The sequence below is a fragment of the Aquarana catesbeiana genome, linkage group LG06 (assembly GCF_042186555.1).
Source record: "Aquarana catesbeiana isolate 2022-GZ linkage group LG06, ASM4218655v1, whole genome shotgun sequence".
NCBI lineage: Eukaryota > Metazoa > Chordata > Amphibia > Anura > Ranidae > Aquarana > Aquarana catesbeiana.
The window spans coordinates 41,834,721-41,895,074 of record NC_133329.1 but is presented as its reverse complement, the minus strand read 5'-3'; the positions used below and the strand labels follow the sequence as shown (position 1 = coordinate 41,895,074).

Genomic DNA, 60,354 nt, shown 5'->3' with positions numbered 1-60,354 from the left:
GTTCATTTAGAAAAGGAAGGGGCGGGTAAATGACATATTGATTGGCCCCTTCTCCCCCACTCTACATCCTGAAGCATCCCCCACAGCAGCCAGGGTGAGAGGAGTGAAGTCAGCAGAACTGGGGGGCGCACAACATGGGGAGAAGCCCAGGCAGTAGGGCGAATCGGCACCGCATGTAGTGATTAGGGTGTGCCCAGGCACACCTGGCACACCCCCTGCGCACACCGATGTATAAACTATATTGTCAAAAGTATTAGGTCGCCTGCCTTTACACGCACATGAACTTAAAAGTGGAGTTCCACCCACTTTTACAACTCTTCAGCATCCCTCTCTAAACTGTGCACTGTAAACAAATTGGATATTTTTTTTTGTTTTGTTTTCTCAGCACCTACTATATATCTGCTGTATTCATTTATCACTTCCTCCTCCCTGGCCGTGGCCCATCGCATCATTTCCTGTTTGCAATGCCTTCTGGGAAGGGACGCCAACTTCCTCTGACACTGCCGTTGCTATGGAAACCTGACCTGAAACCTATTACACTGATTGTGCTGCACTGAGCATGTGCGAGATCTGCAAGGATGAGATCCAGGAAGAAATACAGCATGGCTTCAGATGCCCACACTTAAGATGGCCACGGCCTGCTGTAAGTTTATAAAATAACAAACTACTGCTATAAAGTAACAAAACAGACCTTAGTTTACAGACTAACTTTACTAGAATACATTAAGCTTGTGTATTATAGGGGTATTTTTATTTAAAAAGTATAATTTCGTCCGGAACACCACTTTAACCACTTTAAGACCGCCGCACGACGATGTACGTCCAAACTTTGAACGGGGATATCGTTGTTATGGCAGCAGCGAGCTGCCATAACCCCGGTATCCCCATTTTTTGTGCGGCGGCCGGCTTTCAGATAAAAGTGGTCCCTGTGGCGGATTCGCCGCAAGATCACTTTTATCGGTGGCGGGAGAGGGCACCCCCCCTCCCGCCGCGATCCGGCGCCCTCCGCCGCTTACCGGAGCCGTCGTTAGCGGCGGAGGCGATCGCGTTCTTCTCTCTGGTGTGTCTGGAGACGAGTGAGGCTAAGATGGGGCTCACTCATCTCCAATACACTGCTGGGCGGAAGCGACGTCAAAACGTCACTTCCGTCCACGGCTCTTAAAGGCATATTTTTTCAAATGTAATTTTTCTAAATGACTTTTTTTTTTAATTGCATTTTAGTGTAAATATGAGATCTGAGGTCTTTTTGACCCCAGATCTCATATTTAAGAGGACCTGTCATGCTTTTTTCTATTACAAGGGATGTTTACATTCCTTGTAATAGGAATAAAAGTGACACCATTTTTTTTTTAAAAAACAGTGTAAAAATAAATAAAATATTGTAAAATAAATAATAAAAAAAAAAATTTTTAAAACCCCTCCGTCCCGACGAGCTCGCGCGCAGAAGCGAACGCATACGCGAGTAGCGCCCGCATATGAAAACGTTGGTCAAACCACACATGTGAGGTGTCGCCGCGACCGGTAGAGCGAGAGCAATAATTCTAGCCCTAGACCTCCTCTGTAGATTTTTGAGGGTTAAAGTTTGACGCCATTCCACGAGCAGGCGCAATTTTCAAGCGTGACATGTTGGGTATCAATTTACTTGGCGTAACATTATCTTTCACAATATGAAAAAAAAATTGGGCTAACTTTACTGTTGTCTTATTTTTTTATTCAAAAAATGAATTTTTTCCAAAAAAAGTGCGCTTTTAAGACCGCTGCGCAAATACGGTGCAAAAAAAAGTATTGCAATGACCGCCATTTTATTCTCTAGGGTGTTAGAAGAAAACCCATATATAATGTTTGGGGGTTCTAAGTAATTTTCTAGCAGAAAAACCTGTAAACACCTAAAATCCAAAATGAGGCTGGTCCTTAAGTGGTTAACCACTTCCCTACCAGGCCAATTCTGACATTTCTCTCCTACATGTAAAAATCATCATTTTTTTGCTAGAAAATTACATAGAACCCCAAAACATTATATATGTTTTTTTAGCAAAGACCCTAGATAGTACAATGGCGGTCATTGCAACTTTTTATCTCACACAGTATTTGCGCAGGAATTTTTCGAACGCGTTTTTTTTTGGGAAAAAAACAGTTTTGTGGTTTAAAAAAAAAAACAAAACAGTAAAGTTAGCCCAATGTTTTTACATATTGTGAAAGATGAAGTTACGCCGAGTAAACAGATACCTAACATGTCACGCTTCAAAATTGCACACGCTCGTGGAATGGCGCCAATGTTCGGTACTTAAAAATCCCCATAGGCGAGGCTTGAAATTTTTTTACTGGTTACATGTTTTGAGTTACAGAGGAGGTCTAGGGGCAAAATGATTGCTCTCGCTCTAACGTTCGCGGCGATACCTCACATGTATGGTTTGAACACTGTTTTCATATGTGGGCGGGACTTACATATGCGTTCGCTTCTGCGTGCGAGCACACGGGGACAGCGACGCTTTAAAAATTTTTTTTTTTTTTTTATTGTTAATTTTATTTTATTTTTTTTTATTTTGACACTTTTTTGAAAAAAAAAAAATGATCACTTGTAAACATCCCTTGTAATAAGAATATGACATGTCAGGTGCTCTTAATAGTGAGATATGGGGTCAATAAGACTGGGAAGCCTGAAATGAAAAAAAAAAATAAAACGATCACCGCTTCCCAGCCGAAGCGGCGCCGGTTTTTTGGAATGGAGAGGCCGGGCGTGACGTCATAACATCGCGCCCGGCCTCCGATGATCATAGAGACTCCGGCGACCATCTGGTCCGCCGGAAATCTCTATGATCTACATCCGGCGCCGGTGGATCCGCTCTCCACCCCACCGATCGTAACGGTGAGTCGGAACAAGCACTGGAGGGCGGCTGGAGGGGGGGGGACATCCCCCCCCTCTCCTCCCGTAAGAACGATCAAGCGGTGGAACGGCCGCTATGATCGTTCCTATGGTGTAGAGATTCGTCGGCTGAAACCGGCAATATCTGAATGATGTCTGTAACTACAGGCATCATTCAGATATACCCGCTCAAAGCCCAGGACGTCATATGACGTGGGCGGGCGGGAAGTGGTTAATGGCATCCCAGTCTTAGTCCGTAGGATTCAATATTGAGTTGGCTCCGCCCTTTGCAGCTATAACAGCTTCAACTCTTCTGGGAAGGCCGTCCACAAGGTTTAGGAGTGTGTCTATGGGAATGTTTGACTAATCTTCCAGAATGTGAGGTCAGGCACTAATGTTGATTGAGAAGGCCTGGCTCACAGTCTCCACTATAATTCACCCCAAAGGTGTTCTATCGGGTTGAGGTCAGGACTCTGTGCAGGCCAGTCAAGTTCCTCCACCCCAAACTGGCTCATCCATGTCTTTGTGGACTTTTCTTTGTGCACGATGCTATGGAGCCGAGCGGGAGAGGGGGGGCATCTTCCCCTCGCTCGGCATCCAGGTAGTGAGGTGACAGGACACGATCGCCTCCGCCGCTACCGACGGCTCCGGTAAGCGGCGGAGACGACCAGAGCATGGCGGGAGGGGGGTGATCACCTCTCACGCCACCGATAAAAGTGATCTTGCGGCGAATCCGCCACGGAGACCACTTTTATCATAAAGAGAAACGCACGCCGTTCCCGAAAATACCGGGGTCATGGCAGCTAGCTGCCGCCATAACAACGGTATTTAGCATCAAAGTAGTGACATACGGGTATGGCGATTTGCATGAAGTAGTTAAACAGTATAGACACTTATTTTTAATGTTGTACATATCTATACCTGCAAAAGGGACCAGCCTGAAGTGATCGAGCAGGACTTCATTTTCTGACTATAGTTCCACTTTACCAAGCCTTGTTCTGTGCAAGCGCCCCCCCCCAGTACATACACTCAACTCTCAATCAATCCCCCTCCTGCGCAGTTGGGGGGTAATGGGGTGCAGCAAAGTGAGTGTATAAAGTAATCCCATTCCTGGAATTCTTCCTTAACCACTTCAGTACCGGGCACCTTCACCCCCTTCCTTCCCAGACCAATTTTCAGCTTTCAGAGCTGTCACACTTTTATTGACAATTGCGCGGTCATGTAACACTGTACCCATATGACATTTTTATCATTTTTTTCACACAAAAAGAGCATTTTTTTTTTTTTTTTGGTGGTATTTAATCACTGCTGGGATTTTTATTTTTTACGCTACAAATAGAAAAAAAAAAAAAAAAAGACCGAAAATTTTCCAAAAAATTGCATTTTTCTTAGTTTCTGTTATAAAATAAGTAATTTTCCTCTTGATAAATTTTAACCAAAAATCAAATCGTACATTTCTTTGGTAAAAAAAACCCAAATCAGTGTTTATTTGGTGTTGGCAGTGATGGGGGACAGACAGATTTTTTTATGGGGACACTGAAATGTGTATAGGGACAGGGATATATCAGTGGTGCTTGGTGTACTTTGTGGGATGATCTGTAAAAGCTCTCTGTGTAAAATCATCCTCACACAGAGAGCTGTCACAGATCTGCAGATTCCCCCTCCCCCCCGCACTGAGCCCGGCGGGAGACCTGTCACAGAGACACGCGTCTCTGTTTACATTGTGACGGCTGTGATTGGACACAGCCGTCAGGTGATCGGGAGGGCCAATCACAGCTCCCATATCCCGATCTCTGCTCAGCTGGATCCTGTGGTCAGAATGATCACAAAGCCGCAGCGCGCCTCGTGGCCGCACTGCGAGCACTCTTCCTGAACGTCCACTCAGAACGAGGAAAAGACCACCCAGCCGTTTATGTGCAGTGTCTGAGTGGGGAGTAGTTAAAGTGGAGTTCCACCCAAAAGTAGAAGCTCTGCTTATCTCCCTCCCCCCCTTTGGTGCCACATTTGGCACCTTTTGGGGGGGGGGTACCTGTTCTTGATAGGTACCCGTCATGACTTCCGAGAGATCTCTCGGCCCCCCCCTTCTCCTTCTTCCACTTCTGGGCCATTCAAAAAAGCACAGCGCGCTTCTTGCATGCATAGCAGGGAGCCTGAAAGGCTTCACTGCTGGTTTCCCTTACCACAAATGGCAGCGGCAGCACCCGAGAGCCGATGGAAACATGGGCTGGGGTGAGGACATCGCTGGACTCCATGACAGGTAGGTGTCCTAATATTAAAAGGCAGCAGCTGCTGACTTTAAATTTTTTGCTGGGGGGGGCATAACTCCATCTTCTGTTACATTAGGAAACCTATTGAAACGCATAGCGGCCTTGCTGGAACACATTGCACATGCGCAATAAGCAATGTTGTTTGCCACGTCACTTCCGTTGCATTTTCTGATGAGTAGCGGTATTCTGATAGAAAACAGGCACATACCTCCCAACTTTTTGAGATGGGAATGAGGGACACCTATCATCAAAAGTATGCAGGCATAGGACACACCCCTTGCCACGCCCCCTTAAAGGAGAATTGTACAAAAAAAACAAGAATGGTTAAAACCACAAGTGCTTTTTTTTATCCACTACTATTCCTTCATATTGGCTTTTGGAATTTACAAATGCAGCAATTTAGAAATCAGATAAAGGTTTAGCGCTGGGAAACACTTTTTGATAGATAAAAGGTGCATTTTATATACAACTATATGGATTAGAACAAAATGAGGGACAAATGAGGAGAAAAGAGGGACAGAGGGACATTGCTCCAAATCAGGGACAGTCTCTCGAAATCAGGGACAGTTGGGAGCTATGCAGGCAGGAGGGTGTGTGTCAGGACCTGTGTCATTGCTCGGGTCACCCGCTGGTGGCGCTGTTGTGTTTACCACCGGCGGGTGTCTCCCAGCAGATGGACCATACAGGTAATTAGGCTGCACCCGATAGGACTGTGGGGGGTATATAAGCCCGCCTTGCACTGAGGTCCAGGTCTTCAGTATTTTCCCTGCAAGCCGTGTCCCTGCCTGAGCTGGTCCTGTTCTTTGTACCCTGATCCAGAGACCTGTCCCCTGGAACTTTCTTCCTGCTGGCTTCCTGCTCCCCTTGTCTTTGCCTGTCTTTCTCATGTGTGTTCCCCCACTGATATATAGTTAGTTAGGTATAGTTTGTTAGGTTATTTACTTAAGAGTTTTCATTGTTATGTTTATTTTCCACTTGCTTGTTTTATGATTTACTGGTGTTGGTATTGGATGTGTGTCATTTTCATATTGTTTCCTGAGGCGACCTGCAAGTCGAGGCGACCTGCAAGTCGTGCCGCCCCTGTGTGAACCGGGGGCTAAGGCTAGTACGGATGAGCTGGAAAGGACTTGTTTTAGGTCAGTAAAGGCTGTCTCTGTTTCCTCACTCCATTTTTATAGCGTCCTGTGGGGCCATGGTGTTCCCATGTATGGCATGGACCAACGGGGCGGTCAGTATTGAATACCCGGGGATCCAAGCCCTACAAAAATTTGTCACGCCCAAAAAAAAATCATTTGTTTCTGGCTTCAGCACCTGGAGGAGAGCTCGAATTCTCTTTTCATCCAAATGTTGACCTTCTTTTGAAGCCATGATGGATATGGGCGACTGTCAATGTTCCGGACGGCGGTGTAGTGGATGGGCTGATTGCCGCAGCACTCAGACGGTACTCTATGTGCACAAGCTCCTTTTACTTGGTAAGTTTCCATTTGGCTCTAACGAAACTCAGTGGCTTTTAAGTTTGTCTACACTGAGGAATGGCTGTTTACACCTTATTGCCGCTGTTGATCTGTTATTTACAGAACTCCCCTTATGTGATGTTAAAGTGGTGTTCCGGCCGAAATTATACTTTTTAAATAAAAATATCCCTATAATACACAAGCTTAATGTATTCTAGTAAAGTTAGTCTGTAAACTAAGGTCTGTTTTGTTAGTTTATAGCAGTAGTTTGTTATTTTATAAACTTACAGCAGGCCGTGGCCATCTTAAGTCTGGGCATCTGAAGCCAGACTGTATTTCTTCCTGGATCTCATCCTTGCAGATCTCGCACATGTTCAGTGCAGCACAAGCAGTGTAATAGGTTTCAGGTCAGGTTTCCATAGCAACGGCAGTGTCAGAGGAAGTTGCCGCCCCTTCCCAGAAGGCATTGCAAACAGGAAATGATGCGATGGGCCGCGACCAGGGAGGAGGAAGTAAAAAGTGATTACAGCAGATATACAGTAAGTGCTGAGAAAAAAAAATCCAATTCGTTTACAGTGCACAGTTTAGTGAGGGATGCTGAAGAGTTGTAAAAGTGGGTGGAACTCCACTTTAAGTTATTCAAGCGTTCCATTCGGATCGTATACCTTGTCCCAGCCTGCACACTCCCCACCGGTTCCTTTTTTCTCTTGGGTTTTTACCTTGTTGAGGTAGGACAATTCTCATTTACCTGGCTTTATTATTAGGCTTGAAGATTGCACTGCGGAAATTCATACTTGCTTGACAATATGATGTTTTTATATATATGTTTTCAGACACTATCCTGGTCTACATCTGGGATATTGTGCTCCTTGGTGGCCTCTGCCTCCTTTGCGGTTCTTGGGTGGACTAGTGTGGACAAGGTGGGGCCAACTACACACCTCAGCTTCCTTTTTGTATCCTGGGAGGTTTGTTTGACACGGCCGCCGTTGCGGTTTCCGGCAGTGAGACTCCAATTGTGATATGTCTGGATATGTCTTCTCATTATGTGTTTGCATTTCCAAATGGTTTCTTTAATGCTGAGCAATTATGTTATAAATTTTATATAGATATATATATATATATATATATAAACAAACTTTTGATATACTCTCTTTTAATTCTTTTTTTTTTTAAAGGTTAACTTTTTTTTATTATTTTTATAAGCAAAATCAGTATTGGTTTCACAGGCATATAATCATATTAGACATTGTTTTGGTCATATTACAATCCAGTGAACAGGTATACAAGTTTGTATTATACATCATTATGAATCGTCTTACATCATATTTTATTGCAGTTAGGGGAGGCTGTATACAACTGCTACAGTATATTATTTTTATACAACACTTATAGATTGTCAATCTGGTGTTATAGTGTTCTCCGAGCTTACCCACGAGTTCCATATTTTTAGAAATTTTTTGGGACATCCTCTAGCTTCATACGTTAGCTTATACAATGGTATAGCGTGATTGATGAGGGTTAGCCAAAACTTTATAGTCGGAGTAGAGTGGGATTTCCAGTGCATAGTTATTGTTTTTTTGGCATAGAACAGTACAATCCTTATAAAGGACTGTGTGTTTTTAGACAAGCCTTCATCGTCAATGTAGCCTAATAGACACCTAAGAGGATTACAAATGTTTGGTATATTGGCTACAGAGCTGAGGAATGCTGTAACTTCTGACCAGAATCTCCTTATCGGAGCGCACTCCCACATTAGATGGAAAAATGTACCCTCAACTGCACCGCATCTCAAGCACATAGGATCTGGTAGTTTTTTTAATTTAAATAGTAGTTTGGGTGTGAAGTACGCTCTATACAATAGCTTTGACTGGATCACCCTATCTCTGGAGGAGATGACCGAGGGGACCTGCAAGGGAAGAACCTCCCTCCATATCTCCTCCGTCAGCTCAGGTATATCTGCCCGCCATGTGTGCTCAATCTTCTCCAGTCTGAAAGTGGTGGAATGAAGCAGAGTTTTATAATAAGATGAAATTAATTTATCATGAGAGGGGTCAGTCAGTAAGAGTTCAAGCCTAGAGGATTTCATCTCTATATTTCTTAGCCCGAATTGTGCCGCTGCTGTGTGTCTTATCTGCAGATATTGGAAGTAGGCCGTCCTTGGAAGCCCAAAATCCCTTTGGAATTCTATAAAGGATTTAAATGTGTTACCCGTGAATAAGTGTGATATTAATTTCACTCCTTTTTTGGACCAGTACCCCCCGTCAGCCCTTTGATTAAATTCTGGTAGTGAAGGGTTTCCCCAGAGTGGGGCATTCGGCGAATAAACAGCTGGAGAATCCATTGGGAGTAATTTGGAAATTTTAAAAATCCGCAGGGTCATAGATAAGATATTTACGCCCTCCCTCCCTCTAAGTGACAGGCGATGTATTAGGTTCTGAAGAGATTCATATGAGGTGAGAATGGCCGCCTCAAGTGCTGTGGCTGCATTGTTGGTCTCCAGAAAAAACCACCAATGAGCGTGCATCAATTGCGAGGCAATATAGTACGTTTGGAGGCATGGCAGAGCCAGACCCCCTTCCAAAATGGGCAGTTGTAAAGTGTGTTTTGCAATTTTTACCACCCCTCCTTTCCATAGAAAGTTAATAATTACTGAGTCTATTTCTTTAAATTTGGCTTTGGTAATGTAAATTGGGGAATTACTCAGGATATAAAGGAATCTCGGGAGGTAAATCATCTTGAAGATATTAATTCTACCTAGTAACGTGAGAGGAAGATTATTCCATGTTTTCAGGGTGGATTTTAATCTAGTGATGAGAGGGTCCAGATTGATCTTAGTATATGAGGAAATAGGGTGTTCGATCAGAACCCCTAAATATCGAAAGGAGGTTACTATCTGCAGTGGGCATGCCGTGGGCAATTTTATTTGTGACTCCCGGTCAATCTGAAACAAAAGAGATTTATCCCAATTGACCCGGAATCCCGAAAAGTGACCGAAACGCTGAATAGTCTCCAACAAGACTGGGAGAGACGACTGAGGGTCCTCGAGATATATCAACATATCATCTGCATATAAGGAGACTTTTTCTTCTAGGCCCCCAGTCGTCAATCCCTTAATCTCCCCCCTGGATCTTACCAATGCTGCCAAGGGTTCTATTGCCAGTGCAAATAGTAATGGTGACAGCGGGCATCCTTGCCTCGTTCCTCTCTTTATGTGGAAAGCGTCCGATATAGACATATTAACCCTTAATCTAGCTATGGGTTTGGAATAGAGGATCTGTACCCATTTTATGAAGACATTGCCAAATCCAAATTTGGCCAGGACCTCAAACAGATATGGCCACTCGACTGAGTCGAAGGCCTTGTGAGCGTCTAACGATAAAACTGCTCGAGTACCAGTCCTGTCATGTGATGTCTGTAAGTTAGTATATAATCTACGCAGGTTTATAGAGGTTGATCGTCCAGGCATAAATCCCGTTTGATCCGCCCCTATAATGGATGTGATTACTACGTTCAAGCGCCTGGCAAGTATTTTAGCCAGAATTTTAACGTCTGTGTTAATAAGTGAAATTGGCCGATATGATTCGCATAAGAGGTGATCTTTATGAGGCTTGGGAATTAAAACTATCAATGCTTCTGACATGGATGGTGGTAACTGGCCTGTTCTAAGGGCATAGTTATACATCCGCAGTAGGTGTGGGACTAAGAGATCCCGGAATTGCATATACCACTCGATAGGGAATCCATCAAGGCCCGGGGTCTTGTGTCTGGCAAAAGATTGTATTGCTTCCTCTATTTCTTCCGTCGTTAACGGAGCGTCAAGCTCATCAGCCTGACTCCTCGTCAATCTTGGAAGTGAAATCTCTGATAAATAGTCATCCAACTCTATTATTGTGTAGTGGGCTCTGGTGGCATACAGAGCGGAGTAGAAGGCGACAAACTCCTTCATAATATCTTCACTCTGCTCAACCATTCCACCCGTTTGGGTTTTTATTCTGGGAATGTTACAAGGTTGATATTCAGGCTTAGCCAGGTAGGCTAATAAGCGGCTGTTTTTATCCCCAAATTCAAATATACGTTGGTTTTGGTATAGTAACTTTTTTTGTGTACGTTCTAGAAGTACCAGGTCTAGTTCTCTAGCTTTATGTCGCCAAACAGCATGTGTGTCAGTAGTGGGGTGTGTAGAGTATTCTGCTTCCGCCATTCTAAGTTCTCCCTCTGCGTCCACTAATCTGGACTGCGACGCCTTGCGGGCCCCCCCGATGGCAGCTGCAAAAGAGCCACGGGCAGTAGCCTTGAAGGCATCCCAGACCACCGGGACGTCTGCACTGCGTTTGTTGATTACCCAGTATGACTTCATGTCTGCCATACTCTGATCCAATACAGCTTGGTCCGCCAACCATAATGAGCTCAGTCTCCACACTCGATAAGAGGGGGATGTATTCAGGGCCAGGTCCACCATCAAAGGTGAATGGTCAGACAGGGCCCTGGGTAAATATTTGATTTTGGCTATAAGACTGAGTAGATCAGATGAGACCAGACACAAGTCAATTCTTGATAGAGTATTATGAGTATCAGACTGGCATGAGTATTCTTTTATATTCGCATGCTTCCACCTCCAGGCCTCCACCAAATCAAACTGGGTCAGAAAGGATCCTAAAGGAGTTGGGGGTAATGTAGCGCATCGAAATCTATCCAAAGAATTATCTAAGACTGTGTTGTAATCCCCCGCAATCAATAAAGGACCCTCGGCAATCTCAAGTATCGTTCCCATCACCTTCTCAAAGAATTTCCTTGTGAAAGGCGGTGGGATATAAACATTTGTCACAGTATATGGTTTACCCATTAGTTCCAGTACCAGGATCACAAAACAGCCATTGGGATCTAATTTTATGCGTTTAATGGAAATTGGTGCCGATTTGGCAATGAGAATGGATGTCCCACGGGCGTAGGAGGAGTAAGTAGAGTGTAGGGCGTATGCTATTTTGGCTCTTTTAAGGGCCATCACTCTGGAGCCCTGAAGATGGGTCTCCTGGAGAAGGATCACATGCGGTTTATATCTTGATAAGTAATCAAACATTATGGAACGTTTTACCTTAGAATTAAGCCCCCTCACATTCCATGATACCAGACGTAAAGTATTCATTCTTGAACAGAAGATATGAGTTTGCGCGACCACCCATCCAAGTAGCCCAGGGCCCACCACCTAATCATGGGGGCCCGAACCTCCCGGTGGGTGCCAGCGCAATCTGAAAAACATGCGTGCAAAAGTAGAGAGAATAGTAATAATGACAATAATTTGCTTTTTGACGTATATACCTGAACATCTTGGTAGCCCAAAGGGCCTGCAGACCTGTGAACCAATACTATGAAATTACATTTGTGTAGCCTGAACAGTGGCGACACTCGAAACATTCCCCAACCCCCCCAACCCACCCTAACCCTCCCGGCTCCCATTCCCAAACTCATGAGAGCTTTGATCCCTTAACTAGAACTGTAAAGTGGGGGTTATCTAAACCAGTCTCGTGGTCAATAAACTGTTGGTGGAACGGACAAGGGTGGTTACGAACACAAGCCACCACCCATGCTCGCTCCTTGGACTATATAAGTAAATGATAGCCCGGTCTTACGGCAATGTCTTCCTAAGTAGCACAGGTGCTTTTCTGATTTAGCTTGCGTTGCAATAATGAAGCTAGTCAGCCAAATAGGATAACATCAGTGATTTCCCTTGCAGGCTTCTGCAGGATCTTCCATCTTCCTGTTAGCTACTAATTGCATAAAGGAAAATGTTCTGATTGTAGTATAAGTTCCTATTTTGCTCCTATCTTGCTCCGTCAACTTTACATGGCGTCAGTGTCAGAATGTTAGCAAATGGAAAGTTCTGCTTGACTCTATGTGATGATGTACGGTGTATGTTCATCGGGGTGGGGATCTCCGTTGTTGATTTCTTTGGTCGACTGGACCCAGTGTGTCTGCCCAGTGAGCTGCTTCTTTCGGATCTGTGAAAAAGTGGGCCTTGCCTTGATGGATAATACGTAGTCGCGCCGGGTACAGCATGCTATAGGGCAATTGCAGATCACGTAGGCGTCTTTTAACCGCCAGGAAGGTGGCTCGTTGCTTTTGCGTGGCTACTGAAAAGTCTGGGAAGATGGTTATGCCATTACCATTAAAGCGTATATTCCCTTTTTCTCTGGCTGCCCTGATAATGGCCTCTCTATCTCTGAAATATAGTAGCTTAATAAGCATAGCCCGTGGAGGTGCTCCAGGAGGTAAAGGGCGAAGTGGGACTCTGTGCGCTCTTTCAATGGCAAACATTTTGGAGAACATATTGGCGCCAAAGGTGGATGTCAGCCATTGCTCCATAAACTGCTCTGGTGCTTTACCCTCCGAACCCTCAGGAAAGCCTAGGAAACGGAGATTGTTACGTCTCAAACGATCCTCCATATCTGTGATTTTGTCTGAGGTGTACTCTTGGGCCTGGCGTAGCTCCCTGACTGATCCCTGTAAGGGACGGGTGTCGTCCTCCAAATCTCCTATTCGCTGCTCTGCGTTTTGCACTCTGTGTCTCAAATTCTGCACATCATGCTTAAGAAATGACAGATCAGTCTTAATGGAGTCCATCTGAGTGGTCAGAGAGGCATGACTGTGCTGTATAGCCTCCATTATTTGGGAGAGGGATGGCTCAGCAGGGCCTGAGGCCGCATCCGCAGCGGAGTGGGATGCTGGGTCAGTATCCTCCATAGGGGAGAGCATTAGGGGGTCTTCAGGGCTGCAGGAGGGGGCTCGCTGAGACTCACCCTTCCCTTGGTGTTGCTGGGCCAGCAGCGAGGTGGACGGATGGCTGTGCTTCTGTGCATGAGGCCGGCCGGCGCCATTTTGCTGCTGCTGGGGCGCCGTCGTCAGCGGGTCAAATCCTGGGGTTTCCTCCATGGCTGGGCCGTACTTCACCATCGCGGATTGCTCTGGGGAGTCTCAGGGGTCTTTGTAGGCTGAGGATGGCGTCGGATGGCGACCGGGCTAGCAGGATGGTGAAAGGATTGAAGCGGTATGGACGGAGCTCAGGCTTCTCACGTCCTCACATCCCGGAAGTTGGCCACGCCCCCCTCTCTTTTAATTCTAATAGTGTGATTCTTCTCCACAAATTATCCCTGATGAAGGGACGGCTTGTATAGTCCCGAAATGCGTAGGGCCGTGTGGACTTCATGACTACTTCACACCATTGTTTTTAGTGGTTCTAATGTTATATATTTTTCTATATTACATATTTGTATTTCAATTATGATTTTGTATAATTTTTTTTGTATTTAATAAAATTGCCCAACTACTCGGTTGCCTTTAAAGTCCCATTCACGCTGCTCGGGGTATTTTTTATTCCTTGTACTCAGGGATGGTGGCAACGTCTATGATCCAAATGGATGGTCCCTTTTCTTCTTTAGTACTCTTTTGAGATATTATACCCTAAGTATTTGACCTGCTGTTGCCACAACTGGAGTTTAGTTTTATTTACCTTATGCCCTTGGTCATGGAGGAAATACAACAGAGCCATTGGGTCAGTCCTACAAACCTCCTCTGAGGGAAATGCCCCTAGGATGTCGTCTACATAGAGGAGGAGCTGGCTTCCCCCCGGGGGTACCAATTGAGCCAAGTTTGAGGACATTGCCTGTGAAAAGATGGTGGGGGACTCACAATAGCCCTGGGGCAACCTGGTGAAGGTAAACCAAAATTGATGGTCGGGGGTGCATCTGAATACCAAAGAAGGCGTTACTGATATCAATCACAGAAAATAATTCATTTCCTGGATCTAAATCTTTCAATAGTGTGTGTGGATCTGGTACCACAGGAGCTCTTGGTATAACTGCCTGGTTATCAGCTTGTAAATCCTGTACCATTCGCCAACCTGTGGAAGGCGGAGCCTTCTTAACAGGAAAAAGAGGGGTATTGCAGGGGCTATACCCTTCTCTGCTTCCTTCTTAAGGGGGTATCTCCTTCATCACCTTGCACAAAAACCTTTACTTTCACATTCTTTTTTTTCCCATCACTTTCATATACTTCTCAGAATGCTTAGCATATTGCAAAACATCTAAAACCGATGCAGTTCGGTAAGTAACCATGTTTTTAACATTGTAATCCTTCTGATCCTGTTTTAATCCATTAACGAAAGCTATCTTTAGCTGTTGCTGATATGCACTATTCATATCCTCAGGTTTGGGGAGCACTTAAAAAAACTTCTCGTAGTTTATTTAGATAATCACTGACACTTTCCTTGTCTTCCTGTACAGTCATATTAATCTTTTGCCAGTCAGTTTGTTATACCCATTGGAGATTGCATCTCTGATAGAAGGCAGTCAATCTGTCTGTCAAATCTAGGCTATCATGGGCCAGTGGTTCCCTTCTTCGTTGAGGGGGGCACTGGGGCTACAAAGGGGTCTCAATTATTCTTTACTGATGCCCAATCTGATCCTAGAACCCTCGTTAAGGCCCTTTCCACTTCGACCCCATTTAGCCTATAACTGTTCCTGAGACCTTCCATATTTTCAATGAATTCTGGGGCCCCAAACTTAGGATGTTTAATATGCTCGGTAGCCTTCTGCACATCACTCTCAGTCCATGGTCTAAAAACAGACATAGTGAGGGGCTGACCATTTTGTTCACCTGTAGGGTTTGGAACTTCTATTGGGGGATACCCTTCAGCATCCTCCTCGCTCTAATCTACTGTTTTTCTGGGTCTCTTAGTTCCCTCGGGAACTCCCCATCCCCGGGACCATGCGTGAGGCAACGTCTCTAATATAGATCTGCTAAGCACATGAAGCTGACTGTCATCTGCAGAGAATGAGGAAATGGGGTTGGGGTTTTGTTCAGAGGCAGTTCCTCTGACAGGGGTGGATGTCACAGGGAGGGTGGTACTCTGGGCAGTGGCCTGCACCTGAGGGGAAGGACCATTATAAGGAGGTGTTCTCTGGGGGGGGGGGGGGGGGGGGGGTAACAAATGAGATCATCCTCTTTATCCACTAGGGGCAGTTGGGCTTGGCATTTTTCTTTTGTTCTCCTTCCTTCTAAAGGCGCCTTAGGAACACAACAGCTGCATAAGGCAGAAGACATTCTTTTACAGAAACTATTCGCCATGTCTCTGTTTCTTTTTTTTTTTCTCTTGAGTTTAGAATACAAGACTGGTAATTCTACTCTCGAACCCTGCCACAATCTATATAAAACAGCAAAGTCTAAACTCTTCAAACAGAAAATATATCTATCAACAACTTATACCTTTACCTTATTTACTACAAAGTACAGTTGGTCAAAACCAACAGTATTATTAGTCTTCTAGATCAGAAATTTGTTCACACACAGAAGAGGAAGTGCACTTAGATGTCCATGAAGGGGGGGGGGGGGATGTGAGTCCAGTTTTTTTTTTTTTTTTAACCACAGGTTTGCAGGGATACAGATCATATAACTGCCTTAGAAGACAAATTCCCCACCGTGAGCTTTGAGCGGGCCTTTTACCAACTTGTAAACCACCGGACTAGCAACCCTTGGATCACGGTAACAATAAGAATACAAAAAAAGCAAAAAAACAGGATTTTTAAAACAGTTTACCTGTAAAATCATTTTCTTTGAAGTACATGAGGGGACACAGAGCCATAGTAGTTACTATGTGGGTTATAGGCCACCTTCAGGTGATGGACACTGGCACGCCCTATATAACCCTCCCATTCCTGGGAGTACCTCAGTTTTGTAGCCAAGCAATATACATGTATACCACAGAAGGGAGAAACCTCTGTGTCCCCTGATGTACTTCAAAGAAAAGGATTGTACAGGTAAGCGGTTTTAAAAATCCTATTTTATTTTCATACATCAGGGGACACAGAGCCATAACAGTTACTATGTGGGATGTCCCATAGCAATGGCAACTGAAGGGAGGGAGACACCAAAAAAGGTAGGGCATTAAGAGACTAGAGGTCTTATACTGCAGCCTACAGTACACTATGCCCAAAAGCAATATCCTCATGACCTTTTACATCGATTTGATAGAATCTGGTAAATGTATGGACTGAAGACCAAGTTGCAGCCTTTCAGATCTGAGCCATGGAGGCCTGGGGATGCACCGCCCAAGAGGCACTAACAGCCCTGGTGGCGTGCGTTTTAACATGAAAAGGAGGAATTTTCTGCTTTAGACCATAAGCTTGAACAATCACTTGACGAATCCATTTGGAAATAGTAGATTTGATGCTGCCTGTCCACGTTTAGGACCTTCCGGCAGTACAAACAAAACATCTGTTTTCCGAATCTGAGCGGTCTCCTTTAAATAGACCTTGACTGCTCTCACTACATCAAGGGAATGTAGTGACTACTCTTCCCTAGATTGAGGCTCTGGGAAAAAAGAAGGCAGAATAATTTCCTGGTTTAAAATGAAAACCTGTCACTACCTTTGGTAGGAATTCAGGATGAGGCCGCAATACCACCCTATCCTTATGCATAATCAAATATGGCTCTTTACAAGACAGAGCCGCCAATTCCGATACCCTTCTGGCAGAGGATATGGCAACCAAAAGGATTAATTTTTCTCGTCAAAAGAACCAAGGGAATTTCCCGTACAGGCTCAAAAGGCTGTTTCTGTAAAGCCCACAAAACTAAATTCAAATCCCAAGGATTCAGGGGTGCCCTGACGGGAGGATTAATCAGCGTGAATAAAGCTACATACCAGAGAGTGAGAAGCAAAAGGCCGTTGAAAGAATACTGATAAGGCCAAGACCTGGTGCTTGATAGTACTCAAGGCCTGCTTCATTTCTAATTCCATTTGCAGGAATTCAAGTATCCTACCTATAACATACTTCCTGGGCTGCGAACCCCTGGCCCCACACCAGGAGACATACGCCCTTCAAGACTCTATAGTATATGACTCTGGAGGCCGGCTTCCTAGCATTAACCAAAGTAGACACTACTAAAGGAGATAACCCATGGTCCTTTAGAATGTGGGTTTCAATAGTCAAACCGTTAAATTTAGCGTTTGTAAGGTAGGGTGGAATACCGAACCTTGTGCGAGAAGGTCCGGCCACAACGGCAGGGTCCAAGGGTCCCCTACTGCCATCTTTATGATCTCGGCAAACCAAGATATTCTGGGCCACCAGAATCACTTCTTTCTGTCCCTGCGAAGAAGGTGCGGAAGCAGCAGAACCGGAGGAAATGCATAGATCAGTGAGAACTGATCCCATGGAAAGACGAAAGCGTCTCTTCCGCATGCTAGTGGATCCCTCGTCCTTGACACAAAGTTGTCAACCTTGTTGTTGCATCTGGACGCGAACAGATCCACGTCCGGAACATCTTTGACTTAGACAGAAAGATATATAAAAAAAAAAAAAAAAAAAAAAGGAAAAAAGCTGCGTTGTATACTTGTTGTGATCAAAAAATAAAGTGACTTATAGGTGATTATTCTGGTATAATGGAGATATGAAAACTCTGTGTAACTCAATATTGCATAAATAATAAACGTAAACACAAGTAAAATATACAAAAAATATTAGTAGGGAACAATGGAAGTTACAAGAGTTCTTCAAATGTCCAATCCACTCCGATGGACTGTTAAAAAGAAGTTCCACAAGGTATATGGTTCATAATGGTAATTCAAGTGACGGTTCCTCTATTCCGTAGTGACATGAAACCACAACACCCAAGAAGATGTGATAGGGTATGACAGGAAAGTTCCTCCACCAGTAATAATACTGCCGCTTACCAGCGTGTTAGATCTCTTGTTTAAGGAGATCACAAGTGCCTGTGGCTTTATCCCCCAGCCCCGGGTCTCTGTGCTTGGATAGCTAGACGTTCCCAGACTCTCTGCTCAGGGTATCCTCTGTACAACTGGTATTCGCTCAATCCCCATGTAAAGGATATAAAGGCTTCCATAGTGTAATTCTTTTAAAAGCATTTATTAGTAAAAATAGACAGTAGTACACTTACAATTCAGCCGTGGGTATAAAGCGTTTCAGATAAAAGTCGAGCCGGCCGGCTCTCAATAGCTGCCCGTTGCTTCCGGGATTAGCGCGGTATGTGGTGACGTCAGCACGCCACTCCTCCCTACGCTGTTTCGTCACAGATGACGTCATCCAGGGGCACGGGGGGCGTGCTGACTCACCGCTATATATACACACACACAAGAGAGGGATGTGTGTCTCACATTATAGTTGCAGCTGTTTTTCTTATTTGATGTATTAGGATAGCGCAGTAAAATGACATTTTCCAGCATAGACAGAAAGATGTCGGGGTGAAGGGACCATTATCTCGGAAACAATTGTTGACAACTCAAGAAGTCCGTCTGCCAATTTTCTATCCCTGGAATGAAAATCACCGACAGGCAAGGAATGTTGGTTTCTGCCCAAGCTAGAACATGATTCACTTCTTTTTGGGTTGCATGACTTCTCACGCCCCCTTGGTGATTGATGTAGGCCACAGCTGTGGCATTGTCGGACTGAATCCTGACAGGGCAATTCTGTAGTCTGAGACTCCAGGCCTCTAGGACTAAAGCCTAGACTTTCTTGTTCCAGGCCGACAGAATGGTGTTTTGTAGCAGTCTTGAATGAAACTGCGCATAAGGAACGGCCTTGAAAGAGGCCATCTTTCCCAACAATTTCATGCACAGCCAAATGGAAGGATTTCTCTTTGTTTTGACAAGTTGAACCAGTTCCTTTGTGGAGCTGACTCTTGCCTGGGGTAAGAATACCTATTTTTGAACAGTATCTATGATCAACCCCAAGTACTGTAATCTCCTTGATGGTTTTAAGGAGGATTTTTCTAGGTTGAGAATCCAGCCTAGGAATTACAGGTAGCTCACGGCTGAGATGAAACTTTGGTTTAGACCAGTGACTGATCTACTAAAAGCAGATCGTCTAGATAGGCTAGGATAGTTATATCCTGAGCCCGTAACCTTTCTAAAAGAGCTGCCAGGATTTTTGTGAACACACACGGTGCGGTGGCTAGACCGAGCGGCAGAGCCACAAACTGAAAATGATGATTTTCTACCTCAAAGCGTAGAAATTTTGGCACATGAAGATAGGCATCTTTGATATCGATTGATGCCAAAAATTCCCCTCCTTGCAGAATGGAGACAACCGATCAGATTGACTCCATGCGAAAGGACTGGATATTCAAGTGCCAGTTCAGAACCTTGAGATCTAGAATGGGTCTTACCTCCCCGTTCAGTTTTGGAACCGTGAAGAAATTTGAATAAAACCCTGAACCCTGCTCTTCTTTGGGAACCTCTGATATCACCTTCTTGGACAAGAGATGATCCAGAGCTAGAGAGACTTCCTTTTCCCTGGATCTCTGGGAATGTTTGATCCTAAAAAACGAGGAGACGGGAATTCTCTGAACTCTAGTTTGTAACCTAAAGAAATTGAGGAAGCCACCCATCTGTCTTGATATTGTTCCTGCCAGATCTTTGAAAACTGCAGAAGCCTTCCCCCCACCCGAGCGAGCGGGGGCGCCCCTTCATAAGGAGGCTTTAGTATTTTGCTTTGCGGCCTTTCTGCCTAGAGGCATATGCTCCTGGCACTGGAGAAGATGCACGTTTAAAGGAGAAATGCTTAAACTTCTTTTTCCCTGGTAGAGAACCTTTTCCATTAGAAATCCTTTGGATGTATTTATCTAAATTGTCTCCAAATAACCGTTCACCATGAAATGGGAAACTGGCCAAGAGCTTTTTACATGCGCTTCGGCTGACCAATTTTTCAACCATAGAACTCTGCGTGTATGTACCAGTCCTAGCTTAAGCCGCAAGGCTTGAATAATAGAATCTTTCATAGCATCCACCGTAAAACATAGTGCTTCTGATACGCCAGCCCATTGCGGAGCCAGCTGATCAGGAATAATCTTAAGTATCTCTACAAACTGGTCCTTTATGGACTGAGATACTCCAATTGCCGCAAGAGCCGGCTGCACCACTGAATTTGCCAGAGAAATGTTATTCTTAAAAAGAAATTCCAACGTTTTATCTGTTGGATCCTTTAACATTTGTGCATCGTCTACAGGACAAGTGAGATTTTTATTTACTGAGGAGATTGCAGCGATTGCTGGAACCCCCCTTTTCTTATAGAATTCCTCCTCCATAGGATAAAATATAGAAAACTTTTTGAGGAAAAAGCTGCTTATCTGGGTGTTCCCATTCAGAATACATCAGCTTTTTTAGCCATGAATGGATAGGAAAGGAATCCCCAGATGGGGGAGGCTTTAGTGATCATAAACCAGAGGTGGGCTGATCAAAAGACTGCGCTACAGGCAGCAAAAAAGTTGAGCGAACCAACTTAGTAAGGGAGTGTACCAACAAACTGTTTTGTGAGACTGCTCCGTCCATATTAGGATCCTCGGAAGAGGAGATATCAGCATCTTTCTGATCTTTTGGAAGAACTTCCTGATCCCCCTGCTCCTTGCACCTCAGTATGAGGGTCCCAAGCACTGGATGGGGATCTGCTACGCTTGGATCCACCATGGAAAGTGATCAAAGCATCAATCTTCTGTTCCAAACTTGAAATAGTAGATGAAAAAAAACCTCCTGGGTGAGAAAAAAAAAAAAATTATAATATATATATATATATATATATATATATATATATATATATATATACATATACACACACACACACACACACATTACATAAGTGTCCAGCGCCGCTGCACCACCAGTCCACCCCCCCCCCCCGACGGCTCACTCTGACCAGCCGCATCACTCTCAGAGGGGGATGACATTTTCTTGGACATGGATTTAGGTTGTCGTAAAACAATTGATCCTTTAGAACCCTTTGAGGTGTTCCTTGTCCCCCTTCTGCTCATAGCCTGAGGCGCAAAGCAGAGGCACTACCAGAAGGAATGCATACACTATACAAAAATTGCTGCTATTAATGGCAGGCCTGAAGCAGTAACAATGTGTTCAAAAGGAAAATGCCTGTGTCACCAAACCTGAATGCCACCTCTTTGCTCGTGTCCCTCCACAGCCTGCAGCAGCACACAGTGTGCTTTTAAAAGCTTGCCTCCACATGCACCTGGTGTCGGAGAACGCCAACGCCGTTAGCCCCACCCCCGCGTCACCTATGGCTCACCCCCTTTTTCAAAAGGATGGGTTTTCCCACGCAAGTGGCAGACTACAGGTACTCTCAGAGAGCATGGTGCGGAGGGTACAAAGCCGCTAAGCGCCCGCTGCTCTTTCCCTTTAAAAAAAAAAAAAAGGATCCGGGCGCTTTTCCCCCCCACAGGGGGGGGGGGGGGATTCCAGCATAGGGGGGCAACAGGACAAATCCCCCCTTAGTCTTACCGGAGGCTCTGCTGCTCAGCCGGAGAAGGAGAAAGTGTTTGGCTCCTGACACAGCGCTGTTTCCAGCCTGAGGCGGCGAGTGCTCAATAGAGCCCCCAGTGCTGACATATAGGCATGACATTATTATTTTTTAAAGGAGACCGTCATAAGAATATTCAAAAGATTTCTTAGAAAACTCCACTTACCTTTCCCACCGCAGGGTTTTCTGTGGTAAACCAACAGACCCTTCACGGTGGGTTCCGTTAAACCTTCAGGAGCAGGGGATCCTTGAGGAAACCCACAATCCTGGACCTGCAACAGCACCCTGCCAGTAAAAACTTTATGGCCTCACTACCAAAAAGTACTGGATCCCAGGGTCCAGCTCTCTAAAAAGAGAAGCATTCACAGGCAAAACCTTGTTTCTTCGGATACGAGGCCCGGGTACCATTCAATTTGGCCCAAAATAGGACACTTTGAATGGATCCGGTCAGCATGGCTAGCCCCAGCAAGGATTACTCCAGTGGAGCTCAACACAGCACATCTTTACTCGTGACCAACGCCTTAGACACTGGCGAAAAACTGAGGTGCTCCCAGTAATGGGAGGGGTTACATGGGGAGTGCACTTCTTGTCTTAGGGCGTGCCAGTGTCCATCACCTGAAGGTGGCCTATAACCCACATAGTAACTACTATGGCTCTGTGCCCCCTGATGTATGAAAAAAAATATCAAGACTCCCCACACTCTGGGGAGAATCAAAAATAGTTAAAACCCGTCACTGCAGTACTGTTGTTCAGTGAAGTTGTAAAATTAGCAGTAAGGTTGTACATGAAAAAGACTAAACACCCAGAAGAAAATAAGCCTTGCGATCTTTCTAGATCACTTAGCTACTTTTAGATCATCAGGCAATCAACCTCTGACATTCGGTATACCTTCCAACAAATCTTTTTGTTATCTGTCCTGGATAGCTGGCATTTTTCTGTAGGCAACACCCCTAATGCCTCTGACTTCGACTGTTGGGACTATCGAAATGTTATACAATCAGTCCCAATGTCAGCAACTACAACTCATTTTATCAAATAGAAAAGAGAAGAGGAGACTTAGAAAGGAATTAAGAATATTTTTTTTTAAATTGTCTTAGCTCTCAAACATCTTGGAGGACTGGATCACGCAGGTTCAGAACCAGACGGTGGTTCCAGGTCCAGACCAGCCCCATTTTACCACTAAATGTTAAGTGGGGGGACATTCGTTCTCAGTGAACTTTGAAGTCCAATACCTCACTGAGGTGTTGGTCAGGATAGTCCGACCCGGGATCCACTCGTTGGTTCCGGCTCGAAGGACCAAAATGTTAGGAATATTCTTGTCCTGTGATCAGTCAAACTCCAGATGTATTGAAAAACCATACAATTTATTTCAATTGTGTGACACAAAAGGATGAGTTTCTTACACGTTTGAGTGAAAAGCAGAAGTCATCCAGAATACAGGATGTAACTTTCTTTTGTGAGATCAACAAAAAGAATCCTATTGGCTAGAAGCTCACTGGTGGCTCATGACGCATAACAGCTTTATTTGCCAATTCACAGTGAGCTTCTTATAAACGTATTCCCTTATATAGCAAAGCCTGTGGTTTTCTAGCCTTAGTCAGTTAGTTAAAAACAATAGATAAGAAAACAAGTTAAAGCAATGTGTCCTTAGACGCCATTTTAGAATCATCAGTCTCCATTTCAGATAAAATAGTCACACGATAAACATTAAAACTTTTCCAACAGATTCCCACTCCACCTCCCTTCTGTCCACTTGGTCTGGGGGAGTGAGTCCAGAGAAAGCCACCATGGGAGAGGGAAGCAGGAGAAGTAGTATCTGATTCATGAAGCCAGGTTTCAGTAAAGTGGGCCGGTCTGGATGAAGTCCAGGGCCAAATTTTTGTCCCAGTCCAGCCCTGGCAGCAGACCACCTTATTTAACCACTTGCTGACCAGGCTGTTTCTGGCACTATTTGTTTACAAGTTTAAATCAGTATTTTTTGCTAGAAAATTGTTTATAATCCCAAAACATTATATTTATTTTTTTTTTAGCAGAGACCCTAGGGAATAAAATGGTGATTGTTTCAATCCTATGTCACACAGTATTTGCAAACACAATTTGTTTTGGAAAGAATACACTTTAATGAATAAAAAAAAAAACACAATAGTTACCCCAATTTTTTTGTATAATGTGAAAGATGTTACACCGATTAAACAGATACCTAACATTTCACGCTTTAAAATTGCGCATTAACAGAGGTCTAGCACTAGAATTATTGCTCTCGCTCTAACGTTCATGGTGCTACCTCACATGTGTGTCCATTTATATCACTTTTATTCCTATTACAAGGAATGTAAACATCCCTTGTAATAGAAATAAGGACGTCAGGTCCTCTTTATGGAGAGATCGTAGGTCAAAAAGACCCCCAAATCTATCCTTTACCTATAAAAAGCAAAAGATCAAACAAAAAAAATAAAAAAAATTGTATATACATTTTCTTCCAGCCTGGACTGCAAAATACATCATGGCGTCTCTCTGGTCCTCCAAAGCCAGAGAGACGATCAAGGAGTGTTAACTCTTTGATCATCTATGGGAGCAGCTGGCTGAACCGTTTTTCTCGGGCAAACTGGTGAAAATGGGAAGCCCGAGAAACACTGGCGAGCGGCGGAAGGGTGGTGGTGGTGGTGGGGGGGTTGATGTTCCCTTCCGCCGATTCAGAAAGTTTCATGAGAAAGCAGAGAAAAAAAAAAAAAGTACCGGGGGTTATGGCTCAGTCTTAGTTTGTAGGGTTCAATAATGGGTTGGCCCACCCTTTGCAGCTATAACAGCTTCTGGAAAGGCTGTCCACAAGGTTTAGGAGTGTGTCTATGGGAATGTTTGACCATTCTTCCAGAAGAGCATTTGTGAGGTCAGGCTGATTACCAAAAAAAAACAACCATCTGGGTAGCAGTGACCATAACCTGATTTAATGTTATCTGTAAGCAAGAAACACATACGGGAAATATAAAAACACCTAACTGTAAGAGAGCAAATTTTCCAAGGATCAGGGCTGCTCTCCAAGTCTTACTGTAGACTGGGAGGGAATATTGACATCGATGAACATAGAACAGAAATGGGAAATCTTCAAAGACTGTATGCGAACTCACTGCAAAGTACATTCCCAGGGGCAATACATTTAAAAGGCTAAAAACAAATTCTATGTGGTTCACGGCCAAAGTCAAAAAAGCTATACATAATTAAAAAAAGAGCTTTTAAAAAATATTAAACAATGATAGTGTTCCTTCATTTTTAAGGTTACAAAGAATATAACTGGGTACTAACATTTATAGGTAAGATTGTAGGTTTTTTTTTTTTTTTTTAAATGGTTTAACCAGATGGACTTGTCTCTTTTTTCAACCTAACTATATAAACTATATTTTCTATCGGGTTGAGGGCACTGTGCAGGCCAGTCAAGTTCTTCCACCCCAAACTCGCTCATCCATGTCCTTATGGACCTTGCTTTGTGCACTGGTCCAAATCATTTGGTGGAGGGGGGGGTTATGGTGAGGGGTTGTATTTCAGGGGTTAGGCTTGGCCCCTTAGTTCCTGTGAAGGGAGTCAGCATACCAAGACATTTGACAATTTCACACTCCCAACTTTGTGGGAACAGTTTGGGGATGGCCCCTTCCTGTTTCAACATGACTACGTACCAGTGCACAAAGCAAGGTCCATAAAGACATGGGTAAGTTTGGGGTGGAGGAACTTGACTGGCCTGCACAGAGTCCTGACTTCAACCTGATCGAACACCTTTGAGACAAGTTAAGCGGAGACTGCGATCCAGGCCTTCTAGTCCAACATCAGTGCCTGACCTCACAAATGCGCTTCTGGAAGAATGTTCAAACATTCTCATAGACACACTCCTAAACCTTGTGGACAGCCTTTCCAGAAGAGTTGAAGCAATTATCTTATTATACAGGATTTATATAGCGTCAAGAGTTTACGCAGCACTTTACAATATAAAAGGGAGACAATACAGTTATAATACAATAAAATATAAGAGGATTGAGGGGGCCCTGCTCAGAAGAGCTTACAATCTAATAGGGTGGGGCAGGTGGCACAAAAGGTTGTAACTGTGGGGAACGAGCTGATGGAAGTGGTAAAATATTAGTTAGAGACGTGATAGGCTTTCCTGAAGAGATGAGTTTTCAGGGATCGCCTGAAGGTAGCAAGGTTTATAGCTGTAAAGGGTGGGCCAACTCAATATTGAACCCTACGGACTAAGACTGGGAAGCCATTGAAGTTAATGTGCATGTAAAGGCAGGCGTCCCAATACTTATGGTAATATAGTGTATCTTTACTATTACTCCCAGGAGACTGAGAACTGGTTTGTTTCTTTTGGGGCCATCCGGAAGAGAATGCTGGTATTTTTTATGGATTTAGCAAGTAAATCAGTCAGCTCAGGGATCTCCAAACTACGGCCCTCCAGCTGTTGCGGAATGACACGTCCCATGAGGCATTGTAAAACTCTGATATTCACAGACATGAATAGGCATGATGGGAATTGTAGTTCTTGAACAACTGGAGGGCCGTAGTTTGGAGACCCGAATCAGCTCCTCCTTATGTAATGGAGATGAGGAGGGGGAGGCTTTGTGTAGTCCAGCAAAGGATAACTGGGCAGGGCTGACAAAAAAAAAAAAAAAAAAAACAAAACATGAAAAACAATTCAATATTAACCACTAACACGACCTAGAAGATCAGTTATGAACAAAACGTAGCGGCTCAGCATTGCGCCCAGAATCGTGCAGGAATGGAGACAGATACGGGTACAGCTTCTCCGTGAAGGTGGAATTGAAGGTGTAGATGACGGTCATATCATCGGCATTGTAGAAAGAGATCTGGCCTCCTTCATAATCCACGTACACTCCGATTCTCCTGGGTTTGGATTGGAGAATCAGGGTCTTGGATGGAGACTCCAGGGCCTTGTAGGCATTGCCGTTTCTCAGCCAGATGGCCCAGTAGCCGTTCTTGGGATTCAGCTTGATCTTACCCTTGCGGTCGCTGGATTCACTGGCCATACCAACATCCCAAGCGGTTTTGTTTCCCACATCCACCTCCCAGTAATGGCGGCCTGAATCAAAGCCCTGAGAGCCGAGCACAAGAATACACTGGCTGAAACGCTTCGGAGTGTCAGGCAAGGGGAGCTTGGTGTCCCCATATTTAACACTGGTCAGCCCATCAGATAGGATCAGATTGGGGTGGGCTGTGCTGGGATCCAGCTGCACTGGAGTCAGATCTGCAAAACAAAAAGCAGTGTCATTTTCAGTTTAAATGAGGTGCTCATTACAAAATTATAAGCAGCAGCAGCAGAGCTCCCCCTTCTCAGCAGCGACTTGGTAGCCCAGTTCCTATGCTCCTACCTCTCAGCAGTGACTTAGCCCAGTTCCTATGCTCCTACCTCTCAGCAGTGACTTAGCCCAGTTCCTATGCTCCTACCTCTCAGCAGTGACTTAGCCCAGTTCCTATGCTCCTACCTCTCAGCAGTGACTTAGCCCAGTTCCTATGCTCCTACCTCTCAGCAGTGACTTAGCCCAGTTCCTATGCTCCTAGCTCTCAGCAGTGACTTAGCCCAGTTCCTATGCTCCTAGCTCTCAGCAGTGACTTAGCCCAGTTTCTATGCTCCTACCTCTCAGCAGTGACTTAGCCCAGTTCTTATGCTCCTACCTCTCAGCAGTGACGTATTAGCCCAGTTCCTATGATCCTGCCTTCCATCAGGGATTTAGAAGCTCATCTTCCCTTGCTACCACCTCTCAGCAGTGACTCTGCAGCATATTTCCCCCTGCCCCCATTTCCCAACAGCAAGTCCCTAGCTCATCTCCTCCTAGTAGTGACTCTGTAGCTCACCCACCCTCTCTGCAGTGACTCGGGTCATCTGAGTCTGCTCCCGCTTCCTAGTAGTGGTCTAGTAGCAAATACCCCCAATGCTCCCCAGTATCAAATCATTGGTTCATCTCCCCATGCTCCAGCCTCCCAGCAGCTTATTTCTTAGTACTTGAATATCCATAGCCCGGCCATAGATTTACTTTAAGACATGCATGTCAGGCCTCTTTAGTTCAAGTAACCAGATCATAACATATACTCACGACAAATTAAAAATTACAGACTTATTCCATTAAAAAAATAAAAATAAATAAAAAAAAGTCAAAAGCAAGAGTTTGCGGTCAGCTGACTTCAGAGCAGCCCCTAGAACAGTGATTGTAAACCTTGGCACCCCAGATGTTTTGGAACTACAGTTCCCATGATGCTCATGCACTCTGCCGTGTAGTTGAGCATCATGGGAAATGTAGTTTCAAGGTTCACCATCACTGCTCTAGAAGGATCCTGACCATATATTGTTGGGATTCACCCAGCCACCCGACGGCTAGCTCCAGCTGAAGCCAGCTACACCCGCCCAATTTCCACGATGCGCAGGACGGGCATCGCAGAAAGTGGTGAATGACAGTTACCACCCTCTGCTCCGAAAAGACAGAATGGAGTGATCAGGGGTCACGAGATCACTCAGTTCTTGGGCTTAGAGCCGGCATGCTGCAGCATGGAGGAGAGTACAGATGTTTTGTTTAATTATAAACCCCATAGATCTTTAAGGAGACCTAAAGGATCAGTTTCTTGTTATAGCTCCACTAAGGAATGGGGCCTAACCCAGCATACACTGTGGGCCCCCCCAATGTACTAGAAAGTCCTTAGCAGGCACCATGGTCGAAATGCCTTACCTGATAATACTGAACTGCCCTGTACAAGTATTGTATTCTCAAATGTGAAAATATGTTTTAAACAGAACTTACATGGCACGACAACAGACTTCATCTGCTTCCACGCAGAGTACTGAATTGGTCCCTTGAATGTCCCCTGGCACAGGTCTTTCTCAATGAGAGTGTTTGCAGAGGACATGACATCTTTTTGTTGCTGCTGACATCTGGAAGGAAAGCAGAAGTAAAACTTAATGTAGAACTTACAAGGTGAGGGAAATGTATAAAGGCCCACGGCCCAAAATTACCTCCCTGCAAACAGCAGGACCCTTACTTCATTAACATCACAGCACTTTAAAAAATTAGTTTTTTTTTTTTTTTTAAGGTGCGGGCTTCTAGGCCTATCTTTGTGCTGGGTTACCCATAGCTCCCAACTGTCCCCGATTTTGAGGGACTGTCCCTGATTTGGAGCAATGTTCCTCCGTCCCTCTTTCCCCCTCATTTGTGCCTCATTTTGGTCTGATCTATATAGTTGTATATGAATGCACTTTTATTCTTTCAAAATGTGTTTCCCAGTACTAAACCTTTCATCCAATCTCTAAATTGCTTCATTTGTAAACCTTAAAAGCCAATATAAAGGAATAGGAGTGGTAAAAAAAAGCACTTGTGGATTTAGTTAACATTTTTGGTTAATTCTCCTTTAAGGGGGTGTGGCGTTTCCTATGCCTACATACGTTTTCTAGTAGGTGTCCCTCATTCCCATCTCAAAATGTTGGGATGTATGGTTACCTACCTAGTGAGGCAATGACCTGGAACAAGCATGCACCCATTGAAATCTGAACCCCTGTGTACGAGTGTTCTCCCATATAACTACCACTACAGGATCCCCTTACAGGGAAATCATACACTTTAGCACGAAGAACTATTCCCAGCAACATGTAGCCAGCAATATTTCCACAACACAACTATTACCTTAACCTCTTAACGCTGGTGCCTCCTGGCCCTTTAAAAAAAGTTCATGACGCTGGGAGCGCAGCTTAAGATCACGTGAACGCGGTGATTGGCTGTCACGTGGTCTGAAAACTCCCGATTGCAAGACGCGATCAGGAGCTTTTGGTTAGCCGAGAGTAACTGTGCCGACAGGTGTATTGACAGCAATTCATGCAAACATGCAGCCATCGGCGCCGCATATTTGCGTACAGCATATGCCAAGGGGTTAACCAACTGACCTCAGGAAGATTTTACCCCCTTCATGTCCAGGGCATTTTTTGCTATTCGTCACTGCACTACTTTAACTGGCAATTGCGCTGTCATGCAACGCTGTATCCAAATGAAATTTATATCTATATTTTATTTTATTTATTTATTTTACACAAAAGAGCTTTCTTTTGGTGGCCAAAAAGGTTGGAAAAAAAACAAAAAACAAAAAACACATACTCTCGTTTGTTATAGATCAAAAAAAAAAAAAAAATTTCTTTATTAATTGAAGTCAAAGTCACACACAAATATGTGCATATTAATTGGTTTGTGTGAAAGTTATAGGGTCTACAAACGATGATATATACTGTGATTTACATGGCTATACGGTAATAGGAGGTGATCAGAGACTAATAGTGGGACTGAGTGGCAGAAAATCTGGTGCTAACGGACACTGGCTGGGAGGGTCCCTAGCTGACAGTGATCAGTGATAATATATACACTGTACTAATGACACTGGCTGGGATTAACATCTAGGGGCAATCAAGGGGTTAACTGTGTGCACAACAGTGTGTAATATGTGCTTTTACTTTTCATCTGGCTGGTTTTACTCCCAGCTTTGCAAGGAGAACAGTCAGATCGCTTTTCCCTGTACACAGAGCTCTGTATTTTTGTAAACACAGAACTCTGTGCGATTGGTCACAGCATGGGTCGGGAACGTGAGCACACTGCCGAACCAGGACGATGCACCCGATGTACAAGTACATGGTTGTGCCTGCATTTGCTAGCACTATATTTACTGTGAGCAGTTGGCAGGTGGGTAAACTGCAATGATTGGCAGCTGTACAGATATGGAGGAAGAATTCTTGAGGGAAGGAGACAAGTGACTAACTTTGATTACTGTGTGACTAAGGACAAATCTGGAAACCCATTAGAGGCGCATATGGATGGAGACTAGGACATAGCAAACCTACGCGGCTACAGAGATGACCTACTTTGATACATCTAGCACTGTCTTTACAAACATCTTCAGATTAAAAAAAAAAAAAAAATGATAGGGAGGACCCTCAAGAGCAGCAATAGCCCAAGAGAATTTGCAACTCCTCGTCATGGTTACCTTGATGTGAGTGTTTCACAAGAACTGGCAACTCGCCTAGACATGGCTACCTTGATGTGAGTGTTCAGGCGAGTTGCCAGTTCTTGTGGGTCATGGCTACCTTCATGTGAGTGTTGCACAAGAACTGCCAACTCGCCTGGTCATGGCTACCTTCATGTGAGGTCGAGTTCACACAAATGCAAATTGGATTTGGGTTTCCCGGGAACCAATTCATATGACATGAGTGTGACCCTGGCTCTCAATGGAGATGGTTCACACAGCCCCAGGGCTGCCACTGTCCACATTTAAAAAGGGCCCCAGTTGAAGGCTCTTCAGTCGAAACGCGTAGGGCGTTTTAGCTTCCCACATTGCCACCAATTTTTATTCAGTGATCACTTTTTACTCTGTAAGGCTTTTTATTCAATAAATCCCTTTATTTTTTGACCTACGCCATGTGGAGCCCCTTTTCCTCTTTTTTCTTCATGACTGCATCCATGATTGGTTCCCTTTGACCTTTTGAACCTGCCTGGAATCCGAGAGCATGCGAGTGAGCTGACAACTCCCACCTGTGACTGTCCTGGTTATCGGTGACTGTGACCCGAGTGACAACCTTGCCTATCGGAGATCGTGACCGAAGGGAGAACCTCTGGGGAGAGTTCACGGGAGGCCACCTCCACAAGCTCTGACAGACGTACTGCTATATGGCAGATACGTCCCACTGGATCTGGTAAGAGTACCTAACTCTAGATGTTTATGACGTGTTGCCTGTGGTTGCTGTGTATTCCAGTCTTCAGTCAACATCCTGTGTCCAAGCACCCCCTCTGTTTGAGAAGACTCCTATTTATATTTATTGACTCTAGTCTCTTAACTCTAGTCTGCAGAGCTTAGCACATTTCTTTTGGACATTCTTATACACTTCACAAGTGTTTATTGTGTTGATCAACATCACTTATAGTTGCTTTAAAGTCACCGATTTATTTATATACTTTTATTTTTTGTTTAGCGCTGCACGAATTTTTTATATATTTGATGCGACTTGGTTTGTTTGTGTGCTAGCTGCTATTCACCACATTGTTCACATACATTTGTTTTGGGGTCAGCGCAGCTTCTCATTTATATCACATTTAAAAAGGGTCCTGTTCGTCTTTGGATCCGATTCAGGTGCAAATTCAGGCCAGAATCAGTGAACAGGGACGCACCGGACCCCCTGCTGTGACCTGCGGCAGCAGCATATGTGAACCCAGCCTGAGTATTCCACAAGAACTGTCAACTCGCCTGGTCATGGCTACCTTAATTCAAGTGTTCCACAAGAACCAGCACCTCGCCTGGTCTTGGCTACCTTCATGTGAGTGTTATATGATAACCGGATACTTCTTTGGTCATGGTCATCTTGATACAAGTGTGTGTTCCATAAAAAACTTGCACCTTGTCTGGGCATTGATACCTTGATGTGAGCGAGTTTCATGACAGCCTGCAAACTCCTCTGATGGCTCCCTGAAATGTGAGTGTTCTGTAAGTACATGCAAACCCTCTAGTCAAGGCTATCTTGATGTGCACCAAGAGAACCTGCAATTCTTCTGGTCTTAACTGGTGCTCTATTTTAAATTTTTTGGGGGAAGAAGTGATCTGCAGTTCTCGGGGAAAAAAGCTGCACAGTATAAGGCCCTAATCAATAGCGGAGTTCAAGATCTTGAAGCAGAAACCTCTACTGGACATTTTAGAGTTTGAATTAAAAAAAACTCAGATTACAGGAAAAAAAAAAAAAAAAATGGATGAAACGGACTTCATTTTGTTAGCAATACATGAAGGAAAGCATTTCTAGCTTGCTGAGAGATTACTGTTACTACAGTTTCTAGGTGGTTACTAAAAAGCAATAAAGCTGCACAGATATTAAAATGAACTTACGTCTCAATGAACGTCTTGATGTCCTGCAAAAAAGAAAAAAAAAAAAAAAAAAAAAAATATATTAACGTAAGGGGAGATTCAAGGACAACTAAAAGACCAACATCCAATGGAGGTTTTGGGTGTCTCCACTCACAGTCAGGAAAGAAATGGAGTCCGTATCATCCAGCCTCTCCTTGGCCACAGTGATATGCTCCTTGATGTTGTCTCCACTCTCCTGCATCTTGCCCACGTTGGTCTCCATTTCCTTCAGTAGACTCTCACCCTCCCGCTGAAGCTGCTCTAACACTTTCTCTTTTCGCTCCTTCAGGAACTTGTGCAGCTTCTCAAACTCCGAAACAATGTGCTCCCGGTACTCCTTCATGTTGGACTGGAGGTGGAAGAGAAGAGGTTACAGTTCAAAGAGGATTTACATTTAGGAGACAAAATTTCAGTTGCACCCCAATCAAGAATTCGAAAAGACAACACCTTTATTTTTTGGCGCCCCCCCTCCCCCAAAGCACCCACCCCCCATGTTGAGGGCATGCGGCCTGGTACGGTTCAGGAGGGGTGGGGGGTGTGTTCACGCGCTCGTCCCCACCCCCTTTCCTGACCGGCCGGGCTACGTGCTCGGATCGGGGTCTGGTATGGATTTTAGAGGGGACCCTACGGCGTTTTTTCGGCGTAGGGGGTTCCCCTTAAAATCCATACCAGACCTAAGGGCTCGCCGCAATAGGAAAATTTGTTTTTTATATTGCAGCGAGCGCGAGATGCAATACCCTGTCCGTCGGACCAGCATACAGACGAACAGACTTTCCGTCAGGAACGGAGTCCGGCGGACTAAGATTTGAAACATGTTTCAAATCTAGGTACGGCGGACTTTTGGGAAAAAAAAAAAGTCCGCCAGAGCCTACACACGATCGGATCGTTTGGCGGACTCTGGTCCGCCGGACCAAGTATGCCGGAAAGTCCACTTGATTCTGAACACTTTTTTTTTTTTTAAACCAGCGCTACTGGCAGCCGAATGAACCAGAAGTGACGTTGCTTCCGTGTTTACACAAAGGAGACTAAGCAGTTTACGGCTTCCTTCCCGTCTCACTCTAGCTGGCGGAAGTGCCGGATCGTGGATCGGGTCTCCTGGTGGGACGGGAAGAGTGGAGGAAGGTGAGACGTCCCCTCCCGCTCCTCCAGGATAACAGCCGAGCGCTGCACTAAAAAAAGATACCGGGGTGATGCATGCATCATCCCGGTATAACCCCTTAAAGCCGAGGCCACATGTGCATACGGTCGGCGCTAAGGGGTTAAAGACCAATTGAACTTTCACACTGTAGAAATAGCAAGGCATCCTGGCCTGGAGTGGTTAGTAGGTAAAAGCAGCCTCAGTGCGATTCATTCAGGCCACCAACCCCAACATGAGGTGGAGAAAACATGAGGGTATGGCCTGGATGAATCGAGCCGAGACTGCTTTTACCCGCTAACCACTCGGGCTGGGCTTTCTTTCTACAGTGTGCTTTGGGTCTGGACAAACCAGCAGCACCAAATTCATTGTTCTAAGCAAATATCTTGGGTCACAACTGAAGTTTGTTTAAAATCTGAAATGTATCCCAGGTGTATGATAAGGTCTGTATGGCGCAGTCACCTTCTTCCTCTTCCAGGTCCTCCTTAGCAAAACAAGTGCTAAGGTGGCACCCGCGTTCCAAAGCCAAGCTGTGTGAGTCCATAGAAAAACACACCCCCGCTGCCTCCTCACAGGAATTTGACTGACAGCAGGAGCCTCTGACTCTCCTGCCCTTGCATCACCTGTAAGAACAGATATGAGGGGAACGGTGCTGCAGCAGAGACAGCGCTGGAGTGGTGACAAGGGCCAGGTAAGTGTTTAGAGATGGGGGTGGGCAAGACAGGTAGGAGGGCATTTTTTTTTTACCTTGGTGCAGAAAATACATTATGAAAAAACCTTGTGACTCTAGAACCACTTTAACCTCCTATATGTTCCTGCAAGCCCCTTGTATGTGTTTACTTACACTGTGCTTCTCAATCTTCTCCTTCTGCTGGTCGGTCAGCTGTTCAGTCACCTTCAAGGCTTCCTCTAGAGGAGACACTATAGAAGACATCTCTTTCTGGAGGGAACAAGGCGAAAAAGGGTAAATACCAGAGCATCCAACCACAACAGTTTATGGCCAGCTATCCTACCATACCACTTACTCTGTAGACGCCCACTGCGTCCAGGATGGGAAGGAAGTTATGACTTGCATGTTTCAGGGAGTCACGGCAGATGACACAGCTCAGGGTTCCATCATCCTTACAATACAGCTTCAGCCTCTCGTCATGCTCGGGGCATTTCTCGAGGGGACTGGCCTTTTCTTTCTCTGTAGGTTTGGAAGGAGTCACGGTGGCAGCAGCACCGGCAGTCTTCTTCACTAGGTTGGCCAGGGCTCGGTTGGTAGTGTATCTCTTGTCAGTTATGACTTCCTTACAGTCGGGGCAGGTGAAGGAATCCCGACCCTCCCAGGACTTGTCGATGCAGTTGCGGCAGAAGTTGTGGCCACATTCCACCATGACGGGATCCTTGAAGAGCTCATTGCACAGCAGACAGGTCAACTCCTCAGCAAAATCTCCAGAGGCCACGCCAGAACCACCCTGGGGGGCTTCATGGACCTCCACCTTGGCTTTCTAGAAAAAGAAAGAAGAGTCAGATGGTAGGGGGACAGAACATCAGAAGCAGGGTCTGCACAAATCATTGCTTTAAAAATTCCCAATTATCAGGCAATGACTGGAGCTCAACCAGAGAAACAAAGTCATGCTCCTTATGTATGTAGATAAGGCTCTCCAAAAGATCTGTGCAACAAGGCCATGTTTTGCATGGCAGGACTATAAGTGGTTGCCTATCCCTCAGGGTATACAAAGCATGCCATTGTCTCTGCCAATTCAGAATATGGACTCCTCAAGGACAGCATCACTTCCACCTACTGGTTTTCTTAAAGACAGACCAGGAGGTTCTGGTGAGGAAAGACATCTGGCACAAAAGTTGAACTTCAGGTGGTATAACCTTAATTGCATGCTTAGCACAATACAAAGTATCAGTATGCATATTTCATAGCAGAGGGGCTGCTGGGGAAGCCGACAAATCGCTGTAGAATTTGGCGCCACTGCGGTAATTGCTGTGATCCTCCCTGGGTCCGGTCCTGGACAGCATCCCCTCTGCACACTCATTACAGGGGGTTGCTTGCTCAGCATTGCCGCCATTCACAGAATGCCATCCATTTTAATGAACACAAGGAGTACTCTGATTGGACACGATAGGGGGATCAGAATGTCACCACCTCTCCTCCCAGAGAACACTTAGTATTTATTGAAAAAGAAAAAGGGTTTTGTGAATTACAGCAGTGCGGAGACACAGGAACCAGAAGAGCTTGATAATCACTGTAGCAGCACTGACTACTATAGTGCTTTCCCAGAGCTCCCTCGGGGGGGAGATATGAAAAAAACTTACATTGTGCCAAGCTGGACCAATGTAGGTATGAAATTAGGATATTTGGAGTTCAGCTGTGATATCCCAGAGAAGTCACCTTCTAGATCTTTCCATACGGACTACAAGCAGCAACCTGGTACTGCTGATGTAACCACGGGGCCAAAACATAGCAGGTGTTCCAAATCTGCAATGTGATCCTTTAAGGCAGACATGTTATTTGGTGACATACATTCCTCACTCAATGGCTCTTAAAAATGAAAGTGAATGAAACCCCAGGCTGTTCTTTAGCCAATACAGGCTACACTTCCCTAATTCTACAACACTATGGGGTGGATTTACTAAAACTGGAGAGTGCAAAACCCGGGGAAGCTCTGCATGGTGGCCAGCTTCTAACTTCAGCATGTTCAGTAAGGCCGGGTTCACACTGGTACAACACAACAGCCATCCGACTTTGCCCTGTGAAGTGAAGCAGTCATACATCCGACTTTCAATGAAGAGGGATCGGACTTGGATCCCCGCCAATACCAGGCACTGTTTGGTATGAATCTTGAGGGGGAACTCCACGCAAATTAAAAAAAAAAAAAAACAAAAAAAAAAAAAAAACGGCATGGGTTCCCCCTCCAAGAGCATACCAGGCCCTTGGGTGTGGTATGGATTAAGGGGAACCCCCCCCTACGCCGAAAAAAAAAAAAAAAAAAAAAAACAGCGTGGGGGTCCCTCCAAAATGCATACCAGACCCTTATCCGAGAACGCAGTCCGGCCGGTCAAGAAAGGGGGTGGGGACGAGCGAGGCCCCCCCCCCCCCCCCCGTACCATTCACCTAGGGGGAAAAAAGGGTCAATAAAAAAAGGTTTTTAAAGTAATTAGGCAGCTCCGGAGGTCTTCTTCCGACTTCGCCGTGCTCCTCCGCTATCTTCTGCCCGCTCTCTTACTAGCGGTGGCCCTGTCTTTTCCGTCGTCTTCTTCCGATGTTGACATGACATCACCACCCGGGACATGATGGGACGGTGACGTCATAAGGGGCAGAGTCACCGGATGACATCACCCGGTGACCACGTCCCATGCCTATATAAGTCATTGCGCACCACGCATATGGCATTACAGCGGGAGAGAGTGTTGTGTCAACATCGGAAGAAAAGAGGAAAGACGATGGCGAAGACGGGCCACTGCTAGTAAAAGAGCAGAAGATAGCGGGGGAGGCCCAGCAGAAGACGACCGGAAAGCGGGAGGAGAACCGGAGAGCCCGGAGCTGCCTAATAAAATTACTTTAAAAACCTGTGTAGTGCGTTTTATTTTTGACACTTTATTTTTAGGTGAATGGGTAGGGGTACGATGTACACCATACTCATTCACAAAGGGTGGGAGGGCCGGGATCTGGGGGCCCCCTTATTATTAATAAAAAAAAAATAAAATAAATTGCGATTCTCATTTTAGCCAGAATCGTGCAGCTCTAGTGTACAGTGGAATCTCGGAGTCATTTATATCCTGACTCAGTTTGCGAGTGTTGTCTCGCAAAACAAGAAGAAGGATTTAAGTCTCTGCGGTGTGCAGTACCACATTTGGCCAGAGGTGCAGGGGCGCCGGTGACACTCGGAGCCGTTCGGAAATACTCGGAAACACTCCAAGTGTTTCCAAGCCTTTGAGGGTCTCTGAGTGCATGTGAGAGGTATGAGTATTTCTGAGTCTCTCTAGCGCCCCCCACCTCTGGCCACATATGGTATTGCATGCAATAGAAGTCAATGTGGAACGAATTTCCATTGACTTCTATGGGGAAACTTGCTTTGATATGCAAGCGCTTTGGATTACAAGCATTCTCCTGGAACGGATTATACTCTTAATCCAAGGTTACGCTGTACTTGCCTCTCCGGTCTTTTCAAGTAACATGGGGCTCAGAGAAACCTCATTAAAAGTCACTTCTAGGATAGCCAAGTATTAACTCTTCTTTAGAGGGGAACCTTTTTTACTGTAATATTTGTGACAGGGTTGCTTTAGGCAATTCTGCAGCTGAACACCTTTTGTTTTACGTTCCTTTCCTCTCAGGGATTACATATTGTTAGTTGCAGTTAACACATTACTAAAGCACAGTCAACTATTTCTGGGGTTATGAAAATGTGGGCGCCCCCCCCTCCCCCCCTGCATATTCCACAACCTCTTTCATTTGACTGTGACAAGCCTGCTTTGCAGTTTACCTGCAGCCAATACAAAGGCTAAAAATGGAGCCAAGGTTAACTGCAGCTACCAAAAGACACCAGTGCAAACCACCTTGAATTGTATTCCAGAGCACACTGTACCCCTGTCAGAACACAATAGCTCAGGGAAAAATCGCTGCACCAACATCCGATTTGTTAGTACAGCAGCTCTGATCTGAGCCATCAGTATGCACTAGGCTTTAAAGGTCCACTTCAAACACTGTGGGTTGATCATTTGCCTAAAGTAGAATTCTAACCTAGATAGTCTCAAAAATGTGTCCTCCCCTCTCCGAAACACCTATGCTGACTTACCTGTTAAAAAAAAATATATATAAATATATATATATTTACCTATCCTCAGCCCGCTACGGTCACATGATCCCGTGTCAGTCAGCAGCGGATGCAGGGGAGAGGAGAGTGCGCTTGACCATGGCTGGGAAAATCAAAGAGCAGCGATGCCACCCATAGGCTCCCATGTCCCAGCACTGTAGAAGCTGGTGGTGGCTGCAGGGAAGAGGAGCGAATGCTGACAAAAGTTGGGACATGGGAGCCTATGGGTGACATCAATGCTCCTGGAATTCCCAGCCGTTGTTGATCACTTTGTCCCCAGCATCTGAAGCTGACATGACCAGAGCGGGTCATGTCAAAAAACTATTTTTTTTTTTTATCATCTACTCTCAGCCCGCTCCGGTCATGTCAGCTTCAGATGCCGAGGACATATATAATTAACACACAAGTTAAACAAGTTAGCCAGCATAGGTGCAGGGGGGTGGAGTGACATTTTTAAAGACTAGTTAAGCTGGAATTCTGCTTTAGGAGGCCTATTATGAGGAATTACACTATTGTGGATAAAAATAAAAATAATTCAAACCAACCAGCAAAAGAACATGATTTCAGGCAAAATGTATATGGAAAAAATTTCATATGCAAGAATAAGCAAAGACATTTTGTGATACAGAAATCAATACGACCAAAGTGGTTGGGATGTGAGGTTCTCCCAATTACTACAAAAAGAGATGGAATTTACCTTCATCAACCTTCAGTATGAAATGACAGCCGGTGCCGACAAATCTTAACACTCAATTGTAAAGAAAGAGAACATCAACTTTACCAACACACCAAATTTTATTTCAGTAGGTATGAATCCAACTCGGAGAAACATTTAGTAGAGAAAGTCCTATCAGAGTCATCATATTTTACCTTTGTGTGAACTTTAGTACTTTACTATGACTGATGGCCCAGTGTTCAGGAAAAGTACGGGAATGCTGGTCTCAGTCTTGCATAAACCTTCTAGTAAAAGGTAACCTTTGGATTTGCCAATATCCAGGACCGGCAAAAAAGACAGAGCTGCCCACAGACACCCCTCACTGCAGTGTAAATCTGTACCGGTGAATTATAAACACTACTACAATAAAGGGGTAGTAAATTCAATTTTTTTTAATTTGTACCTACAAATAAGCCTATAATACTTACCTGTAGGTACAGTGAATATCTTCTAAACTTACAGCATTCAATATTCACACTGGATACAGAAGGTGGCATCAGAGGCACACTCACCCTGAAGGTCAGGCATACGTGCCGTCCCTTCAAGGCTCTGTGCCGCAGCTGAGAGCTCCTGTGCGCATGCGCATCACCACACTTAGCCACAGCCTGAGAACCCAGAAAGGAAGCCTGGGTGAAGTAGGAAGCCTGGGTGAAGTAGGAAGCCTGGGTGAAGTAGGAAGCCTGGGTGAAGTAGGAAGCCTGGGTGAAGTAGGAAGCCTGGGTGAAGTAGGAAGCCTGGGTGAAGTAGGAAGCCTGGGTGAAGTAGGAAGCCTTGGCACCGCTTGAGGGCTTTGTTCCAAGGCAAGTATTTCATAATGTGCTAGTACAATGCATAATAGCACATTATGCCATTGCCTTGCAGGGGGATTTTCTTTTATGCTGCAGTTTACTACCACTTTAAGGGTTCGTTCACACTAGCAGTTGAGAGGCGGTAAACCATCACGTTTTTAACTGCCCAGCAACTGCAGAGAAGCAGTGGCCAGGGGTATCAACATGCCATGGTGATTTGCTATGTGGCCACGGCAGCAAATGTAGCACCCATCACTTTCGGTGGGCATAGCTCCCACCAAAATGTGACCCATTCACGTGAATAGGTACAGGCTGCAAGCGCTCCACAACCGCATGCAGTTTCAGCACGATAGTGCAGGGCTCAAGCAATTAAAAGCAGGTGGAGAGGAGGAGATACAACACAACCTCACAACTTGTCAAATGTTTTCTGAAGAGCGATACAAACGCACATGGAGGAAAAGAAGTGTGAAGGAGCCCCAATTAAAACTTTTTTTTTTCTATTTCAGAGAAAATGGCTGCTGGAGCCATTTATACAACTGGAGCCAGAGACCGCCTGTAAGAGGAGTAAATCAGTGATGGGGAAAAAAAAAAAAAAAAAAAATCTTTCAGGAAAGGTTAACTGGCATTTTGTACAACTTCACTCCAAAAATCAGGTACTGCATCACCTCAAAGCAGGGTTTTAAAATTATTAGAGCCAAATATTTCACGGAACTCATTAAAGTATAATCAACCATGGGTGACCCAGTACCTGAAAGATTTCCACACCTGGGGTGCCAGGCATAGTAAAGCAAAATGAAACCTAAAAAAATAAAAATAAAATAAATTTAAAAAGCTGACAGGTAGGACTTTTATGAGAGAGGTATCATACACACTTCTCCATGCCTGTCAGTGTATATGTACACCAAGCCGTGCATGTGCAGCTCAGCGTACATTTATATCACTCTGTGCCATGAAGAGACTCCCATGCACGGGAGCGACATCAATACAGCCTGATCCAAAGAGTCCAAACTTTAGGAAAAAAAAAAAAAAAAAAAAAAAAAAAAAAGAAAGAAGGATTGGCTGAAGTTGAAAGTGCCAGTGACAGCTGAAACGGAGCACTGGATGGGATCTCTTGGCAGGCAAGTCTGCCACAAAAATCCAATACACAGTGCATACAATTACTGTATGGTTTAGAGCTCCCAGGGGCAATTTTTTAAGCAGAGGTTTAATTCCACTTTGAACCCATGAGAAGCTCATGTATGGGGGAAGTCTACCTCCCTAGTCAGTTATCGGTTAGCACAATAAATGAGCAGAAAGGGACATGAAGCCTTACACCAAATGCCTCAGTCCATGAATGCCACCAGTGACCACCACATTGTCCTCCATTCAAGCTGTGAATCTGTGCCATGAACTACAGTAATATAGGCCAACACACTTCTTGCCAAGAGCAGAACACATCAGTGAGGTCAGCCTTTGAAGCCCAATTATGAGAAAAACAAAAAAACAAAACACATACTAGGTTTAAAGCAGCTGAAAACACATTTTCTTCAAAAGCCACCCCCATGGTGATGGTCCTCTTCCACATCCAGGCAAATCTCCACATTTAGGTGTTGGGAGAACTTTGTCACTAGTCTATACGCCATATTGACCAGACTTCTGATCTTAAAGCCCAAGTCTGGGCCCAGTAAGCTTACCAAGGTTCACAACACAAAGCAAACACCGCTCAGGCCAACCAGGTGCTCACCGTGGCTCACCACCGTTACTGAAGTATGTAGAAGTGACCGCACACTGGAACAAGAAGTTTGCTTGACAGGAATCTTTATTGTTGCATGCCAGACGATACAGGACCAAGGTAAACGTTTCACAAGGATATACCGTGCTTGTTGATTGTGAACAAGCATGGTATAGCCATGTGCAACATTAACCTTTGTCCAGGATCATCTGTCTGGCATGCAACAATAAAGATTCCTGTCAAGCAAACTTCTCGTTCCAGTGTGCGGCCACTTTCTTCTACAAGCTTACTAGGGTTCATGCAGTTAAAGACTTTGTTGTATCAAAAGCCACCTGATGAGTGCTTTCTTCTACATCCAGCGAATCTGCTCATTTACCTGAGAGGATAAGGAGAGCTTCCACTGTACATCTCCCGCTGTACTTTTGGGATGCATGGATGAAAAGCACTGTAGGTCTCAGAATCCAGCACTAAAAGCGTCTCTCTGCCTCCCTTTCCTTGAAACCATTACAGCACACAGCCCCAGAGAGGCCTGGAGGAGAGAGACACGACCACAGGAGCCCAAGACCTGCAGTTCTTACATATGAGCAGCTCCAATATTCCCTGGATGTGAACAAGCAGATTTGCCAGAAGTAGAAGAAAGCAGCCATCGACAAGGTGACTAACAAGGCAATGGAGTCTTCCACTGCGTTAACCCTAGTAAGCTCACTGTACCAGAGTTGGGCTTTAAGATAAGAAGTCTGATCAATATGGAGTATAGGCACGTGACTAAATTTCACAACATGGAGACGATTTGCCAGGATTTAGAAGGACTATAACTACAGGGGTGGCTTTTGAAGCAACAGAGTCTTCAGCTGCCTCAACCCTAGTAAGCTTATTGTGCTCAGAGTTGGGCTTTAAAGGCTGACCTCACACTATTGTGTTCCACTCTTGGTATAAAGTGCGTTTTACCACATATTACTATAGTCCATGGCACACATTCATAGACTGAATGGGGTGGGGGAGAACATGGTGGTCAATGATAGCATCCATGGGCTGAGGCAGTTGATGCACGATCTCATGTCTCTTTTCTGCTCCATCATGCCAACAGATATCTGTTGACTACAGAGGTAGACTTCCCTTATACACAGGCAAATCTTTAAAGTGGAATTAAACATCTGCCTCAAAAAAACAGACCCCAGAAGCTTTATGCCAAAATGAAAAATTTCACAAAAACGTTTTTGGAGATGTACATAGTATTTCAGGCCAAACACTAAACACTTTAGGCCCTCGTGGATCTTCTGGGGTTTATTGACAAGTGTCTGGAGGTCTCTAGTGATAGTCCAGTGCAGTCATATTGAGCTCAATTAGATTCGGAGCACCTTTGTAGTACAGAATTCAGAAAAGCAGGAGTAAAATGTTCTGCTGGAGACTGAAAGGGGATATTGGCTGTGGTAGGACAGCATGGGAACTCCAACCAAACATTGTCACCGTAGCACGGAGGATAGCATCCCAGTACCATCGCCAATATCATTTTTACCACCGCAATGCATTGCATGTTTTTGGGGGCCATTACAGCATGGCACCAGAACATTGAACGGGCCGTTCTCAGAGGGCAGTAATCACGCCAAAAGCCACAGCGGGTGTAATTCCTGCTTTGGCATGAAGCAAAGCATTGCAGCTGCGCATTCATCAGTCTTAAAGTGGGAGTAAACTCCCATGTATGATTTTTACCTATAGGTACAGTAAATATCTCCTAAACTTCCACAGTTTAGGAGATATTTACTTGAGATGCAGCTGGTGACGCATGCGCTCTGAAGGAATGGTATTACCCGTGCTGTTCAGAGCCGTGCATGTCATCGCCGGCCCGACCATTCATATTGCCGAAGCCCACGAACCCGGAAAGATGACCGGGGAAAGATGAAAAACGCCCTCAGTGGAGACAGCGTGCCGTTGGGAGGGCTTTGTTTTCAGGTACATCTGTCATCATGTGCTAGTATGCATATTACTACATTAGGATTTAAACTGCCCGGGGTCCAATTTTTTTTTTTTGGATGCGGTTTACTACCTCTTTAACCCCTTTATGACTGCCTAACATATGTGCAACAGCAAAAGGGTGGGCTTTAATTCCCACATGCCGCGCATACGCATTCCTTGGGCAGTCGATGTTAAGCGTGAGCTCACAGCACATAGAAGCAGCTGTGAAGGACAGCTCTTGGACCCGGCAGGACTAGCTCCACATCATGTGACAGCCAATCACATTGGTCACATGATCAGCCAATCTCCCCCCCCCCCCCATGTATAGAATATTTTTAAGGGGATGCCAGGCTGTGCAGAGAGGGGCTAAAGTTGCAAATGCTGGCAGAAGGCTCCCAACAGAAGATCTGTGCCGTCCACAGAATAGATCTCCCATGTCTGCAACATGTTGAGCAGGGTAATGGGGCTTGAGAGAAAAGCGCACTTTTCCTTTAACTAGTTAGGTGTTCATGGAACACTGGAAATAACACTCTTGAGATTCATCCCGTCCCCCATTTTGGCACCAGTGGAAATTCTCCACGTGCACACATTAGACCGGTCAGGATGAACGTCAGCTACAGACACCACATCTGGCACAGACACAAGCGCACATAAAACGCCATTCGCAACTTGCCAGAGGCACTGAGCCGCCATCAGCGGGACGAACGAACAATTCCAAACATGTGGCGAGAGCCGACGGGGTGGACGGGCGGTACTTGCGCCTCACGTTACCTTCGGTTCAGGCTCGCCCTCCTCTGTTTTTGCTTTCTGGGCTGTTTTTCCATTATCCAAGGCCTTCTGGTCCGGTCCATTGCCCACCTCCTCCTCCTCCTCCTCTTCTTCTTCTTCTTCCTCCTCCTCCACTGGCTTAGGCAGCACCAGTCGGGTTTTGTCCACCCACTCGTTTTGGCGGCGGTTCACTGTGGGAGAAAAGCGAGCTCACAATAAGTAATTTTCATAATAAAACAAAGCATGTTAATGGGGAAAAAAAACTTGGCTCAATTCTGAGCTCCTACAAGTATTATAAAATTAAAGCTGAACTCCAGGTTAAGCAAATATTGTAATGTGTAATCTTCCTGAAGCTTGGCGTGCATCATTTCTTCCAGATCTGTGCAGTAATACACTGACACTGGATTACAGAAAGATCCTGTATAGAGGCAAAGACCGCTCACTGCTGCCCTCTCTTCTTGTGCAGGGTGACTGGTCTCGTCTCCGCCCCCTCCTGTAGTTTTCTGCAGGCAGCCTGGAGTGGGTGGAGCCTGATAGGCCCCTCTCACAGCTCTGCTCAAGCTGAAGACGCAACTGCTACTTTTTGCAAGGAAATATCTGGATTTTCAATGGCATTTGTTGCACACAAGTAAACGGATGTCTATTGCAGATCGAAAACATTTTTGTGCCTGGAGTTCAGCTTTAGGAAACTGCAACATAGTGTATGACTAAGGTTTCACAATGAAACCAAGTAGGAAAAAGTCAAATGCACCCCTGCAAAATTAGTTTGTTGCCAATTTCGCGCAGAGCAAGAAATTAAACAAACTAAATCGTAGCAGAGTGAAAAAAAAAAAAAAAAAAACATTTTTGCGGAAGTTTTTGAAATTTAAATTGTGTCTGCCGATTCAAAGTGTTCTCACCCAGTTCTAATAGTAGCTGGGCACGTCTCACCCCCTTGGTCTGCTTCCTTTGAGTGCTCCCAACCATGCACAGGAATGGTTAAAGCAGAACTAAAAACCATCAATTTAACATTTTCAAGAAACTGTTATTATTCCCAGCATGCCAGAAATGCTGCCACATTGACTCCAGCCACATCAAATGGCTGGTGACAGAACTGATCACATGGGCAGAACCATGGCAGTTGCAAATCAAGCAGAGACTAAAGATGGCCGCTTCTTTGACTGAAAATGATAGGAGGGTTTAGTTCTTTAAAAGGATAAGTTCAACTTTGGGAACCTGTTATAGGTTCCACCTATTAAGGTGGACCATGCAACATGTTCGCACTGCTGCAGCCTCTCCTGATCAGCAAGACAGGGATCTTATCCCCAAACTCTCAACCACATCATTCATAGTTCTGTGAATGTGAAGTACAACTACCATTTGCAACTGTTGTCTTGTAGTTTTCAATGAACTGCCAGGGTGCTGATGATAACTGTGGTAGTTCATTGATTGTTCCTGTCAGTAACTGTTTGCCTGTACCAGAGGTACGAGCTGACAGCTTACAATGACAGTCTGCAGGAGACCTGCATTGCATCCACGATCTGCTGAACCCAGGTGTAATGCATTTTTTTGCAAAGGTGAAAGAGGAAAAACCCAGATATGTTTTACTTCCCCTTTACTTTCCTGTAAAGTAAAAGCATAATGGGGTAGTATGAATCGCATACTAGCCCATTATGTGGCACTTACCTGCAAAGGAAGCCCGCGATGTCCCCGCTGGTGGAAGCATCCATCTTCGCCCGGCTTTCTTCCAGGGCCGCAGACTCAGGTTCTGACTGGCCGGAGCAGCTTGACGTCACGGCACACGCTGGGGAAGCAACGGCACGAAGGGTGCAGTGTGCATGAAATATCTCCTAAACTGCACACACCTAGGAGATATATTTTCAGTGCATATAGGTAAGTCTTATTATAGGCTTACCTATATGTAAAAAATAGGGCAAGGGGGGGGGCTTACAACCACTTTAATCTTTTAAGTGTACTGCACCTGGGACCTCTTGGAAGAGGTGGTCCCAGCACCGTTCACTTGTTTGCTTCAGGTGAATGCAGGTGAGCACAGAACTCTCCATAGATCACCGAGCACAGAACCAAGGAAGTACACCCTTACTGAGGTCAATGGTTAACCGAAAACCAGAAAAAAAAAAAAAAAACACAAAAAAACAAAATAAATAAATAAATAAAATAAAAAAAAGCTTGTAATCAGGGTTCGGGATTTTATCTGTGGGAAAAATAGCATTATCAACAATCACAAAAGAAACACGGAGTGTGAACAGGTCTCAGTCACTGAACAAGCTGTTCCCCATTCATATTAATTATGGTAGAAGACAAGGGGAACCAGAAATACAAGAAATGTTAATTAAAAAGGTCACCACATTGTCCTGGGAGCTAGAAAATTCCAAGCCGTCATACTATGTAAAGTCTACCCAACAACCATGCTTTGAACTCAATAAGTATTCACAGGCTAGACGGCAGCCATGGCACTTCAGATGTGCTAAAGCTGTCCCATCATGTCTGTGGACACCAGTCTTGTAATGCCTATAGGAACTTGCAATTCCAGAATAATCTTATGGTTGCCTACCCCTAGGCTAAAGCTGTGCCCCCAACAGCACTGCTAGCCAAAAGGCAAATTAAAAAAGGCATAGTCAATCTTTTGGAGCAAACTGGGAGGGGGAGAGAAAAAAAAACAAAAAAACAAAAACACCCCACAACCAATTTTTTGCACTGGTGCCTGCAGAGCATTACAACCACGATTAATGCATTGAGGGTACAATGGACAGGATGCTACAGACTTCTTCCAGCACCATGATACCTTGGTATGGACCTGGGGGGAGAAGTAAGCTGACATCACGCACTGGTTCTTCATCGTGATCTACAAAACTCTCTGCAGAGGGGACAGATGGGAAATGTAGTGTTACATTCACAGATCCTGAATTCAAAAAATGATCTGAGGAGAAGAGCTCAGGCAAGAAGAGGAACTGCCTGGATTCTGAGACATGTAACCATACCTTTAACATCAGGCACGATAACAAAGGTGGACTATGCCTTTAAGGCTTAGACTGTTCCAAACAGCCTACATGATTTCCCATTAGAGGCTTGCTGGGTTTACCAAAAAGGTAAAAAGGTTACACTGAAGGCAAACACAGATAAGAACACCGGCCAGCAGGTCTTTGATTCACGAGAAATGAAGATTCAAAGCCACAAAGCTCCTTGGATTTCACTGTTCAGAAATGCCAAGGCAGGGCTTGCTACATTCTCTAGAGCTAGCTTCTTTATTTAAAAGAATAAGCATGGCCAAAGCTGCTGTCTTCACAGAGCCAGTCCAGGCTCTGCGGGAACCCCAACAATAACGTTGGAATCTACCCACATGCCTGACCGGCAGCCGGCTTAGCCACTCGGTAAGCTGCTGAGAACCTGAGCCTGCCACCCCCTCTACAGCCCAGTGCTCATTGAAGATAGAGAACCGAGCGATCAGCGGTCATGTGATCCATCAGTCTTAGAGCTGGCAGAGGACAGCTGCAGCATCTGGTCAATTCTGCAGCCCTCTAACTGTTTATGACTTTTTGTACATATCCCGGACTTTAAAGGCCAAGCTCACCATAAAAAAAAAAAAATTTAAAAAAAATTAAAAAAAGGGAATTATTTGCACATATAAAATTGCAAACAAAATAATGTGCAGGTATTTTTTTTTTTTGCAAACGATTCCACAAAGCATTGCAATCGTGATTGATGGCAGATGCAATGTCGGGCTTCTACAGAATCTTTTCTCCATCTCCATTACTGTACCAAGGTATGAATACCCAGTTAGAGAGCTGGAGGAAGAGTCAATGGTCTAGGAGTATGGTGATCACCACATTTTTGTTCCATTGAGAAGTCCAGGACTTTCATCTCTGTGAATGATGTGGCCGTGTGGGTGGAGCCCATTACAGCCATCTCTATTTCAGATATGATAGCGGCTGGGGGGACAAGAACCCCTACATACTGAGGGGGAATGGGGGGGGGGGGGGGGTGTTGCTTGGCACCATGTTACACCCCAAGTATGGGCATAACAAGGTATTAAAAGTGGAGTTGGCCTTTAAACACAACAGTCACTTTGCACTACCTCTGGGGATATATAGTGTTCACAAGTAGCCTGTGACGACAATATACAGCCTGGAAGTCCATAAGATGCATTCATGATTTCATGCATAACACAAATCAAATAAATAAAGTGAGAATAAATGAGACCACCACTGATAGGATTATAATGCACTCACCGGATACACTGACCTCAATTACCAAGAGGGCAAAAACATTTTTGCAATATAGGAAAACCCTCTGCACATGAACCAAACCCAGTGACACCCTTTGTGTTATGGTGTCATCTATAAGAGTAGATATCCCACCACAACAGAATCCAAAAGGAGGATATAACTATAGTGCAAATAACCTTTAACAAGTGTTAAAAAAACAAAACAAAACAAAAAAAAAAAAACAAAAACAAAAACCACCACACCCACACACTCTAAAAACTGCTTACACTTAAACAATGTATTTTACTTGCAGTCAGAGCCTGGCCTGATGACACCCAGTTGAATGAAACGCTCTGTACTAACAGTAAAATCTTGCTGTATATGCAGTAAAGCATGCTTGTTATACTCACTGTTGGACACCTAAGGGGTTTAATCCTCCTGCATTGTGCAAAAAGACTGTTTGATTCTACCCTTTTTCCACTGTCCCTAATCCATCTCCTGATAGAACAGAGCCTTGGAGTAAGTCTGTGCATGCTCAGTTTGGGGTGTATTGCTAGAGTTTTTTCTTCTTTTCTTGGGAGAGGTCATGTGATCAGCCAAGGGCCAATCAGCACTGTCCAGACACAGGTTCAGGGGTCACGCAGTCTCCTAGGAAAGCCAGAAAACTCCTTATACAAGCTTTAACTGGAGCTTGTTAACCAGAGATACATGTTCTGTATTTAAGCTGATAGAAGTCACAAGACTCGTATATACCACTGATGAGAAAAGGGTAATTAGCAGTTTTGGTTTACTAAAATCATTGCATCTCCACGTTCTGTGTACCGTGGAAGACCAGAAATAGTGAATGCAGGGGTCCTGGGTATAGTAAAACTTTAATGCAAAAAAAAAAAAAATGATGATAAGTATGAAATTACAATAAAGTGACCTAATCTGGACATTTTACCAGAAACCCCCCCAATGGAACGCCTAACTACACCAGCAGTGGCTGTAAACACTCCCACCAGGTTGACAGCAAAGGAAAGATGCAAGGCGAGATAGATATTCTGAGGCGGACACTGCAGGAACCAAAAAAGGAAGGGAACCACAATGACATCCCAATAGCCGGTTCATGACAAGGGAACCACAAGGACGTCCCAATAGCTGGTTCAATATCCCAAGGCTGTGTTACTGGAAGGGAACTACAAGAACGTTCCAATAGGTGGTTCAACAGGAAAGGAACTACAGTAGTATCTGGGATTACGAGCAGAATTCGTTCCAGAAGAATGCTTGTAATGCAAATCACTCGTATATCAAAGTGAGCTTCCCCATAGAAGTCAATGGAAACTCAGATAATTCATTCCACAGTCACTGCTGGTGTATGCAGTACTGTATGTGACCAGATGTGCGGGGGCAGCAGAAACACTCAGGAACGGAGTGTCTCCGGCGCCCCCGCACCTCTGGACACATGCTCGAAACGCTCGTAATCCAAAAAGGTATTACTGAACAAGAATATTTCAATAGCTAGTCCCGAGAGGAAAGTTGGGGGGGTATAGGGAGACAGAAGTTGTAGCCTTGCAAGTCCACTGTACTAACATGTTTCAGGCCATGTCCACCATCTATTGTTCTTGTAGTTGCCTTCCCTTTTGGCTCTTGCAGTGTTCACCTCAGGATTATCCATTGCATCTCCCCTTTTGCCGGCAACCTAGTGAGTGTTCAAGAGCAACTGTTGGGGATACCTGGCATTCCACTGAATGAGTTCTTCATGGTGATCTGCACCAATCAAGAAAATTCATTCTAATATTAGATTTTTATTTGCAGAAGTGTTACTAAACCCAGGAGCCTGCAGTCACTATATCTGGTCTCCCACAGAACATGGAAATACAATTACCAGTATTTTAGTAAATATAAAAACGGGTGAATACCTTTTCTCTGCAGTATATAGCAGCCTTGTGACTATCAGAGTCTGGTAAAATCTTGTAGGAGGAGTTTTCCAGCTGTCCTATGAGACTGCAAGACCCCTGACCCTCTGGACAGTGCTGATTGGCCCTGTGCTGATCACACACCCTCCCAAGAAAGAAAAAAAAAAAAAAACAAAAACTGTATGGATGGAGTTGTCCCTGCAGAGAGCGCTGTAACCTTTTTTCTTCTCCACAACACAAAAAATGTGAATTCCAAATATCCTGGCCACCCCTCAGGACCCCGCTGCACATTGTGCCTGTGTAGCGATCTGTACACAGCTGGGTTGAGTATCCATCAAAATGTTTGCAATGGTAAGTACAACCACAAGACCAATCAGAACCAATTTTTTTATTTTTTTTTGGTTCTATTTATTCCTTACCGAAAGACGCAGCCTTAGAGACCTGACCAATAAGCACTTACCATGGTGAGCATTATAGTGGATACTCCCTCCAAGGCTGTGAATCATAAGATCAGACGCACCAGCAGCAAAGATAGAAGATGACTGCTATGTAGAGCGAGGTCCAGAGGGGTGGCAAGGATAATCATTGTTCGTTCATCCTTATTTTTTTGCAAGAAGGTAAACTTACCCTTTATATGCAAACATGAAAAGAACTACAGAATAAGACACACAAAACTCCATATAGAAAAGGTGACTATAAAAAAAAAGGAACTGCTCCAATGTGTGTGGATGACACAAGGAGTCTCGTAGATGGGAAGTTCCTTCATATACAAGGTGTACTCACAGCCGGCGTAATGGACAAAGTACTCCTCCCTCCCGGCCTGCTTGTTCATTCTGGTCTTCACCACCTCCGCATCATCTGTAATAAAAGACACAAAAGGTACAATGAGTATTCAGGAAAACCGAGGATCACCTTCCCGGAAAATCCCTGAAGAGAGCCGACCTACAGCCAGTCCCCCTTCAATAAACTTTATGCAACAAACACTGGACAACATCCTGCAGCAGACTGATCTCTGCACGTAGAACCGCTCTCTCCATTTAAAATGCATAGAAAGCACCAGGAACATGTTTTATATCATATTTTAATCGAATATAATAATGTATGGACCCCATGTTATACAGTGCCTTGAAAAAGTATTCATACCGCTTGAAATATTCCACATTTTGTCAGGTTACAACTCAAAACGTAAATGTATTTTATTGGGATTTTATGTGATAGACCAACACAAATTGGCACATAATTGGGATGGAAAATGATAAAATGGTTTGCCACATTTTTTTTCAAATAAATTTGTGAAAAAAGTGTGGCGTGTATCTGTATTCAGCCCCCTTTACTCTGATACTCCCTAACTAAAATCTAGTGGAACCGATTGCCTTCAGAAGTCACCCAAGGCCTCTTGCACAATGCAGCTTGAAAAAGCTCAGTACAGCTTTTTTATTCTTCAGGGAAAAATAAATCTGTATTTTGTTCAGTAATTTACACCTCATGCGTGCAAATTTCCATTTACATATTTTGTAAAACAAAAAAAACGCAAGAATGCATATGCATGCAAATACATACAAAAGAAAAAGTGAGCATCTACTTTTTCAGAAACAGGTGTATTGTGTGCAAAAGGCCTATTGAGTAAATAGAGTCCACCTGTGTGTAATTTAATCTCAGTATAAATACAGCAGTTCTGTGAAGCCCTCAGAGGTTTGTTAAGAGAACCTTAGTGAACAAACAGCATCATGAAGGCCAAGGAACACACCAGGCAGGTCGGGGTTAAAGTTGCGGAGACGTTTAAAGCAGGGTTGGGTTATAAAAAAAAATCTGCCAAGCTTTGAACATCTCACAGAGCACAGTTCAATCCATCATCGGAAAATGGAAAGAATATGGCACAACTGCAAACCTACCAAGACATGGCCGTCCACCTAAACTGACAGGCTGGGCAAGGAGAGCATTCATCAGAGAAGCAGCCAAGAGGTCCATGGTAACTCTGGAGGAGCTGCAGAGATCCACAGCTCAGGTGGGACAATCTGTCTAGTCTATTAGACTATTAGTCGTGCTCTCCACAAATCTGGCCCTTTATGAGAGAGTGACAAGAAGAAAGTCATTGTTGAAAGAAAGTCATAAGAAGTCCCGTTTGCAGTTTGTGAGAAGCCATGTGGGGGACACAGCAAACATGTGGAAGAAGGTGCTCTGGTCAGACGAGACCAAAAACCCCCATTAGACTTACCGGAAACTGTATTTCCAGGACAGCTACTTGAGAGAGGATTGGCTACAGGAAACACAAATCAGACACAATTTAAAAGGCCCTTCCTTTTCCCCTGACCCTCAGGTTGTATGAAGATCAAGTAAACCTCCACCAAAAGTGAACTCGGAAGAGGAATAACAAACTCATTAATACACCACCACCAGGTTAAAATAAGGGGACCAGTGAAACAAGAATAGGGTGGGAATATAGACGCTGTCCTGGAAGATTCCTGGAAATACCGTTACCGGTAAGTCTAACGGGGGTTTCCCCCCCTCATCTTTCAGGACAGCTACTCGAGAGGATAAGGGAGGGATGACAGCCTGCAGTACTTTCCTTCCAAAGGAGAGGTTCTGGCTGGAGAGCATCTGGACTCTATAATGCCTGACGAATGCATGAGAGGAGGCCCAGACAGCAGCTTTGGAAATATCTTCCCATGATGCACCCGCTCTTTCTGCCCGAGAGGCAGCTAGCGACCTAGTAGAGTGAGCCCTAACTCTGGAAGGAGGGGATTGTCCTGAAGATTTGTAGGCCTCACATATAGCTTCTCTAATCCATCTGGAAATGGAACCTCTGGAAGCCTTGGAACTCTTTTTGGGGCCACTAAAAGTAATCAGTAATTGGGAATCTTTCCTAAATTCACTAGTAACTTCTAAGTAGTGTAGAAGACATCTTCTTACACCTAAAAAGACCGAACCTTTCTTCCTCCAGATTCCTGGGGGAGGAACAAAAGCTAGGAAGAACTACTTCCTGGGATCTGTGGAAGTCAGACGAAACTTTGGGCAAATACAAAAGGATCAGGCCTGATCACTACTCTGTCCTCGAAAATCCTTAAGAAAGGATCTTTACACGAGAAAGAACCTAAATCAGAGACCCTTCTCCCAGAAGTTATCGCCAAAAGGAAAACCATTTTTTAGGGTGACTAATTTTAAAGAGGCATCACACAGTGGCCCAAAAGGGAGTCTGGTAAGGGCGTTCAATACTAATGACAAATCCCAGGGGGGGAACCTGCTTGACTACTCGGTGTACGTCTAGCCCTAGCTAGGAGGAATCTCTTAATTAAAAACTCCTCCGCCAGTCTTTTCTCCATGAACAGAGATAGGGCAGCAACTTTAACCGCAAGAGTGCTGACAGCAAGCCCCTTTTCCACTCCTCTCTGTAAAAAGTCCAGAACATAGGGAATAGAAAACAAGTCTACCCCAGCCCTTTTTTGCCAGGCTACAAAGAGGTCCTCCAAACTTTGCCATAGATCTTCCTTGTGACTAATTTATGGCTGTCTAGAATAGTCTCAATAACCCTAGCTGAGCATCCTTTCAATTGTCCAAGCCGTCAGATGGTAAATCCGAGGGTTTGCATGTAGCATTGGCCCCTGGTGTAGATGGTCTCTTCTCTCTGGCAGGGGCCAGGGGGACTTTACTGAGAGTGCTCTCAGTGTGGAGAACCAACTCCTCCTGGGCCACCATGGAGCAATCAGATTCACTTCTGCTTGTTCCTGCACAATCTTTCGGAGCACCAGAGGCAATAGCGGAATTGGAGGAAAAGCGTAGGCCAGGGGAAAATTCCACTGGAACGAGAGCGTATCTGTCCCTAGAGACTTTGCTTCTCTCTCCAGGGAAAAATAAGCTGGAAGCTTCCTGTTGTGGGTGGAAGCAAACAGATCCACTTTGGGCATTCCCCACCTGACCACTAACTCCCGGAAGATTTCCCGGTTCAGCTTCTAACTGCTGGAAGTGACAGTTACTCTGCTCAGATAATCTGCCAGTATATTTGCCGAACCATTGACGTGGACTGCCGGATTGAGGAAACATTGTCCACTGCCCAGGAAAGGATCTCCTGACTCAACCCTAGCAGGCTGTCTGAGCGAGTACCCCCCTGCTTGTTGAGGTAAGCCACTGTCGTGGTATATTCCGAAAAAAAAAAAATCAACAGGTCCTTTGCATGAACCCCGGTTTTCAAAGTGACCAAAGCTTTTCCTACTGCTAACAGTTCCCTGTAGTTAGACGATTGGGCACCCTGAGCCTGCCAATCCTCCTGTGCCCCCAACCCCACAAGCTGGCGTCTGTGGTAATCTTTACTGGGAAACGCTGGGCCCAAGCCTTCCCTACCTGCAGATGCTCCGGTCAGACCCACCAGGACAGATTGAGAGAATAGTCTCCTGGAAGCCGCACGACCTAATCTAGAGAGGCCTTTCTGCGATCCCAACAATGCAGAAGAAATGCCTGTAGGGATCTGGAAGGCAATTGGGCCGAGGGCACTCCCAGTATTGCTGCAGTCATCAAGCCCAACAACTGAATTATCTGACGCAGGGATGCCTGGGGATTGCACCTGAATTTCTGCACGGAAAGCAGGATCTTGGAGATCTTCACTTCCTGTAAGAAAATTCTTTGGGCAACTGAGTCTATCAGGTAGCCCAAAAAAAGACAGCTCTGGGAGGGAACCAGAGCAGATTTCTGCAGATTGACTTTCCAACCCAATCTTTGGAAGGTCTGCAGAACTACTTGCAGATCCCGATCTTTGCCGTCCCGGGTAAAGATCAAAAAGTCATCCAAGTAAGGGACAGTTGAAATTTTCTGCAAACGAAAAAAAAGCCATGACCTCGGCCATGACCTTTGTAAAGATTCTCGGGGCTGCCGAGAGACCAAAACGGAAGGGCTCTGAACTGCCAATGACTTAAGCCGTTTTCCGAGAGGATCGCAGACCTCTAAAACCTCTGATGATCCTGGTATATTGGAACATGGAGGTAAGCATCCTGAAGATCCAGGGTCACCATGAATACCTCTGGCAATAACTGATTCCTGAGTGAATAAATGCTTTCCATTCGGAAACGCCTGTAAACCAAGAAACTCTTTATAAGGTTCAGATTGATGACCATCCGAAATCGTCCTGACGCCTTTCTTACCAGGAAAACATGGGAATAAAATGCTTGGAATTTTTGATCCTCCGGAACAGGGGAAATAACCCCTTTGTTTCCAAAGAGAAATCAGACATAACACGCCCTGCCGGGAGATGAGTGAGAAAAAACCTCTGGGGAGGAGGGAGATTGAATTCCAACCTGAAAGCCTCTCTTATGACCTTGAGAACAAAAGGATTTTCTATTACCTTTGACCATTCCTCGCTGAAAAAGGTCAGCCTTCCTCCTATCCCTGACCTGAGCTTTTTGCCTGGGTTGAAGGAGCAAAGAGAGACCCTTTAGCTTTGTCTATGCTAAAATGACCATTTTTTTCTTTGCCTGCTGACCCCCTGGTTTGAAGTTAGCTTTGCCCCGAAACCTACGAAAGGGCCTCTTACTTTGAGGCTTAACCTTCCGAGAGGGGAAACATTTACCCTTTTCCGAGGACCGAGATAGTACTTCCTCTAAAGCCAAACCAAACATTAGTTTGCCTTCAAAGGGAATACCGCAGAGTTTATTTTTGGAGGTCAGATCCCCGTCCCAGGATTTCAACCAGATTGCCCATCTAGAGCAACTGATCAAGGCTGATGTTTTGGCCACTGATCTAACCGAGTCTGAGAAGAAGGCCACTAATTTGGCAATCAGGTGGAGAGATTATTTGATCTCTTCTACAGGCGTGTCGGTGGAGAGCAGGTCATCTAGCCTCTGGACCCAAACATCTAGAATTTCTAGCTAAGCAAGATGCCAGGGCTGGCCCCAGAGAGAAGCCTGAAGCCTCCCAGGCCTTACGGAGCAAAGCGTCAGCTTTCCTATCCATCTGGTCCTTAAGAACCCCAGAGTCTTCAAATGAAACATCAGATTTCTTAGACACTTCAGACATAGGAGCATCCAGTCTGGGACACTTGAAAAAAGTCTCTTCAATGTCAGACTGAAAGGGAAATCTCCTCTTATGCCCTCTGGACTGGAACAACCTTTTCTTAGGCTCTTTCCATTCTGACAGGACCACATCTTTAAGTGACTGGTGTACCGGAAAACACTTAGGCTTACGCCCCTGAAGACCCCTATACATTCTATCCTGAACCGATTGAGATTTTTGTGGTGGCTCAATCTGTTCAGAAGTAAACATTGCTTTTAACAGTTCTTCAATATCTTAGACTGGAAATAGGTATGTAGCCGTATTAACAGTTTCCTCAATCTCTGACACGGATTCATCACAGCCACCAGACCCCTAAACCTAAACCCCCAACCGACCCTAAACCCCAACCCCTAACCGACCCTAAACCTAACCCTAAACCCCTGACCCTAAACCTAACCCTAAACCCCCAACCGACCCTAAACCTAACCCTAAACCCCCAACCCCTAACCGACCCTAAACCCCTGACCCTAACCGACCCTAAACCCCTGACCCTAACCGACCCTAAACCCCTGACCCTAACCGACCCTAAACCCCTGACCCTAACCGACCCTAAACCCCTGACCCTAACCGACCCTAAACCCCTGACCCTAACCGACCCTAAACCCCTGACCCTAACCGACCCTAAACCCCTGACCCTAAACCCCCAACCGACCCTAAACCTAACCCTAAACCGACCCTAAACCCCTGACCCTAAACCTAACCCTAAACCCCAACCCCTAACCGACCCTAAACCCCTGACCCTAAACCTAACCCTAAACCCCAACCCCTAACCGACCCTAAACCCCTGACCCTAAACCTAACCCTAAACCCCCAACCCCTAACCGACCCTAAACCTAACCCTAAACCTAACCCTAAACCCCCAACCCCTAACCGACCCTAAACCTAACCCTAAACCTAACCCTAAACCCCCAACCCCTAACCGACCCTAAACCTAACCCTAAACCCCCAACCCCTAACCGACCCTAAACCCCTGACCCTAAACCTAACCCTAAACCCCAACCCCTAACCGACCCTAAACCCCCAACCCCTAACCGACCCTAAACCTAACCCTAAACCCCCAACCCCTAACCGACCCTAAACCCCTGACCCTAAACCTAACCCTAAACCCCCAACCCCTAACCGACCCTAAACCCCCAACCCCTAACCGACCCTAAACCCCTGACCCTAATCCTAACCCTAAACCCCCGACCCCTAACCGACCCTAAACCCCCGACCCTAAACCTAACCCACCCTAAACCCTAAACCCCCAACCCCTAACCGACCCTAAACCTAAACCCCCAACCGACCCTAAACCTAACCCTAAACCCCCAACCGACCCTAAACCCCCAACCCCTAACCGACCCTAAACCCCCAACCGACCCTAAACCCCTGACCCTAAACCTAACCCCCAAACCTAACTCTTTAACCCAACCCTGACCCCCAACCGACCCTAAACCCTGACCCCCCGTAAACCTAACATCTAAACCCTGACCCCAACCCCTGACCCCTAAACACTAACCCCAAAACCCTGACCCCAAATCCTGACCCCTAAACCTAACTCTAACCCCCCAAACCCTAACCGACTCTAAACCTAACCCCTACCCCTAAACCTAACCCCTAACCGACCCTAAACCCTAACCCCCAAACCTAACCCTGACCCCCAACCCTGACCCTAACATCTAAACCCTGACCCCAACCCCTGACCCTTAAACACTAACCCCAAACCCTGATCCCTAAACCTAACCCCTGACCCCCAAACCGACTCTAAACCTAACCCCTACCCCTAAAACTAACCCCTGACCCCCAAACCGACTCTAAACCTAACCCCGACCCCCAACCGACCCTAAATCCTGACCCCTAACTTCTAACCCTGTACTCACGGTAGGTGCCGTCCTGCCTCTTACAGGAGTAGGTGGGGGAGGGGTGAGGTAGGTGGTGGGGGAGGGGATGAGGTAGGTGGTGGGGGAGGGGATGAGGTAGGTGGTGGGGGAGGGGATGAGGTAGGTGGGGGGGGGAGTATTATACACACATATAGATGTTAGATAAGGTAAGTACTCACGGTAGGTGCCGTCGTTCCTCTTACAGGAGTAGGTGGCCCCGATCTGTACGGTGAAGTCCTCTTCCTCCTCCATGTCCTCCTCTCCGTCCTCCTCCATGTTCTCCTCTCCGTCCTCCTCCGGGTTCCTCTCCATCTCCTCTCCTCCCAGCTTCTCTTTCTCGGGTTGGGACACGGCGGCCATGGCGAATATCAGGTGGGTGAGGAGATCACGTGACGTGGAAGTAGGTGAGGCGGCGGCGGCGAGGTCTGTACAGAGAACACGCAGTTCGGCACACAAAAGGAGAAGGAGGAGGAGGAAACACGCCGGGACCGCCCCTTCCGCTCTGTAGGCCCCTCCCGCACAGACACTCCCCTCCCCCCCCAGCACTAGGAGTCACTTTTTGTGGTGTGAGATTATGTCTGCAGTTCAGGGCGCCGCCATCTTCCCGGAGACCAAACACCGTCCTAGTCATATAACGTGACCTCTGGCTGGCGGGGAAAGGGCTCAGCATTCAGTTGTTAGACAATGTCCTGTAGAAATCATAAGATCTCTAGCATAATATAATGCATCTGCCCTGTCCGAATACCACTACCCACATAGCTCCCAACTGTCCCTAATTTAGAGCAATGTCCCTCTGTCCCTCTTTCCCCCTCATTTTGGTCTGATCTATATAGTTGTATATAAAATGCAATTTTTATCTATCAAAAAGTGTTTTCCAGAGCTAAACCTTTCATCTGATTTCTAAATTGCTGCATTTGTAAATAACAAAAGCCAATATAAATGAATAGTAGTGGTAAAAAAAAGCACTTGTGGGTTTAACCAATCTTGTTTTTTCTTTTGTACAATTCTCCTTTAAGGGGGTGTGGCAGGGGGTGTGTCCTATGCCAGCATACTTTTGCTGATAGGTGTCCCTTATTCCCTTATTCTCAAAAAGTTGGGAGGTGCGCTACGCTACCCATCAGAAAATGGAAGCGGAAGTGACGTTGCGAGCAAAAATGCTTATTGCGCATGCGCTTTGCGTTCCAATAGGTTTCCTAATCTGACAGAACACGAAGGCGGCAGCGGACATCTTCTTACACCCAGGCAAGTCTTCAATTTCACACTTATTTTAGCAGTAAACTCACCTCATATAGTGAAATAAAGGATTCCCTATTTCACTTTATAATCAGTTATGCGCTGAGCAGAGCGGGGTGTACCAAGATGACCGCCACCACCTTCTGCCTGCAGGTGTTTTATCAGATGAGGCGACCCATCAGATTTCATACCTCTCAACATTTTGAGATGAGAATGGGGGACACCTACTAACAAACGTATATAGGCATAGGACACGCCCCCTTGCCACACCCCCTTAAAGGAGAATTAACCCATAAAAAAAAAAAAGGTTAATTAAATCCACAAGGAATTAGCCCTATCCTGAGTCATCCTGAACCTGCTTGGCCTTACCTACTCGAGGTAGACGCCTCAGAGACAGCGGTAGGGGCAGTTATCTCCCAACGCCAGGGTCTCAAAG

The 60,354-nt window shown here is 45.2% G+C and overlaps 1 protein-coding gene across 1 annotated transcript; it reads right to left on the bottom strand.

Moving 5' to 3' along the window:
- Window positions 1–23,239: 23,239 nt before the first annotated feature.
- On the bottom strand, window positions 23,240–59,187 carry LOC141148353 (nuclear factor 7, brain-like). Its single transcript, XM_073635745.1, has 9 exons — window positions 58,865–59,187; window positions 51,574–51,648; window positions 44,694–44,881; window positions 34,970–35,437; window positions 34,789–34,884; window positions 32,925–33,158; window positions 32,792–32,814; window positions 28,690–28,820; window positions 23,240–27,143 (listed from the first exon to the last, which is right to left on the bottom strand). The coding sequence occupies exons 1-9, from the start codon at window positions 59,043–59,045 to the stop codon at window positions 26,605–26,607; spliced, it is 1,935 nt and encodes a 644-aa protein (XP_073491846.1). The 5' UTR covers window positions 59,046–59,187; the 3' UTR covers window positions 23,240–26,604.
- Window positions 59,188–60,354: the final 1,167 nt, after the last annotated feature.

Excerpts from the sequence above, each read along its gene's own strand:
- LOC141148353 (XM_073635745.1), bottom strand. The coding sequence starts at position 59,045 with ATGGCCGCCGTGTCCCAACCCGAGAAAGAGAAGCTGGGAGGAGAGGAG. Across the intron at positions 35,438-44,693 it reads AGGGCGAGCCTGAACCGAAG|AAAGCCAAGGTGGAGGTCCA; the intron begins GTAACGTGAGGC and ends TTCTTTTTCTAG. Across the intron at positions 34,885-34,969 it reads ACGCAGTGGGCGTCTACAGA|AAAGAGATGTCTTCTATAGT; the intron begins GTAAGTGGTATG and ends TGTTCCCTCCAG.